Source organism: Gossypium arboreum, chromosome 4, assembly GCF_025698485.1.
Source record: "Gossypium arboreum isolate Shixiya-1 chromosome 4, ASM2569848v2, whole genome shotgun sequence".
In the NCBI taxonomy this organism is placed as follows: Eukaryota; Viridiplantae; Streptophyta; class Magnoliopsida; order Malvales; family Malvaceae; genus Gossypium; species Gossypium arboreum.
The window spans coordinates 14,587,541-14,659,629 of NC_069073.1; the positions used below are offsets into that span (position 1 = coordinate 14,587,541).

Here is a 72,089-nt window from a genome sequence, read left to right on the forward strand (position 1 = left end):
TTTGGTTTAAACAACAATGTTCAAAATCCTCCTAAATAATTAAATTAAAAATATATTTTTAAAAGTTATAATTAGTTAAAATCCAAATTTAAATTTAAATTTAAATTATCTAAACAATAAATTTAAATTAATTCAAAATCTTAAATTTCATATATTTCAATTACCAAACAAATAATTTTAAAATATATGAATTCTTAAATCATAAATTTCAAAGCTAAAAATTTAAAATCTAAATCCAAATTCCATTTCTCAAATGCTACCTAATAGTAATGTCCATGTCTGTTTAGTTTAGATAATAATTTTATATCTTGACTTAACTTACCTAACACAAATGCAATTTAAATAATAAAATATGTATTTATTAATTTAAATTTAATTATAAAAACATATAAATATTAATATAAAATATATAAAAATTTATTATTATTTTAAACAATGAAAAATAGCTTTTGAGAAAGCTGGCCAGAAAATGAACCTTATCTTATTATTATTATTTTTAATGAAATCAGGTTATGATTCCATCCTACTCATAAATAACTATAAAATCAAATATATACAAGTATACATCATTCGAGATGAAACCATGATAAAAATGCGAAATATAAATTGAAATCAAGATTTGTCATTGTTTTTTGACTCTTTAGCATAAAATTTACAAATTTATAATTTTTACTTAACATTTTAAGAGAAAATAAAATTTAATATTCGTATTTAAATTTATAAATGTATATAAGAGAAAAAAAAGTAGTGAGGGCAAGGGGCAACGACGTAGTTCCGTGTCTGCACACCATCTTAAGTTCACGAAATGCATGAAGTAGCCCAAATAATTGCACGGAATGCACTCACGTGTCATCATGCATTATAAACATTTTTCATACTTTGAAAATCAAACACCTTAAACCCGTTTTGCATGAACCACTGCATGCATTTCCATTTACAAAACCAATAATGTTTGTGTGAGACACCCACGTCGCCTGGTATCTTCATGTTGTAATGACCAAACTTAAAACCATGGAAACACATAGCCTATTTGCGTAGAAGGAAACTACATAGCACTTACGTATTCCATGTCCTAAGTAAAACACAATATTGTTTGGTAAGATTTGAATGCCATCAACACCTGACGGCTCTCCACTCAAACAAGGTGAACCAATTGCGATCTCTACGCTACTTCTTGGTATCAACATTTAGTTCGATGAGCATGAATAAACATGATTCACTCCAAGTATTCCTAGAAAAGAAGAAAAACGGGAGCAAGACCCACAAACTCGGACCAACCTCAAACGACTTAAAACCAGGCTCAAACTAGCTCAGACAACAGTATCCTCAACAACAATCACAATAAACCATCGCTATGATCCATACAACCTGTATGATCCCTATTACCCATATTATACAAGCTACATGCAATATCCCTATCTAGATATTATACTCAATACTTGAATTAGCAAACCCACCACCCCTCAAGGCAACCCCAATGCCCCCCCTAGCCTCAGGGTGAGCAAAGATCACAGGACCTGGTTCATAACAATTTATAGAGCTGTAAGAAAAGATGAGAATACTAATAGGAGTGGCAATAAGAAGTGAATCAAAGAAATAAGAATTTTAGAAGAGCTCATGGCAAACAGAAACCCTCAACAACAAAATCCTCTACTTGAGGTTCAATAAGAAGAAATTGTCCAATCTTTCCCTAATAGGCAACGCAACCTAAGGCTTCATGTGAACCCAACATTGAATCCTCCATACCAACCACAAATACAAAATCCACAACAACAAATAGAGCTTTTCGAAACCAGATATTGCAAGGCCTAAGAAAGGAAATGCTTTCACAAATTGAAGTCCGTTGAATTTGAATGAGACTACTTCAACGAGCCATTAACTTCTAAGGTAGTAGCACAATAAATGCCCATAACGTTTACCTAAGGAAATGTATAATGGTTAGGGCGACTTTAGGATCACTTGACGCACTACAATAATCGAATGGATATTCTTGGTGCTTCTAATGCACTAAAGTGTCATGCCTTCTTAATGACACTAAGAGATAGCACAAGAACTTGGTATTTGTCTTTACCAAAAGGATCCATCCACTCATTCGATAAGCTAGTGAACCTGTTTATGAGCAGGTTCCTTGCTATTAAGACATTATAGTAGAGCCCTACGTATTTTCTCTCTTTCAGATAGAAAGACAACAAACCTTTAAAAGAATGTATTCGAATGTTCAATTTTGCAACAATAAAAACCAATGGTGAGACAAATTCAAGAATTCATCGCGGACTAAGTCATGAGCATTTAAAATATGAATCGATAAATGACCCATCAAAAGGGTTATTGACTTTATATAAGACAACACATATATACTCAGAGATTAAAGAACTTTAAGGAGTTGACATTTAAATTTAATTTAATATGTCAACTAGGGAAAAGTCGCTTCATTTAATTTAATATTGATAATATTGGTGATGAAACTAAAATTTTTATAATTGCGTAATTAAAATATAAACATATTAATACTTGAGGTACCAATTATATAATTTAACTTAAAAATAGAAAATAATATTAATCCTTGAGAAACTGAAAATAGAAAGAAAGAAAAGTTACACCCACTACAACGTAGGGAAAGAAGTGAAAATTAAAATAAAATGTTATATATGTGAAGTGAATAGCTTAAAAATACAGCTATAAGCGGATATTTCTGGAAAAAGAAAGTAAATTGCTTGACCACATTAGGTAGAAGTATTGACGAGTGAGATGAAGTTGGGTTTAAATATAGTATTAATATATTTTATATTTGTTCAAGTTTTATTCGGTCTAAAATATGAATTTAAAATTTTACTCAAAATTATTTATATTTGTAAATAGTTTATCCCAACCCATTTTACTTCCCATATTATTTTTATTTTTAAAATATTTATATTATATTTAATATTTAAAAATTTTATATATTTTCATTTATTAAATTTATATAAATACAGAACTTAGCATTTTAATGTTTAATTTATAATATTATATATCACTAAAGATTTAATTTTATATGTTATAAATTACATAATGTATGAAAATAACATAATATAATACTAGAAATCTTATCACACGTATGTGTGTGGAAACTATATATTTAGACCACAAATGTTTGTTTAAAATAACATATAATAAATAACGAAGAGTAAGGTTTGAAACTACCCTTGAATAATTTAATTTAATTTAATTTAATTACGAAAGGACATTTTAGTAAGTTTTCTAATTGAGTTGATGACCAGGTTGAAAGTGACATCAACTTAATTAGGAGCTTATAAATAATAGTAAGTATAGATATACAATGGATTGAAATAATAAAGTGTGCATAATGAAATGAAATGTATAAAATTATTAAAATAAAGTTTTAACTTAGTGGTAAATTAAATGTTTTACTAATGTAATAGTTCAAGTTCAAAACCTATCATTTGCACATATTTTAAAATAAAAAGACTAAAATACTTTTATATTATTTAATTTAGTTTAATTACGAAAGAATATTTCAATAATTTTCCTAACCGAGTTGATAACCTGATTGAGGGTGTAGTCAGAATGGCTGCTGTTTGTAAATGCAAATTGGGGGTTCTACCGTTCAATTACTTAGGTGTTCCTTTAGGTGCTGATCCAAGGAAGTTATCTTCTTGGAATGGTATTGTGGCGAGAATTGAGAGGAAGTTAGCGGGTTGGAAAAGTAGGTCACTCTCTTGGGCTGGTACAGTAGTGCTTATTAATGCCATGTTATCCTCTCTACCTATTTATTTTATGTCAATTTTTCAAGCACCAATTACAGTGATAAAAAAGATTGATAAAATTAGATGAAACTTATTGTGGGGAAGTGTTGGAGGTCAGAGGAAAATGGAAAAGATAAAACGGAATCAGATTTGCTTGCCTAAGGCTAAGGGGGGTGCGGGAGTGGTGGATATAAGGGTTAAAAATAAGTCTCTATTGGCTAAGTGGTGTTGGAGGTTTGCGATGGATAGAGAAGCTTTGTGGCGAAAAATAATTGCTGCAAAGTATGGAACTTCTGCGCAACATTGGCGATTCAAATTGAACAATTCAAAAGATATGTCGGTGGTTTGGAGGGGTATTATGGAGAATGCGAAAGATACATTAGTTGCAAGATAGACGGGGATTGAGTCATTTAGATGGCTGGTGGGGAATGGTCATTCAATTTTATTCTGGGAGGATGTTTGGTGTGGTGATAGGCCTTTGAGAGTGGAATTTCCAAGGCTATTTCGTTTAGCCTTGAATAAGAATGGGCTAGTCAAAGATTTCTCGATGTCGAATGGTTTCATGGAGGTCAATTGGGCTGACTTCTTTTCTCGCCCGCTATTGGATAGGGAGATACATATGGTTTCTTGGTTAAGGGAAGCTATGAGTAGTATGTTTTTGTCCCCTGAGGTAGAGGACAAATTATTATGGATTCATGATCGTAAATGTGTGTTCTCGATGAAAAAACTTACTGAATTGTTGCTCAGTGATGGGGGGTGGATTTAAGTTTTGATTTTGATAAAATTTGGAAATTAAAAGTGCTCCTAGAGTGAGAAGTTTCATATGAATGATTTCAATTGATCGTCTTCCTACGAAAGAGTTTCTTATTAGAAGAGGTGTGAAGCTTGAACAAATGGGGGACGGGTGTCCTTGGTGCTGTAGAGAACCGGAGACTGCAGTGCATCTTTTCTTCCACTGCAATTTCATTGAAAGTTTCTGGAAAATTTTTTTGATTGGTGGGAGGTGAAATGGAGACCTTTTGAGGATTTCCCTGATTTTTTCTTGTTCTATAATAGTTTATATTTTTCAGGTGTGTTTAAAAGTTTATGGTTGATATCAATCTCAGCAGCTTGTTGGTCAGTGTGGTTAGCAAGGAATGAGCTGGTGTTCGATAGAAAGTGGCCAAAATTGTCCAACTTGGTTTTTCTTTCAAAGACTCGGGCTTTGATGTGGATTAAGTCTGTGTATGAAGAATTGAAAGTGGATGAGAGAATTTGGTGGGTTTGTCCATTTCGAAGTTGGCGTAATTTTAAAGAAGTTGGTTTGAGTGGAAAGTTTTGGTGTCCTCCGTGTTATGGTGGGGTTAAATTCAATGTTTGTGGTGTAGCATGTGAGGATGAAGTCTGGTGTGGTGGGGTGTTAAGAAGATCGGATGGGGTGGCAAGGGCCTTATTTTCTGGCCCGTTTAAAGCGAAAGACTCATTTGCCGCGAAGGTGGGGGCGATTGGCATTACCTTGGATATGTTTTTTGAGATGGGATGGAAAGGTAAATGCGCTTTATTCATCGAGGTTGGTTCAATGAAGGTGCTTAATTGGTAAGAGAATAAAGGTGTGAGACCGTGGTTGATGTTTCCTCTCTTTAAGGAAGTCAATTTAAGGTTGTCGTTAATGGGAAATGTCACCTTTTTATTAGCGGACAAGAGTGGGAATACGTTGGCTGTTGTGCTGGCGGTTGCTGGTGTGAAAAGGCAGGACATGTTTAAGGTATGGTGGTGACTTAAGGGGTTATGTGGTTGGGTGCTTGCTGTAAATTTGCAGGTCGTGTGGTGGTTTTTTGGGGCGAATTGTGTTGTTTTATTGATGCTTTGTGGTCTGTTTTACTGATAGGGTTCAGTGGGGTTTTTGTGGTTTGTTTGCTGTATTCTGTCTATGTTTGTTTATTGTTTTTTAGCTGGAACTGTTTTACTCTGGTTGTTTTGCCTTGTTTTGCTGCAATTCTTTAAATTGCTGTTCTTCGATTAAGCAAAAAAAAAAAGCCAACTTAGCTTAAGCTTAAATAATAATATAGATATTACAAATTTAAAAAATGGATCAGGTCAGATGAAACTCGAGACTAAAATGTTTGAGCTTGAACTCTGACCCATATTTTAAATGGAACTAATATTTTTGCTGAAGCTAATTTTTTAAACTTAATATTTTTTCTAAACTCTTCACAAATTTTAGCCAAGCCTTCAAATTTGGATAATAACTCAACCCATAAATAGATCAAATTAGAGAGCAAAAGAGTACTTCAAGACATAATGAGAAATTATTGGTAATCACTTTAAAATGTAAAATTATTTTTCTCCACCAAAAAATATATCTAATTTAACTACTCTAAAACTAGAAATTTTACAATCTAATTCTTTCAAAATTATGAAATTTTAAATTAATATAATTATAAAACCACATTTCACCTCTTCAAAAATTTTATTTTATTTTTGGACTTTTAGAAAAAAATTTGGACTTTTAGAAAAAAATTTAGCCTTCATGAAGTGGATAATTATTTTAATATATAATGACTTTTTTTTATAAAAAATACAAAATATCTAGGTTAAAATAGGTTTTAAGTTTTATACATTTCATACATTTATAAATTAGGTTTTTATTTTTATTTTAAGGAATTTAGTCCATCTACCTTTTTAATTTAAAAATGCAAGTTCAATTATTAATATCGTTAATTTTTTTGTTAATTTAGGTTAACATGACTATTAAGAGAATTTTTTTTACTTCAAAATGTCACATCAATAAATTTAACAAAAAATTAACAATATTAATAATTAAATTTAAAATTTAAAATTTAAAAATAAAATATATATAGACTGAATTCTAATTTTATAAAGAATATTAGGACTTATAATATATTTAAATTTTTTCTAAAGTGGTATATAAAAATATTGAATGAATATTTGTTGGCTATTTTAATATTGGTTTTAGACTTTTCCTTTAACTTGTGAAGAGTTTTACGATTGGCCGTGACATCGGAATAATTTGAGGTGGTACGTGATGGAAATTATAATCTGACCTGTAATTTTGTAGGCAAGATCGATGATGTGTGAACATCACCTCTGTTGAAACCTGGACTCACTAAAACTGATCGTCAGGCCCCTTCAAACCATACGCCTTTAATACCATTTCTTCATTAACTCACAAACACCTTCTCACTTTCCTTTTTTTTTTCAACTTATAAACTCCGAGATCTCCGTACACAAAAAGATTCCAAGGGTCTGTTCCTTTCCCCCTAACAAATTTTGGGTATCTTTTGTTTTGTTCTATAGGATGAAGGTCACTCTAGTTTCACGCAGTGGAAGAGAGTTCATCAATGGTGGCCTCGAGCTTCCTGACTCAGTATCCCTTCTTATCTTTCTTGGGTTTTATCTTATTTTATTTTATGCGTGTTTATAGTTTTCGGCCGATTGTTTGCTTGGAAAATGAAGGAAAATAAATTAATTCTATTGTGTTTTATTTTCTGTAGGCTACCGTGGCTGATCTGCAGGAGGCAATTTACAAGAGAAGTAAGTACTTTGCTTTATTAGTACTTTAAAATTAGCTTAATGACATACTCTGTTAGCCAATTAAGTAGTTCTTATCAGAACAAGGAAGAATTTATAACTCTGCTTTGGTAAAACATTTAAATTGTTGTGGGAAATTCCCTGACAATCTTCTTGTTTTGTTTAAGGTTTTCTCTTGATTCATGTGCTTTGTTTACTCTTTCCTGTTTCATGTGGGGGCTAGAGTTTCGGTTACTATTATCTTTTCATTTGCGCATTGCATTGCATGGATGTTCTAATGTAGTTAGTTGTTGAGTGAGGAAGTAACTTGAAACACCAGATAAGGCGATGTTTCATTATGGACACTTATCGTTGCGATTGAAGACCTTTTGTATTCCTAGTTGTGTATGCTTCTAGATGCCATGTACCAACACTAAATTGCTAATGCAAATTATGGTTTTCTTCTGCATATAACATTTATATATATTTATCCAGCCTATGTTTCTAATTATATGATTAAGATAACAAAAATAATTGAAGCTATGCGTCATATTCATTTGATAGATGAGCGTCATATTACTGTTTACCGAGCTTGTAATGATATCCCAGAAATTGGTTTTGATATTTCATGTAAGCATACACAAAGATGCCTACTATGTTTCATGTTTTAATAGCTATAAGCCTTTTTTTTTTCCATGTTCCGTTGGTCTAAATAATTATAGCATTATATGTTACATCTAGGGTGATTTGCTTGCATCTCACTAGTTCATGTGCAAGGTTACGGAGTCACTGAGTGTCACTAACTTTCCACTCAGTTAGGCTTTTTTATTTTTGTTCAAATCCTTGGTAGATTTTATGTTTGAATTCTTCATCCTGTTTAAGTTTCTAATGGTTTTGTAGAAGTGATATGTTTTGAGTTGCATCTGCATTGATGGGAAAGAAAAACTCACCAATAGCAGTGATCATTGCTTTTCTGCCTGGTTTTCTTGTTGCTATGAATTTGGAATTTGAGCCCTTAACCCCCAAATGTGATTCCTAGATGTGTTCCTGATCGTATGTTTGTAGGCAGCTTCATTGGTCATAAGAATCTTATTAACCCCATTTTGTATGTTAAATTACTAGCTAAAAAGTTTTATCCTTCAAGACAAAGACTAACAGTCCCAGTACCTCCGGGATCAAAGGAGAGACCTGTCGTCCTTAACTACAAGAAGAGCCTCAAAGATTACTTTGATGAAAAACAGAACAAGTTAACTGTAGTGTTCAAGGATCTGGGTCCGCAAGTATCATATAGTACACTTTTCTTCTTTGAATACTTGGGTCCTTTGATCCTCTATCCTATCTTCTACTACTTTCCAATGTACAAGTTCTTTGGTTATGGAGAGGATCGTGTCATCCACCCAGTTCAAACATATGCTGTATATTACTGGTGTTTCCACTACCTCAAACGTATTATGGAAACATTCTTTGTCCACCGCTTCAGCCATGCAACATCTCCACTCTCAAATGTCTTCCGGAATTGTGCTTATTATTGGCTCTTTGGTTCTTACATAGCTTACTACGTAAACCACCCACTTTACACACCTGTTGGTGATCTTCAAATGAAGATAGGGTTTGGATTTGGATTGGTTTGTCAACTGTCAAACTTATATTGTCATATCATACTGAAGAATCTACGAAATCCTGATGGGAGCGGAGGCTATCAAATTCCTCATGGATTTCTATTCAACATTGTGACATGTGCAAACTACACTACAGAGATTTACCAATGGCTCGGTTTCAATATTGCTACGCAGACTGTTGCAGGTTATGTATTTCTCGTAGTTGCTACTTCTATCATGACCAATTGGGCCCTCACAAAGCACCGCCGTTTGAAGAAGGTATTTCCTTAGCTTTCCAGTTGAACCACTAAACCATATAGGTTTCGTGCAGGCAATTAAGGTTTCCTTCAATATGCTTTCTGCATATAACATTCTATATGTTAGTATACATTGCATGTGAGTGCATGTGCATCTCTTATATTGAACTCGGATTTTGCCTGGAGGTTATTGTTTATATATTCATGTCTTGTTAATAGATAGAATATCAACTCTGTTAATCTCATTATCATGTCTTCGGTTTAAAGTTTCCCCTTACCTTTAACTTCTTGTTCTTCGCAGCTATTTGACGGCAATGAAGGAAGGCCCAAGTACCCGCGCAGATGGGTAATTCTTCCCCCATTCCTGTAGAATGATGGGTAAAACTTCCTACTCGTTGGACTTTTTTCAGTATTAAGTTTTCATTCCAGAAGCATGGATTCGAGTTCATGTTAGATACGAACATAAGATGACCAGGGAATTCATTTTTGTTTTCAGTTTAGATAATGTAATGCATCTGATATGCATTAGGATGATCCTTCTTTTTCTATAAATATTCAATTGATCAAGGTTGATGCCATTCAATGTGCTTGATACTATTGGCATCAAAGTTTGAGCTAACTTCAAAAACCCGTCCTCGGACTGCAACTCGCATACATGGAGTTGGATTCCCACTCCATTATTAACGCACAGAGTCCAAACCAACAAGTTTAAATTAAAATTTTAATGAAGAAATTGTGATTGTGAAACTTATTACACTCTTAACGTTCCAAGCAAGCAAACCTATACTTCCAATGTTTGCAAATGAATGCACCTATAAATCTTGACCGATACTTGTTCATAATTTATTAAAACTATTTAAGTTGGTTACTACTATGCTTTTAAGGACTTAACTCATATAATATATAAAATGGTTGGTGCAGACAACTAATTTCATTAGTGTAACAGCTATTTATTTAAAAAATATTGTGACCAAAAAATAAGTTAAAATTGTGTAGCTCATTTATTGGTTGCCATGATTTTTTTTAAAGAAAAAATAGAACCACAAAAATGTAGCATACTTCAATCAATAAATTTCTTTAAAAACAGGACCACAAAAATAGAATGCTTGAATGGATAATTTACTTAAAATTCATATTTCAATGGCTGCAATTATATTACACTATTTTATATTTTAAGAAATAAACCTTAATTTTAAATTTTGAATTATTATTAGGTTTTGAGAAATACCAAGTAAAATTTTTGTATTTTCCACTAAAAAACCAAAATAATTTTTATTACTATAATTCAAAGGGTGGGAAATGAGTGGAGAAGCGTTGAATATTGAGAGCCCAATGACGCGTTCTCATTCCTAAAAAAATCTAACGGCCCAGATTCACTCTCGTCACCTTCTTATACTCCTGTCATTGCATAGCCGTCACTTTGCCTCTTACTTTCAAAGAACCGGTTCCTCAATCTCTCTAATCCTCGCTTTCTTCCCCATCAAACACACCTTCGATTTTCCCAAGGTCGTTTCTTTTTTCCCTTTGGTTGGATCTGCCGGCCGTTTCTCGCTTTTCTTTTAACGGGTTGTTTTTTTGGTTTGTTTTAATGAATTGGGTTTTTTTTTTTTGAGCGAAATAAAGAAACACAATCCCATTTCAAGCATTGGTTTTATTTTGTTTTTGTGTTTAAGATCTAATTTGTGTTCTTGATGTAGTTTTTTTTCCCTTGGCTGATGTGTTGTGAGGGTGCTTTAGATTTCAGTTCCTTGATGGGATCTGAGGATGCTTGAATTTTGACTTTATAGACCTAAAAAGAAAGAAAATCAAGGAAGAATGGATAAATATATAATTAAATTGCAGAAAGATTGACTTTTGTTTTGATTTTATTTGATATAAATTTGAGATTCCATTGACGGAATTTATGGGAGAATCTGAGCTTTTTTTTCATTTTTTTCCTAGGTTGTATATTCATCCCTAAAGATAACGTTTTACTTTTGCTATATATATAGCAGGTTGTAGAAGATGGCAGAAGGTGAGGATATTCAGCCACTTGTTTGTGACAATGGAACTGGAATGGTTAAGGTAAAACATTTGAAAGCTCTTATCATTGTCGGAAAATTTTCTTCTTTTCTTAACACTTAGTTTTATGATTAATGTTTATGCTTTTCTATATGAGATAAGTTAAAAAAAAACAGAAGAAGATTATATGGTATAAGTAAGCTTAAAATGTTATGTTTTGGCTGGATTTGCAGTGGGGGGAATTTGTGTGTGTTTCCAGTACTTGGACGTTATATCAGTTAAGGTTGATGTTTATGCTCTTTTATATGATGTAATTTGACTGTAAAAATGTTATGTTTTAGGCTGGATTTGCTGGGGATGATGCTCCCCGAGCCGTATTCCCTAGCATCGTTGGTCGGCCACGTCACACCGGTGTGATGGTTGGCATGGGCCAGAAAGATGCATATGTTGGTGATGAAGCTCAATCAAAGAGAGGTATTTTGACTTTGAAATACCCTATTGAGCATGGTATTGTGAGCAACTGGGATGATATGGAAAAGATTTGGCATCATACCTTTTATAACGAGCTTCGTGTTGCCCCGGAAGAGCACCCAGTTCTCCTTACTGAGGCTCCACTTAACCCAAAAGCTAATCGGGAGAAAATGACCCAAATTATGTTCGAGACCTTCAATGCCCCTGCTATGTATGTAGCTATCCAGGCCGTGCTCTCACTTTATGCCAGTGGTCGTACAACCGGTAAGAATCATAAATGATCCATCCATTGAGTTTCAACTGTCTGTTTTGATTCTTGATTATCACCTGCTATTAGTGTATAAAAAAATTTCCAATTTGAATTGGCTTGGAGGGCTGGTGAACTCCTTGAAAGTTTACGGTTGGAATGGAATTAAATTTAATGCGGAACATATTTTTTTGGTATATGAGAGATAAGAGATGTAACATCATTGTGCCTGTTTTTATGTTAGGTATTGTGATGGACTCGGGTGATGGTGTCAGCCACACAGTGCCTATTTACGAGGGTTATGCCCTCCCACATGCCATTCTTCGTCTTGACTTGGCTGGTCGAGACCTCACTGATTACTTGATGAAAATTCTGACTGAGCGTGGATATTCCTTCACCACCACAGCCGAACGGGAAATTGTGAGAGATGTTAAGGAAAAGCTGTCTTACATTGCCCTTGACTATGAACAGGAGCTAGAGACCTCAAGAACAAGTTCATCAGTAGAGAAGAGCTATGAGTTACCTGATGGTCAGGTTATTACCATTGGTGCTGAACGTTTCAGATGCCCCGAAGTGCTTTTCCAACCATCCTTGATTGGTATGGAAGCTGCAGGCATCCACGAGACTACATACAATTCAATAATGAAGTGTGATGTGGATATCAGGAAGGACTTGTATGGTAACATTGTCCTTAGTGGTGGTACAACCATGTTCCCGGGTATTGCGGACAGAATGAGCAAGGAGCTTTCTGCACTCGCTCCTAGCAGCATGAAGATCAAGGTTGTCGCTCCACCTGAGCGAAAGTACAGTGTCTGGATCGGAGGCTCGATCTTGGCTTCCCTCAGCACCTTCCAACAAGTAAGTTATTGGACTTCAGATTTGCATATATGTATATATATAACTGATAATGCGGCATGCTTATTTGGTCGATATTTGGGTTTCAGATGTGGATCGCAAAAGCTGAGTATGATGAATCAGGTCCAGCGATCGTCCACAGGAAATGCTTCTAAAATGCCCATACCATGAAAGAGAGAAGTACTGTTTCATTGTTTCTTGATGTAGCTTGGAACTTTGCTTTGTTCTAATGGCTTTGTTATCCTTCTGTGTGTTTTCATGTTGGAGTGAAACAATGAACTTTGAGAAAGCCAGTGATTTGATTTTTGTTCCAATTCTTTGAATCTCAGACAACTTTTTCTGATCTTTTTACTATAATTTCCATCGCATACTGTCTCCACTATGTTACATGAATGTTAAATATGAGTATGCGGGCGTTTGAAGATGAAAGGGACTACTCAATCTTGTCCTAGTAATATTAAGCATGATATGACATGAGATGCGAACGCGGCCTTATTAGACATAAGCCCTATTTACTTCAATCTCAACGTTTCTAGCTCCAACCCCTAAGGTTCATAATTTTGCTTTCGCACTAATTGCTCTCATGATGTTCCTATAAGTGCCCGCACTTCTTCCACACACCACCATACTAATAATTAATTAATTATAAATAAATACTATAAACCTCATACCTAAACTTTAGTATGAAATTATCAATATTTATTGTACTTAATGTTTAAATAAAATTATTAGTATTTATTAAGTAATCTCTTCACATTGTTTTGTTTTGTTTTATTTAATGTTAAAGAATCATGTTATTATTTATTAATAGTGTATAAAACTCACTTGTTGATTAAAACAATCTTCACTTTTCCAATAATTCTTCCTTTTCTTAAATTCTCGTGATTGACCTAGTGATCAAGAGTTGTTCATTTATAAAACCCATTTAAGTTCAAACCTCAGAGACAACAAATAACTGTTCACAGTATATGGATATATATATCTTTTCTTAATAAATTTTTTAAACAACTAAATATATATTTCTCTCTCAAATATTGGTTGGAACCTTTAAACCTTTTAAAGTTGAATAAAAAAAATATTAATTTAAACAAATATTTTGTTTTGAGCGACAAAGTTAATGAAATGTGTATAAAATGCATGAAAATGACGTAAACAGATTGGAAGGTTTTGTTTCCATACATACAACTTATATCTGTTTTGGGTGGCTTTGGTTGTATCCTTATTTGGTTGGTTATGCGTTGAAATTAGATCCATGCACCACAATTCACAACCAATTCATATATTTATAACAAAGCTCCAATAAACTGATTATAGCTAGGCCTAGGGTTATAAGATCAGGTTGCACTTCCACCACAAACATGAGGGACAGCTACCAATGAATGTTGTGTAACGGATATGCTCCATAGATTTAACCTTGATCCTCCAAATTCCGAACATTTTACGCTACCATATATTCTTAAATTGTATTTAAAATTTTCAAATAAATAAGACATGTGGCAAAATTTTAATCTCGTTTGTGGAATAAATAATTACTCTTAATCTTATACTTTTAGCTTGGTCATTTTTAATTAGTGTTTATAATTTTTAAAATTTTAAAATTTCACTTCTAATCAAACAATAGTTATTAAATTTTACTATTTTCAAAATCTATGATTAAAATTAAATATCAATTAATTAGAAATAACAATACTAAAATTAAATATCTTTATCATCTCCTCCAATTTTTTTTAATTTTCTATTTGTCCAAATTTGAAAGACTCAATTCATATCTAAAATTCTTTCCTCTCTAAATCAATGGATAATACTAATATCGGTCACCAACCAAAATGATTTTGATCTAATTTTAGCTTGTTGGTGATCGATATTGGTATTGTCCACTAATTTATTCAGAGAAAAAAATTTTAGATATTAATGAAATGTTTCAAAACAAATAGAAAATAAAAATAATAAAAAGATGAATAATACAAAGGAAAAAATAATTGTCATTTTTAACTAACTGATATTTAAGTTTAACCATAGATTTAATTTTAATCGATGATAAAAAAAGTGTATAAAACTCTTTATTTATATATATATATATATATATATATATATATATATATATATAAAAGCACCAACTTTAAAATGGTAAATACTGACATATGTCTTTAGTAATTTTAAAATTAATCATTCAAATAGTAATTATACCTAAAATATTAAATATTTAATAAATATCCAACACTCTCTATAATTCCACCCTTATTTAATTAAATACTAAATAAATTAAAATTAAATATTAGTAATTATACCTAAAATAATAAATAAATATCTAACCCTCTTTATAACTCTACTCTTATTTAATTAAATATTTATTAAAATAATTTATTAAGGCGTAAAGTCATTGCCTTTGCATATTAAATATTCAATAAATATCCAACCCTTTCTATAATTCCACTCTTATTTAATTAAATATTAAATAAATAAAATAAAATTAAATTGATTTATTAAGGCGTAAAGTTCATGACTTTGCTATGGATAGACCTGTTCATGGGTCGGGTCACCTGGCCCGACCTGAAGGCCCGCTCGAAATATAGGAGGGTTTGGGCAAAAATATAGGCCCGAAAATGGGCTTGGACAAAAAATAAGGCCCTTTTAAAAAACGGGTAGGGGCTCAGGTAAGGCATCAGGCTCGGGCCTTGCCCAACTTCACTAAATGACAAAAAAATATATTTTTTTATTTTTTAATATTATTTTATTGTTGTTTTCTCCCTATTTTGTTACCATTTTACTATTATGTTACTACTATTTTGTTGTTTTTGTTTGGATATTGTATAAAACTTATTTTATTGTTAATTTTGTTATTATTTTAGAGGCATTTGCTTGTTAAGTTGCATTTATCTTAGTGTTATTTAAATATACATATTTTTTAAAATTTATTTTCAATTTGTTGGGAAATATTTCTTTTGATGTATTATATATATTTTAAAATTATATAAAAATAATATGGATAGGCCGGGTCGGGCCCGTGTTTTAGCATTTTTATCCGGGTCGAGTTTGGGCAAAATTTTATGCCCATTTTTCGGGCCGGGCACAGGCCTAGCAAACGGGCCTGAATTTTTATTTGAGTCCAGCCTAAACCCAGCCTGGCCCATGCACGCCTATAGTTATGGACAACCATTTGGATTAAAATTTTAAAATATTAGTATTTTATTTTAGGGATAGATATTAAAATTATATATGAACTTTAATTTAATGTACAATTCTATACATGAACTTTAATTTGGTGCAATTATACACATGAAATATAACACCCCTCGCCTGACCCGATCACCGGATTTAAGTTACGGGATGCTACAATCATTTTCAAGTAAAAATAGAAAATTAATATTTAATTTACACATAATTCATACAATCATAGTCAATTCAATTCAATAATCACCAATTACAACCTTTCTCAGGTATTATACGAGCCTATGTACACTCTTAAATCAACCCAAAATTTAACAAGGACTGATTTACAACATATTTAAAATTACAGATCAATAAATATATCATAAATAAATCCTTCAAACATTCAATCATGTTATAAACAATTAGATATCATGATATATAATTAAAATCCGAGCCTTAGTTGAGCCTACGAAAGCTCTTAAGTCAACCCGAGCTTGAATAAGGATCAATCTGTAAAATTTTCAAAATTTGAGAACAAGTATCTATACCTATATTAGGTACTGATACCATTTCAGCTTCGATATTTCAAAAATTAAAATAAAATGCTCAAGTATTGATACCTGGAACTTGGCACCAATACCTATGTTACAAAGTATCAATACTTATTTTAGTATCGATACTATTTTTAGGACCAATGTTTGAAAATTTCATAAAATTTGGTAAAGTACCTATACGTTTGCCTATGGTATTGATACATTTTACCAAAATGTGAAAAATCACACAATTTGATGGTTTTTACATGGTCAAACCAACTCAAATTCAGTGGTGCTTATAGCCACACTACAAACCTACAAATAATCGACTTAAAACATATCAAAATGCCATAATTTATCCATTCCTCAATCAACAAATCCAACATAGATCAGTTGACATTCAAAACTCATCATTTCTACTTGTACATCTCATACCAAACCAATTATACATTTCAACCTTTCATGTCATCATATTATCATGCCATCTATACTCAAGATACCATTTGGATGCCATTCAAAACATCTCAACATATTCCCCAAGAACAACTTTCACACATGTGGGTATTAACCTTACAAAATTTAAAATTTAACAAGGACTAATCTAACTATCATTTAGGTAATGACAATCACAACCTATATAAATGTCACAAAACCAAATACAATACAATTAAAGTCTACCGTATCAAAGGCTGGATAGTGTAAGCTCCGAGGTGATCCGATTGACAAGTTCTGCTAAACTGAAGATATACAAGGAAAATAGAGATAACGAGTAAGCATTTTGAATGCTTAGTAAGTCCATATAAAATTTACTTAACTTACCTTAGGCATCTTTGGCAACCTTACACTTCCATAATCATTTCAACAAATGTATCAAATGGGTTAGTTCGATTACAAGTCATGAAGTCATAATACAATTATATAAACATTTAACATTCCATCATATGACATGTACCAATCAGTTCATTTTCAAATTATAACATATGCATATAATTTCATTCATATGTGTATATATATATATATATATATATATATATTTGTTGCAACATTTTGTTTTCATATAGTACCATTTCCATTTCTATCTTTCACTCGGAGAACTGAAGTAAATTGAACTCGGATACTCGAGACTAATTTGATTACATATGCTAACATTATCGAGTTGCTAACACTAGCTTCGGATTGGGGTTGCTAACACTAGCTTCAGAGAATCCACAACATATGTTGGACCTCAAGCCATCGAATTAATCACTTATTACAACACCCGTTTTCCTTTTGAAACCCTAATGGCATGTCATTCATATTCCAATAGTTTACTAAGTTCACAAGGGCTTTAATACCATTTCCGTATCAATTCAATCTCCCTATAACATTTTATACATATCATATAATCCATATAAACATTTCCTTACCATTCTATACCTCGTATCAATTCATAGTTGTCGTATAATTTATACTTTACAATTTAGTCCTTTAGATGCCAAAATCATCGAAATTACACATGTATATATAAACTAAATAGTACAAACACACTATTCAAACATAATATAATAGAATATAATAAGTTCCAAATGAACTGACCTGGAAAAACAACAAGTAAACAAGGTGTTAAGGACTAATATGCAATTTCTCATTTTTCTGTATTATCTTCCGATTGATTCACATCCCGATGTATAATAATTTATTTCAATTTATCAATTATAAAAATATTTTAACAGCCTATTGTAAACATATATCAATTCAATTTCATTTTTTATGACCCCTAAAGTTTTACATTTTATTCAATTTAGTCTCTAAAACCAAAATAGCTATATCTTTCACATTTAAGTTTCATTTTCAATCTAATTTTAAATTCATCCTTATATAACCCTATACTATCTATAATTACATAAATTTCATATAAATTTCGAAATATTACACTTTAGTCCCTATGTTCAAAACTAACAATTTTCATTTTACAAATTAGTCCTTTTGCATATCTAAGCTTAAAATCCAACTATTTAACACTAAAACTTCAATCATTCATCAATAGCATCATTTATAAACTTTAACAATTTTAGAAATTAATGCACGAGTTAACTAAATCAAGCTCTCGAAACTTCAAAAATATAAAAATGACAAGAAACGAGCTTGGAATCCCTTACCAAATTTAGAGACGAATGCTTAAGTTTCTAAACCCTACTTTCCTTCCCCTATTCGCGAGTAAAAGATGAACATATGAAATGTTTATTTTTCTTTTAAATTTTAACTTTTATACTTAGATTAAGTTATAATTAATTATAATTGACTAACCTTAATTGAAATTAACCAATTTAGTGGACATTAGATGTCATCCACCACCGTTTGTACACTAGAAATGGTCCAATTTCTTAATTGGTCCTTAAGCCAATTAAAAATTCAAAACGATTATTTTTATAATTTAGTCCTTATACTCTAATTAACTATCTAAATAGAAAAATTAATGAACCAAACTTTAATTAAAATTTATACTAACCTTGTAAATATTAAATAATAATATTTATAGACTTGTTCATCGAAAATGGGGTTCTAAAACCACCATTTTTGGCACTATTAACTTTCAGGTTAAAACACTTATACCTTAACTAACTATTCAATTAACAAAATAGTTAGACCAAAATTCAATATAATACCAAAATTAACTCATAAATATTAATTAATAATATTTACAGACTCAATCATCGGAGAACGGGGTTTCAAAACCACCATTTCCGGTACCACTAAAAAATGGATTCTAACATGAAACTCTAATTGTGGTTCAAATGTATACATCAAACTTTAATTTTGATTTAATCATGCACATTTAAAGAAATAGATACATCAATTCATTTTTATATTGGATAAATATAATTATTCATGTATGCAAAATATAAATATAAAATGATATTATATAAATAATTGTGTTAATAATTTACAAAATTGAATGAAATTGAAATTTCATATATAAAATTTAACAAAATCGAAATTCAAGTATATATTATTATTATTCAACTTTGAACAAATCTATCATTTTGGAAAAAGATGTGGATTCCTATACTAATCTTATTTATTTGTAGTTTAAGTTTCAATTTCTTGAATCAAGATTCTATTATTATATTTATATTATCTTGTAGATATATTTATTAGAAATTTTAAGAATTTGTTGCACAATCCGCAAAATGTACAATCATATTCAAGTGCTTGAAATACCACAGATTTACGAGAAAAATCAAACTGCAGAAAATAAGATTAGATTGATTATGTGCAACTTTATCCACCAAGGTTACTATTAAAAAACACTTGAAATTTTATAACATTTTTTTTTTTACAAGAGAAATATTCTTATAATATTTTAATTAGTATCTTTTTTTCTTTTACCGGAGAAATATTACACAGGCCTTCATTATATTCTAGGCATGAGTTACACAAGGTTCTTCCTTGCATCAACTATGGTGCTAGAAGATTTCAGTATTTGTTAACACCAAAATATTAACATGGTATCATCATCATCAAGACACTTGAATATAGGAATACTTCACATTTGAATTACTTATAATTTTTATTATAATTTAAGTTCATATATTCCATACATCATAATATTAATTACTAATAAATTATTTTTAATGACTATTATAATTTAAGTTTTATATTTTTATATTAATATTAATGGATTTAATATCATTCAAACTACATATTTTTTAACTTTACAATATATTTAAAATGAATATTTTATCTTTTTAAAAATATTTTTTTGGCAACTTTTCAAAATAATCTAATGCTTATTTTGATCTCATTTGCATAATTGCATCTCATCCCTCATCAACTTTGTATTAGAACTCGAATGTATATATATATATATATATATATATATATATTATGTGTTTGTGATGTTTTAATCTTCAAAGATGAAATTATATATATTCTGTTTAGAAAAATCATTTCACCCACATAATGAGTATCTTTGTATGTCAGAATGCATCCAACAAATACTTCCTTTTTATGTTTCTCCATATAGAGTGAGGTAAAATCAGTGGCATTCTTTATGTTCTCTACCAACACGCATTCAAACATGGTGAGATAATCCTCCTCCATACTCGAATTTGAGTTTGAATGTTACATCCAACATGGGTAAATTATTAAGATTATAATTAACAGACTAGCAACCCAACTCGAACCAGTTATGGCTAAAACCAGACAGAATGTCTATCGCTTCAAGTATTATCAAACCAAATAAACTACGGCCAATCTGATCAAATCCTAAGAAAAATACTTGAAATGCAAAATTGGAATAGAAGTTAGTGCAAAAGAACACAACAGGAACATCAACTAATTACAATTTCATTTAGTTCTATAATTGTAACCAAAGCATATATGCTCTTGACTGCTGCAAAAGTTATGCACCCATATTAAGAAGGAAAATTATTAAGTATCTATAAGACCATGCCACTAGTGTAGGATAGCATTTTCAAACCAATCAAAGCTACAGCACTTCACAGAATCCAATCCTGTGACTAAATCAGTGGAACAAAAAAATCAAACACAAATGTATGCCTCTGACCAACTCGGAGATGATACCTGAACGACGTGTTATTGTCTTCACGGTCAGCTATATGAACCTGCCCTTCATTTAGAGGTCCGCCGCTTATTCACTATTGGGAAAAATAATAAAGAAAACTAACAAAAGGCCGCAATACAATTCATCTCTCACAAAAAAGGAACTTGCATCTTCAAGATCAAAACCTATACACGTTAAAGGGCTTTAAATGATTGCCTCCTCCGGTCAAGCTTCAATCTTCGGTTACAATCAACGTTTACAGGTTTCAACAATCGTTCTGCTTCTAATTCGGATTGAAGTGATGACTGCAATCTCCTTAAATGCCCATTGCACTGTTTATGGGCAGAAAGAATATTGCCACTAATATTGTGTTCATCGGGAGTGAATTTTCGCTGGTAAGGCGAGTGCCACTTTGCTTGCAAATAAGCAAGCGATCTCCATGGAGGAAATGGCATTGAGTTCTGCTTAAGAGACGACCTAGCTGCGTCGACCATAACCTGAAGTAATTGTTTCAACCTAGTCAAGGAGCCCACATAAACAACTGGAAGTGAATTCAATATTCTACCATAAGAATCAACTGCTCTAGCTATCTCAAAGTGGCTTCGGAAGTCAATATCGATAATCAAACGCTCAGAACAACCATTGTTGTAATTGACCACATCGATATACTCATGGTCACCTGCGTGTGTCGCGCATGGTTTTGTCAAATTACAATAATTTATACTTTTCAAGCAATGAAATTATCATGAATATACTTTAGAACTAGTTTAAGAGATCTCAAGGGAAGTTGATTTTCATCACGAATTGTAGAAATGAACTCTTGGATACATGTAACACAGCTCGAAAGAGGTCTCTTTTTCTACCATCTAGGCAATAGGAAACTTGAATAAAAATGATGCAGGAGCTAATAAAATCAAAGAACCTGAAGGAGATAGCAAAAATTAGAATTCAGAGACTCCTTGAATACCTCCTGGAACTTTTCCGCTACCCTGCCACCTGGACGCACAAACAGCAGCATCATAGCCGGAAAGTCTCAACAGCTTTACCAGAGAATACCTGATGCAGCTGGCGTTACATTGCCCCGACTTCACAAAGTGTAGGTCTGTCTCACTGATGGAGAATACGAGAGAATGAACCACGGATGAAAGGTCAATCTCATATTGGCCTACCGGGTGCTTATAGTACTGCAACAAGACCGACCAAAAGGAAATAAGATAGATCAACCTTAAGTAAATGCTTTCGGTAGGAAACTGATATAGTAAAAGTACAAAGAATCATCAAAATTCACAAGATTACAGTTTCGAAACCAAATAGAGTTGAGCAATTATAGAAAATGCAGACTTATTAACACATTAACAAGGCAATCTTAAGGGAAGTTCCCAATATTTTCAGATACGTGAAGCAAATCACTATGTTACTTACAGTATGAACCTATGTTAGTCGGACTTGGGTGCATGTCGGGTATGAGTATGTATCCAACATGTTAATATTCATTTTCTTCTAGGTTTTCTCATATATTTGAAGAATCATATCTCTATATCCATGTTCGGATGTATGGGGTAGTCCAAGAAAAATGAAAAATCCAGATATGAACAATGACCATATATGATATATAGGAGTTTCTAATGAATTAGAATATTCTTTAATCTCCCTAAACAGATGTAGGGGTAACAAAAATGGTGACTGTTAAACAAAAATGACCAAAGCTTATAAATTTCAAGCTAGAATATTATGGTTAGATTTCCTAAGCTATAGCAGTTTTCAACAACTATCATATAGAGATTATATTATGAAGATAAGAGTCCGCAATTCTCATCCATAACCACAAAATTCATTTCTCTCAATCTCAAATTTGCAGCACCTTGATTTTGTCCTTGGAAAAGTTAAAAACAAAATGAGGACTCTCAAATAAAATGAGCAGACTTTAGAGGTCAACCCTTATTCCTTAAATAAACTAGTTCTTTCCCAAAATAAAACCCAGAACCAACAAAAAAAAAATACAAAACCCAGAAACCCCAAAGATGAAAAAGATAAAATTTCAAAAACACCCAATTATGGACAACCAGTTAATATGAATAAAAAAGAAAAGAAAACAGAGAGAGTTAATACTAACAGATATTTTATCGGCGAGGTGGATAAGATCGGAGAATCCAGAATCGCTATCGCTACTACACCAAGAATCGGCACCGGCGCTTCCGGCGTTATTTTCCAAAAAATCGCTAACCATTAAAGCCAAATCATGTTCACTTTCATGGCTAAACCCCCACAAATTAATATTGTTATTATTACTATTATTCTGATGATCCTCGGGTGGCACCCATAGGCTGCACTCCATCGCCAAAACAAATCGCCGGCGTAGGATCAGAATTTCCCCAGTCCCTTCTACCAATTCACACCAAGCATCGCGTTCCCGTAATCTAAATGAAGGGCAGGGTGAGGGTGTGTTTTCTTGTGGGAGATGATGGAGGGACGGGGAAAGAAAGAAAGAAAGAAGATGGAAGGAAGCAATAACAAGAAATCAGGTTATTATTATTATAAACAAAGTAATATGATTGGCCAAAAGGAAACAAAAGTTGAAATTACCAAATGATATGTATCCAGCAGCCCTGCTTTTATTTTATGAGCTTTTAACAATGGAGCAGACGACCCCACACGCATGGAGAGCTATCAACCCTTCATTCTTTTTTTACTCAAATAAAAGTAATTGTGACAAGAGAGAATAACAGACATAATTAAAGATTTATTTAAGAAAATTTAATTATTGTATTACATTGTGTTCTTTTGAAGTTACATTGTGTTAAATCTTAATTCTTATAATATATATATATATATTGATCTAAAGTAATATATTGACCCAATAACGGAAACAACCATTTTTATATAAGTTAGATTTTTATCAAATGGCACTAGTTTATTAAGTCACGTGTTGTGCACGTGTATTTGTTACTGGCTGTAGATCAAAGTCTATGATAAATGCACACGGAACATCTTATGGAGGTTAACTAATTAAATGTAGCTCATTTGACCCACCTGAATTGACTCGATTTGTGGAACATATGGAGAAATCCATCTACTTAAACACTACAGTAAAACTAAAGTTATCATGGTTAATGTAAATATTAAGGGATAAGATTAGATAGAGTTTAAATCCTTTAGGACTTTCATCTTGTAGATAGACACTAATCTCAATCATTGATCTAATTCAATTAGTATCATTGGATCTGGGAGAACTCAACTATAAATAGAGGCCTTCCCCTCATTTTAATCACTCAGTTATAAACCTTCAAAATAATAGAATACTTTTGAGAGCATTTACTCAAACACTTGGTGTGCACCTATTTTTCTATTCATTCGTGGCTTCTTTTTTCTTTTTTTGAGTTTGCTTCCACTTTGCTTCGGTTCCTTAGAGAATTTTTGTGAGTTCTCTCATTTTTCGAGAGTAAGGCTGACTTAGGCGAATTTAAACCTAAGAAATCGCCTAAGGCTGCGCAGTTTGCCAGACTAAAATTCTAGTCCCACGATAGTTGGTATTAGAGCCAGTGTTCGAAGGTGTCGATTGAGATGACAAAAGGAAGAGACGAACAGAATGTCCCGATAGAGACCTGTGGAAAGACCAGGAAAAATAGCAGATCAAGGGATATGCTGTCGACTTTGGAAGGTCAGGTTACCAATCTCGAGGAATCCATAAGTGGTGTGAAGGAAACACTCGTGGTAGTTAAGGGATGCACTGATGAGTTAAACTCGATAAGAGAGAAGCTTGAGGACTATGTCATGGAGACTCTCAATTCCAATCGAGATGCAATGCGAAAGACTATAAATGTCGCCATGGATGATTACACCAAGAAGCTGACTAAGAAGAATGATGTTGTCGAAGCTATAACCGTGACTTTGAAGGAAAAAACTGAGGCCATGATGGCAAAATTTGAGGAGATCGAGGGAGAGCTTATTGTGTGCAGAGCTGCTGTAGGAAAAGGGATGTTGGCTTCAATCCCTAAGCAGCATAAAATGGATACCCCAAGCCGGAAGTGTTTAAGTGGATGAGGTCCGCAAGAGATGTGGACAATTTATTGAATAAAGTGAAATATATATGATATGTTAATAAATTGGATTGTGATAGTGAATATGATTGAGAAATGTTATATGTACAAAATTGTAAATGGAATTGAACATTGGTACCATATTAACTAGTCGGGTTGAGTCAGATATAGTTGCCATGCCATTAAATTGCTTTGTGTATGAGATTATGTATGTAACGATCCAAAATTCAGTGGTGTCGAAAATGGTGGTTTCAAAAACCCTTTCTCCAATGCTCAAGTCCTAAATGTTATTAATTAATATTTATGATTCAATTATAGTATTATATTAAATTTTGGTCTGACGAATTTGTTAATTCAATGTTTGTTAAGGTATAAGTGTTTCAACTCTAAAGTCAGTAGTGTTGGAAAGTGAAGTATCGGGACCACGTTTCCGTATTAAATATTTACAAAGTTATTATATAGGTGAATTGAATTTTGGATAGGTAATTTCGTCGAATTTGTGACTAAGTAAGGTATAAGAACTAAATCGTAAAAGTTACAAAAGTTAATCCCTATTGATTTTTATTTATTAAAAAGGTTAAATAATATTAAACCAAGGATTAAAGTGGCAATAATTCCACCTTAGAAGATAGTGGACAGTTAATGGCTTTGTACGTTAAAAAATATTAAATTATATAATATTTATAACTTAAAGTAATGAAATATATAGTCTACCATATAATTAAAAAGAAAAGAAAGCCATAACTTTCTTCCATTCATCATTCTTGGCAGAATGAAAGAGGAAGAAGAGAACTTGGAGCTTCAGCATTTTCGTCTTTCATTGATAAGGAAATTAAGATCGGTTTTTAGTAAAATTTATGATTTTGTGATCGTGATAGTTCGATTTAGTTAACTCATATATTATTTTTCAAAAATTGTTAAAGTTTCTAAAATTATCGTTTTTGAATTCTTGAAGTTTTTTGTACTGAATAGTTAGATTTTAAGCATAAATGTGACAAATAACTATTTTGTAAAGTGAAATTATCAATTTTGTAAAAAAGGACTAAAATATAAAAATTGAAAATAATGTTGTGAAATGTTGATAAAGAAAGATACCAGAGACTCCATAATGGATGTAATTGAATCAAATTGTAAATCAAAGCTCAAATTTGAAAGTCATGACTATTTCGGTTTTAGGGCCTAAATTGAATAAAATGCAAAACCTTAGGGGACGTCTAAAAAATGAAATTGAATTGATATATGTTTATAACAGGCTATTATAAGATGTTTGGATAATTTGAAATAAATTATTATAGATCGAGAATTGAATTAATCAGAGGATAATCATAAAAAAATACAAATTAGTCCTTAACACCTTGTTTGATGTTGTTTTTTTCCAGGAAAGGTCATATGAGACTTACTTTATTAATTCATGATATGTTTGTATTGTATTGTTTTACTTTTAGTTGAATTGTTATGTAAATAATGTCTTTTGGCATCAAATGGACTAAATCATAAAATCTGAATTACATGACAAATATGAATAGATACGTGATATCAAATGGATGTGACATTGTTATATGATTGGATAGTGTGTATATGATGATGTTACAAAGTTTAAATTGTAAATGGATTGCTATTTAAAATGTGAAAAGTGTGTACATAGCTACAGGGATTGTAATGAATTGTATATGGTAAAAATACCCGAGTGAACGTATTAAAGGATAGGATACGATTAACATGCCAATAGATTTATGTTCGTGTTGTATGGGATATATGTGATGGTACAAAGATATTATTGATTATACCGAAATCCAACATTTGTTACGAATTACCAAGTTATATTGGTATGGTGAAGGGATGTATTGATACTGATTATATGATGCCTATAGGCTTTGCACTTCAGTGCTTTGGTGTGTTGTAGTTTGAGCTCTTACAAGAAAATTTGGTGTGGTATAGTTACCTATGCATCCGAATATATTTATTATAGTTCATCAGACTACTGGATTAATGGAAAAGAGAAATGACAGTGAAATGATATGAGTCTCACGCTCACATGCTTATATGATGAATAAATTATATAAATGGTATTGTATTATGGAATTCATTTGTAAGGTAATTATTGAATAGTACATTACATGCGATCATAATATATTACTTTGTTATACATTAAACTTACCTTATCATTGTAAACTACTATGTCAAGCTAAATTGTATCAAATTATTGGATTGATATGTTTTCAACATGAGAAAATTTGAATAACATGATAAAAAATGGCATAAATTGTATTTGTATATGAATTGAGTATCATGGTCTTGTTGTATTAATTAATTAACCTATTGGCGACTTGTGAAATTGTATATGTATGCATAAAGAAGTCAAATGAATGTCATGTTTTGTACAATTGTGTTTCAATTACTTAAATTAGGTGAAATGTCAAGGTATGTTAAGTTATTTTCATATGGACTTACTAAGCATTCGATATGCTTATTCCATTTACCTTCCTTTTCCTTGTAGGTCACTTTGTAGAACATGTCAAGCCAAATCAACTTTTGAAGCTCACACTATCTCATACCTATTGGTAAATGCTTAAACGTTTTTTAATTTAGATTGTGGAATATATGTCTAGGATGTTTGGATGTGAATATAATGTTTATAAGTGTTTTGGTCTATGTACAAAAAGGTATAATTGCCAATGTTGAGTTTTGGTAACTTGTAATGATCTTGGTATATGATAGCTTGAATAAGGTTATGGCATGAAATTAAGTAAAAGCATGAATTGAAATGTGTGGTAAGTGGTTGAAATGGAAATGCTTTAATGACATATTTTAGGTAACTATTATGAAATGATAATAGCATGAGAGTGATTATGGCTGAGAAGTTTTGAGATTGAAACATGATGTTTATCATGTTAATTATCTTGTTGAATTTGGCATGCTTGACAAATGGTTTGGAATGTATATAGGGTTAATGTATGTACTTGCTTTGATTGGTAGTTTTTGACTTGAACCTTGGTGAATGCTTATTCTTGGTACAGTAATGGTTATATGAAATTGAGTATTTGATGGTGGTTACACATGTATCACTTGAATGGCACATTTTGGTAGTCTTTAGCATGACTATGATATTAGGGATTTGATGATATAATGGGAATGGATGAGAAGGTTACAAGTAAAGAAATTATGTGAATTGGTGTTTATATGATGTATGAATTTATTGAATGAGTTGGGAAGTTGGTGAATAGAAATATATGCATGTTTTGTATTGATTTTCGCAGGTTGGTAATGTGCTCACAAGCACAAGATAAGTTGGTGTAGAATGATATCGAATGACGAGAAATTGGATTGATTTGAATATTGTATAAAAAAGTGTGATATAATTGATATATGATATGTGATATGAATTATGTTATGTGAAATTGGATATATATAAATTGATGATGGAACTAAATGAGATTATGATATTGAATGTGAATTGATAAAATGAAATTGGATTATTGGTACCCTATTCACTGTTCGGGTAGAGTTGACCGCGACCCAGCATGCGTGCACCGGGGCTACGAATCAATACTATTATACTTGAATATCTAGCGGCTTTACTATAAGTGTGAAATGTCAGTTGTAATTTTTATAGTGTTACATGGAACACCCGAGTATTCCAAGGATCGAACCTAAGGGATTGCCAAAATTGGTAAATATGTTTATTAAGTTAATTACAAGTTAAACAATTACTAATCTAATCAAGTTGGAAATTATTAGTGCAAGTTAAAATAAAATAAGATTTGAGCTGAATCTAAATTAACAAATAAAAGTACCAAACTAACTTTCTTCCTTTTTACTAGAAACAATGCAAATGAATTAAAATGATGGTTGAATGAGTCATGGATTTCTAACTAAGCTAATAAACCTATGATGATTATATTGTTTGCTACTCTTAGCTAGAAATCTCCTCCCGATCTCATTTTAAACTAAAAGATACCATCTAAGATCTCTTCTCGGTCTCACTTAGGCATATAGATCTCCTCTCAGTCTTACTATTCAGCATAAGTGTATCAAAGTCCTACACAATAGAGTCTCCTCTCAGTCTCATCTATCTAAATATTCCACTAGAGGCTTCAATTCTAGTGTAATATGCAATTTAATACACTTGAACAAACAACCACTCAAAGCATAGATAATAGCCTAACTAAGTAACCAACTTATCAATCAACCAATAAACAATTCAACACATGATTAAACTGAAATTCCACACAAGTATTTTAACAAACACATGGAAGGCATAAAATATAAAAGATAAGGGTTGAAAAAATGTTCATTAATAGATAAAAATCTGATGAAGTGCGAGTGTCTAATACATCTCCATCCACAATCTTCCTACAAAAATGAAGACAAAAAAATACTACAAGTAAAACAAAAAGAAAAAAAAAAGAGTGAAAAACTAAGCTAAGAAATATGAAAAGTAAAGAACAAATATTCAACCAAAAAATCTATCTTCAAAAGATTATAAACTAGTATTTATAGTCTGCTAACATTTAACCTTACATTGACCATTATGCCCTAAATGAAAAAGACTTGAGCTTGTTTGGATACAAAATTACCCTTGCAATTTTTCACCCGTTGATCTGCCACAATTCATGGTGGCAAATTAGGTTCTTTTCGATACTTAATGAGCTTGTTTTCAGGATAATTTAGTGTTATTGTTTTTAGTTTTACATTTTAGTCTTTAATGTTTACTTTTGGTAAAATAAGCATTTTTACACATATTTTGGTGTTATGATGACTCATTGGGCCAATATAGTCATAGGGTAGGACTGATGAGCCAATTTAGTCTGCATGACACCAATTTCAGGCCAAGGAACATTAGGTAGACGCTAGTGTCGTGATACCAGTATGCAATGTAGCAACCCCTGTAAAGTTCAGTGTCGTAACATTGGTCTTGTGGTGTCGCGACACCACTGTGACAGAGATCAAAATATTGCTGAAGGTGTTTTCATCTACACAATGTAATTTATTCAATTTAATGGCCTGTATTTAACCTAATTAAGGCAGAATGCTAAGGGCCCTTTTTTAGAGAAGATTTTGGAGATTTAATTTTAGTTTCATGTTAGTTTCAATTTAGTTTTAGTTAGCATAATTTTTGTTCTTGTTTCAGACTTGGATTTGCCTTGGTTCCAAGCTTTTGTTTCTTTAGAAATTTATAATTTTTCTTTGGTTTTCACTTGCAATTGACGTTATCTCGATGATTGTTAAAGGGTTTTCAGCTCTAGAGTGCATCCCATATCGAAATAGATCAATTTCTCTTTTCCCTTGTCTTTAGTTTAATATTTGATTTGTATGTTTAAATTGAAGTTAGGAAAATTTGTATTTAGATCCATGAGTAGCTAAACCCGTAGGGAGATTAACTATCGGAGGTAGGATTAATTGACAGAAGAATTAGGGTTTGCCTTAGAATTAGTTAATTAGATAAGTGGTTTTTGTCTAATCAGTTAGAGGCCAAAAGGTAATAACTAGTTAATTATTAGCAGATTCATTAAAACCTAAATTCTGAAGTTAATTATGAACACTAACATGAGTCAATCTTCTGTCTGTCAATTGAGTGAATTTCGATTATTAATTTCATTTGATTTATGCTATCTTTGTTGCTTAATTTTGATTTGGTTTTTTGTGCTATAATTTTAGATCATTACTGTTTAGCTTTGTTAGTATAGAAAGTAGTTTTTGGTTTGATTTAATCTCCCTTGGGTACAATCCTCGGAATACTTCCCGAAATGTTTTATTGTAAACTTTCCTATATTATAATTTGGCTCGTACACTTGCGGACACCGCTATTTATTTTATATATTTTTATTGTAGTATTTCCAGTCCAGACATTTGCACGTCTGGTGGCTGTCACCCATTAGGCATTGGTGTGGTGACACCCAAGCTCTAGTGTCGCGACACCCAAAATAGCTGCTAACTTGTATATCTTAGAGGTCTCGGTAGGACAATCAAATATTTCAATCAAAGTCCTAGTATGAAAATCAGTTAGAATAAATAATAGATTGATCAGTTCCAAAAATTAAAATTCTTCTAGATGGTCATATAGTGGAGGCGGGTGTTCCATAAGAAACTCAAGACATAACTAATAACTAAAACTCCAGAAGAGATTAAGGTATCTGAAACTGAAGATTAAAATAGTGAAAATAAAGAAATCTTGATAAGTTATGTCAATTTGAGAAAATGTGGAATCGATAATAAAATATGTCGACAATGGTTTTGCATGCAATATTATTGTTGAAATAATGAAATAAAAGGATAATCTTGAATAAATCTATTGAAAAATATAGATATGAAATAGATTGATCAAAATAGAAAGATACAACTCAAGTACAATTAAACTCGTGAAATTTTTAGACCAATAATCCAAATACCTAAATGTATAAAGCCAGTGATGGTACAAATGAACTAGTTTTGCAAAACTGGAATAAAATATGAAGTTTTTTTTGCTAAGTTTTGGCATTGAGTATGAAAAGATATAATATTTTTTTGTGGTAGATGTAATAACCTTTAGATATATTATTAAACTGATAATTCAGAAAAGATTTAATTTGCGTCTAATGATTGTTATTATTACAACTTTTTATGAATCACTATATAGTAAATTTTATATTAAAATCTTTGACGGATTTAGAATGCTAGAAGCATATTAAAATTATCGAAAATTGTTCATTTATATGAATTGAAATAAGTTGAACATATGTGGCAAATTTGACTTAGTGAATATTAGTTGAAGGAGGATTATAAAATAATCCAAAATACCTATTTGTATTTTTATAAAAGAATCATGATTCAAGTTTGTTATGATTATTGTTGAAATCCTGAAGAGATCAAAATATATTTCTTCAAAATTTTCATCACTCATGACTTGCAAAAAAATGATAATATAAATGCTTAGCAAATACGTTCAAATGGTCACTTGAAAAGCTAGTATTTAAGATTGAATATGTAGAATATGAGATATTATGTGATGTTTTCATGAGGGGGAGTAAATACGCATTGTTTTCTTTTTTCCTTAATTGAGGTTTTGTCTCATTGGGTTTTCCTGGTAAGATTTTTAACGAGACAACATATTATGCGTATTATAGATATGTATATTCTTTTTTCCTTCACTAGGAATTTTTTCCCAAAAGTTTTTATGTTAGTAAGGTTTTAACAAGACCCATTTATCTACCAATGGACATCCAAGGGGGAGTGCTATGTCAATGTTCATCAAGATTAAGATAAGTTTTGATATACTTTAAATTCTAATAGTAATTAGAAGTAGAGTTCTATTTCATTTATATTTCTTATGTCTATAAATATAGACTTCGGAGAAGCATTGTAAATTATTCTCATTGATCAATAAAATATGCTTTCTCTATTGTTCTCCCATTTTTTTGTTCTTTACTTTTTGTCCTTTTATTTTATAGCAATTTGCGTAACTTCTATTTTTACTTAAAATTTTGAAGTTTATTAAAACTAGAAACTTTAACACATGTATTTGTGAAAATAATGTATTTAGAATATATATTTGTATTTAAATATAATACATAAAAAATGAAATATATGATTCGAAAATAAAATGTATAAAAATATCAAAATAAAATTTTAGTTGAGGAGTAAATTTAAGGTTTTACTAACTCAATTAGCATGGGTTCAAATCTCATCATATGCATATTTTTATTTTTTAAATAAAAATCTAAAATATATCAAATAATATAATTTATTTTAAATTTGAAGAGAAATTAAAATAATTTTCCTAACTGAACTAGGACACAGTTGATAAGTGATACCAATTCAATAAAAAAATTATAAATAATATATATAAAATATTCGATTATATTTATATAATGAAAGAAAATATTTGAATCCGTGAACCAAAATTCTTCTCGATTTCAACAAAAACAAAAGTTGAACATTATTTTCTTTAAATACAATTATAATTATAAATAATACATTGAAATAAATTATAATTAAAATTGTATACACTTATCCCGCATGGACAGGTGGTACCACAAAGAGCTACCTAAAAAGCATTAGTGGATGGCCCTCGACTCACATCGACCAGTGACTAGTCGCCCGAGCATCTCGCCTACTGTTAGGTCACCCATTTTTATTGAGAACACCTTTTCCATCATAAGAGGACCAATGAGGTATAGCAACCTCGTACTACCTCAGAAAGAGGAATGTCAGAGTAGTACCACACTCGACGACAACCTACATAAAATGGCCTTGCCACCTAGCAACAACATGATAATTTTTTAGCCCCTCTAATAAAATTGAAAAATTGTGTATCAAATAATAATCCTAAAAATATATAACAAGGTAATTATCTAATTATATATTTATTGTTTTTAAAATTTTTTACTATACCTAATGTCACTTATGAGTTTGTTTTAACTGCAGCTGTATAGTTTACATGAGGAAAGAGAAGAGAGGGGGGAATAATGTAAATTCAACTCAATTGAATCCAAAATTTATAATTTATTCAATTTGATAATAAGCACGATCCAATCAATAAATAAATAGTTATATATAATGTTTATAAAAAATTATAATTAAGTAGAATATGTATTACATGCATATGCGTGTGAAAACTACGTATTTAGAAATTGAAGTGTATTTAAAAATAATATACAATAAATAATAAAATGTTATAAAATAAAGAGAGATGGAGAGAATAAAGAACAAAAAAAATATGAAAGCAATAAAAATGTACTTTATTGATAAAAATGGATGATTACAATGCTTCATCAGAATCTCTATTTATAGGCATAAGAAGTATAAAAGAAGTAGAAATCTAATTCTAATAAATATTAGAATTTAAAGAATCTTAAAACTGTAACGCCTCGTTTAAATTATTTCTGTATCTGTAAATATCTGTCACAATTGTGTACCTACTTTAGTAGCTAAGTATTTTGGGGGTGTGCGAGAGGTCTTGGATTCAAGTCTCATTTTTGTGAAATTTTTTATTTTTCTAATCCTAGCCTTATCCTTGGTAGATTGGCCTTATATTTTATCTTTGGTAAACTCATATTAGAATGAGCCTGCTGGTTCGAATGGTAAGGGGTTAGTGTATTGGAGGTCCTGTGTTCGAATCCCTGTGTGAGCGAGGGTGTTAATTTTTGCTCAGTTGTCTGATAGAGTTTCTGTAGAGCTAAAATTCTGAGGTGATTGTGAGTTAGTGGGTTAGTGGGATAAAAATAAGGGATATGTTGTCATATCTAAAATTTTTATTTCTTTTCAAAATTTTAATTAATTTTTCTCTTTCCCCAAAACAATCTAACGTTAGTTTCTTTGTTCCCTGCCATTTTCCTTTTCCTCTCATTTCCTGCGATTCTATCTATTTTTATCATATCTTTATTTATCGATATTTTGCTGTTCTTCGTATTATTCTGGTAAGTGAGATTTTGGTTTCTGTAACCTTGATTTACAAAACACTGGTTAGAGCCATATCTTTTGTTTTAGTGAAGTGGTGTATAAGTTAAGGGTTTGTTTTCTGCAAATTTGTGGTGTAGGAGAAGGTTGTGAGTAGAGAAGTTTTACTCCGACAACCTAAATCACGCTAGTGGCTGTTTGTGTTGTCGGTAAGGTCTGTGCATTATTTTGGGTTATATGTCGATTCGTATATTGATTGCTAATTGGTGAATAGGATACTGTTTCTTAGGTTTCGGTAGGCTCGGGATTACTGTAGCATCTAAAATGAACTACGTGTGTACCTTAAATACTAAAAATCAATGTTTGGAGAAAGCCAAAAAAGAGCACTGTCGACGCTACACGGGCGTGTGCCTAGCCGTGTGGTTGGCCATGTGCAAGACACAGCCTTGTGTTTGACGAAGGCATGACCGTGCGCTAGACACGGCCGTGTAATGGTGTGGGTGTGGCCGTGGAGGACTACACAAGCATGCCATATGAGCGTGTGGGTTTTGGGCCAGGCCATGTGGGCCACACGAGCAGGTGGGCCCATAATTTTAAAATTTTTCCTAAAGTTGAAAAGGTCGTTCTGATCGACTGTGAGCCTACCGTAGGGTCGGTAAGGGCTAACCAAACCCTAAATTATGTAAACTGATATTTTGATAGTTTGCTCTGAGTAAGACACCGTTATGTATGTCTTACTATTCTGTTATATATATGATATTTGTACGCAAGCATATTAAGCATGATATTTCTGTATCTGTATTCTGCAATTACAATTGGGATGAGAATCATATATGAGGAAGAAGTGATTTGTACGGCAACTTTTTGTCTATATTCTGACAGCTTGACTACATACTATCTGTTATGTGTCGTATTGACACTATATGGTGTGTAGGGATGGTGGGTGTTTTTAACCTTGGGATGGTCGGAGTTGGTATGTAGAGTATAGGGGTAGGATTTTGTATACTTGTTCTGCATATTTGATTCTGTTATCTGTATCTGTAAAAGACTTAAGTTCGAATATGAATCTGATTGTATATGTGATTTTTGTATGTATAACAAGGCTATTTCTGTTGGGTTACACACTGAGGTTATGAAAACTCACATCTGTTTGTCTGTTCTGTTTAGATAATTTACAGACTTAGGCAAATCGGTGCAGCGGAGTCTCATAGTGACCACTAGACTATGAACTGACTTTAAATAAAGGTTTTGTTTAATTAAAGATTGTTTCTGGAAGTTTTGTAATTAATGGACTCTCTGGACTGTTTGGTTTTGTTTTGGATTTGGGTTTTCGGTTTAACACATTATCTGAGACGGTTAGCTAAAAACATTAGTTTTTACTAAAACAAAGGTTTTTGAAAATACGAACAAGATTTTCAAATATAACGACTTCTATGATTTTCGCAGTAAATTATATTTTGGTAAATGAATTATCTAAATAACGTTTTTGGTAATAGTCATAAATGAATATGGGTTATAAAACTTGAATGATTTATTCGAAACGAATCTATTTTCAAAACACTTCTTTGTGACATCTCCGGATTCGACCATAATGGCTAGGCCGAATTTGGGGTGTTACATTTGGTGGTATTAGAGTCAGGTATAAAACTCAGGATATGAATTTTTGGGTTCGAAAATTGTATTATAAAAAGAATTGGTTTTCAAATAATTTAGATCATTCTAAGTAAGTATGTGGTACACTGAGTCTCCGGCGCTGATCCTGTAAGTATTTCTAAACTTAGATAGAATATTCTGAAAACACTGTAGTTAGCACTTTTTGAAACTATACTGAGCTAGTTAGAGACTAAAACCTCTAGAATACTTCTGAACTTTTGATAATTAGCGTATAAAATATTTGCTAATAAATATTGGAACTGATACATAAAATTTTATAATGTAGACAAATTTGAATATACAATGAGCACTTGTGGAACTCGCGGTCGTGATATCCGTGGACGTGGTAGGGGCCGTAGGGGGCTCGAGTTGAGTCTTTCTCTCTGAGCAGTATGCCAAACTTAGACACGAGTGAGACATTAGTTTTACCTGCTACTAAGATTAGGTCTCAAAACCGCTCAGCTGGGGATGATGCACTATCCCAAGCCATGTTGAGGATGTTGGAGAGGGTCGTTGGACCCCATTCTAAATCTGAGGGCCATGGGTTGGTAACTGAACGGCTCTAATCCAATAGAGCTGAGTTGTTCAAGGGTGTCACTAGAGTCGCCCCTACTATGGTCGAGTATTGGTTGGGGGCCATCGAGAGGATCATGAGTGACATCGACTGTACTCCAAAGGAGAAATTAAATGGTGTAGTCTCTCTGCTTCGCTACGAAGCATATCAGTGGTGGTTGTCGGTTGATGAGGGTAATCAACAGGATCGTTTGAACTGGGATTATTTTAAGACTGCTTTCTAGAGGAAGTATGTGGGGGCGAGCTATGTTGATGCTCGTAGGCTTGAGTTCATAAATCTTACGTAATGTGATAAATTTTTGGCTGAGTATAAGGTCGAGTTTTTAAGGTTGAGCCATTACGCTCGTGGCATGGTAGCATCCAAGTATGAGAAATGCGTTCGCTTTAAGGATGATTTGAGGGATAGTTTGAGGGTTCTGATTGCTCCGCAGTGGGAGAGTGAGTTGCAGTTCTGGTAGATAAAGCGAAGATCGTCAAAGAGGTTGAGCGTGTGGAGCGCTAAAATAGGGATCATAAGAGAGGCAAAAATAAGAGGGATTCGAAGCCTTCTAGTTTTGTTTAGAGGCTTAAGAAATGAGCCAGACCTGATGGGCCTGTTAGAGTGAGGGTTCCTGTTGCTCCTACTGGGATTCAGACATATGGTGGTTGTGGTAGACGCCACCCGGGTGAGTGTTGGAGGAGGTTAATGACTTGTCTGAGGTGTGGGTCTTTAGAGCATTAGATTAGGGATATCCACAGCGTGCTGATCAAATGCAAGCTTTAGGACCGAGTTTTGTACAGCCTTAAAAGGTTGTTCAGCAGCCACCTAGGGACCGTGGATTGGCTAAGGGTGGTAATGGTATGGGCTGAGGACAGAGAGTACCGGACAGAAGTGCTACTCAGACTAAGACGGGACAGTCTGCACTGTTTTATGCTACTTAATATCGAGATGATAGAGATACTCCTGATGTGATCACTAGTACGTTCTTGGTTTTTTATGTTCCTTATACTACTCTGATAGACATAGGTTCTAAACATTCCTATGTAGCTAGTACTGTTTCTGAAAAATTGGGGATTTCTATGGAGTGACTAGTGAGATTACCGTACTAAGTCCATTGGGGCAATCTGTTCGAGTAAGTAGGCTTTATAGGAATATACCGTTAGAAGTGCAAGGGGTTGTATTTCTAGAAAGTCTGATGGAATTACTGTTTGGGGAGTTAAACTTGATTCTGGGTATGGACTGGTTAATTGAGCACCGAGTTAGCTTTGATTGCGCGACTAAGAAGGTCGTTCTGAGGATTGATAATGATAAAGAGGTGGTTGTGATCGGAGAGCATCGAGATTATCTGTCCAATATGATCTTTACTCCTGTGGCTGAGAAATTAGTTCGAAAAGAGTGTCAGGCGTATATGGCATTCATTAGTATTTCAGTTTCAGTTTCTAGGGACTCTTTTATTGGAGATATCAAAATAGTGAGAGAATTTTCGGATGTCTTTCCTGAAGAGTTACTGGGTTTACCTCCGAATTGAGAAGCTGAGTTTGACATTGAGCATCTATCGGGTATAGCTCCGGTGTCCATCGCTCCATACCATATGACACCGAAGGAGCTGACAGAGCGTAAGGCTCAACTTCAATAGCTTCTGGATCCTGGTTTCATTCGTCCTAGTGTGTCTCTATGTGGGGCACTAGTTTTGTTTTTAAAGAAAAAGGATGGTATCATGAGAATGTGCATTGACTACTGATAGTTGAATAAACTGACTATAAATAATAAGTATCCACTTCTAAGTATTGACGACCTGTTTGATCAGTTCCGAGGGGCTTCAGTGTTTTTAAAATATCTCTGATCTAGGTATCATCAGCTAAGAGTTAAGGAAATAGATATTTATAAGACAACATTTAGAACTCGTTATAGGCACTACGAGTTCCTAGTTATGCCTTTTAGTTTGATGAATGCTCCGACTGCATTCATGGATCTGATGAACTGACTTTTTCAACCATATCTAGATCAGTTCGTCGTGGTTTTTATCGACGATATTCTAGTTTACTCTAAAACTGAGGATGAGCATGATGAGCATCTTAGAGTAGTGCTTCAGATACTTTGAGAGAAACAACTCTATGCTAAGTTGAGCAAGTGGGAGTTCTGGTTGCGAGAGGTAACTTTTCTGAGGCACGTGGTTTTTGATGAGAGGATCTGAGTTAATCCTAGAAAGATTAAGGCTATACTTGATTGGAAACAGCTTAAGAATGTATTTGAGATCCGAACTTTTCTGGGTCTTACGGGATATTATCGGCGGTTTGTCGAGGGGTTTGCTCTGATTGCAGCTCCTTTGACTAAGTTTCTGCGCAAGGGTGTTCCTTTTGTCTGGGCTGATGCGCAACAATCGAGCTTTGAGAAGCTTAAGTCTATTTTGACTTAGGTTCCTATTCTGATGCAACCTGAATCTGGTAAGGAGTTAGTATTGTATAGTGATATGTCCACGTTGGTTTGGGATGTGTACTGATGCGGGATGGTAAAGTTGTGGCTTATGCATCCTGTCAGCTTAAGTCATATGAAGGGAATTATTCGATACATGATCTCGAGTTAGCTACTATAGTTTTTGCGTTAAAGATCTGAAGGCACTATCTGTATAGTGAGAGGTATATCATCTACACTAATCATAAGAGCCTCAAGTACCTCCTTACTCAGAAGGAGTTGAATCTTAGACAACGTCGGTGGATTGAGCTGCTCAAAGATTATGATTGCACAATAGAGTATCATCATGGTAAGGCCAATGTGGTGGCCGATGCTTTCAGTCGAAGAGTGATGACTGATTTGAGAGCGATGTTCGCTCGTCTTAGTCTATTCAATGATGGAGGTTTGTTAGTCAAGTTGCAAGTTAAGGTAACTTTGATTAATCAGATTCGGGATAAGCAGTTGAGGGATTAGTCTTTGGTTCTGCGGTTCTGTCAAGTTGAAAGTGGCAGTACATCTGATTTTGGGTTGAATAAGGATGGAGTTCTGTGTTTTCGAGGTAGGGTTTGTGTAACGAATAATTCGGATCTAAAACAGTCGATTCTGATAGATGCACATGGTAACCCCTATGCTATACATCTCGATGGTAATAAAATGTATCGCGATCTTTATGAGTTGTACTGGCAGCAGAATTTGAAACGTGAGGTTACAAATTTTGTTGCTTGTTGTCTGACGTGCCAGCAGGTTAAGGCTGAGGACCAGTTGCTTTTGGGTTTGCTCCAACCTGTTAAGATTCTTTTATGGAAATGGGAACGAGTGACGATGGACTTTGTTAGTGAGTTACCTTAAACACCCACTAAGAAGGATTCTGTTTGGGTCATCGTGGATCGATTGACCAAGTCTGTTCATTTTATTCCAGTTCGGACGGACTACTCTTTACAGAAGTTAGCGAAGCTCTATATCTCTAAGATTGTAAGACTGTATGGGGTTCCTACCTCGATAAATTTTTATAGAGATCCTCGTTTATTTTCTTGGTTCTAGAAGACATTGCATGAGGCTCTGGGTTCAAGATTGGACTTTAGTATTGCGTTCTATCCTTAAATTGATGGTCAATCTAAGAGGGTGATTCAAATACTGGAGGATATGCTTCGGAGTTGTGTGATTGATTTCTTAGATAGTTGGGAGGATTTTCTATGTTAGATGAGTTCGCCTAAAATAATAGTTTCCAGTCTAGCATCTAGATGGCACTTTACGAGGCTTTGTATAGTCGTAAGTGTTGTACTTCCCTATGTTGGACTGAGTTGGGTGAGTGTCGGGTTTTGGGTCCTAAGTTGGTTTCTGAAACTGAAGATAAGGTTAGACTGATTTGGAATCGTCTAAAGGCGGCTTCAAATAGATAGAAGTTCTATGCGGATCTGAAAAGAAGAGATATCGAGTACTCTGTGCGTGACTTTGTATTTCTTAAGGTTTCTCCGTGGAAGAAAGTTTTGAGATTCTGTCGTAAAGGCAAGTTGAGCCCTAGGTTCATTGGGTCGTATCGAATTCTGAAACGTGTGGGATCAGTTGCATATCAATTGGAGCTACCTCTAAAGTTGGACCTTATCCATGATGTGTTTCACGTCTCGGTGTTAAGGTGGTGTCGGTTTGACCCATCTCACGTTGTCTCTATTGAGGAGATTGAGATTAGACCGGATTTGACTTTTGAGAAGGAGCCGATTCATATTTTGGATGTGATATTAAGGTTATGAGGAGGAATTCTATCCCGTTGGTTAAAGTTTTGTGGCAGAATTATGGCACTAAAGAAGCCACGTGGGAACTTGATGACTTGATACATCAGCAGTACCCTCATCTGTTCGGATCAGGTAAATTTCAAGGTTGAAATTTCTTTTAAGGGGGTAGAGTTGTAATGCCTCACTTAAATTATTTTTGTATCTGTAAATACCTGTCACAACTGTATATTTACTTTAGTGGCTAAGTGTTTTAGGTGTGTGTGTGAGGTCTTGGGTTCAAGTCCCATATTTGAGAATTTTATTATTATTCTAATCCTAGCTTTATCCTTGGTAGATTGAGTTATATTTTATCTTTCGTAAACTCATATCAAAATGAGGCTGTTGGTTCGAGTGGTAATGGGTTAATGTGTTGGAGGTCCTGTGTTCGAATTCCTACGCGAATGAGGGTGTTAATTTTTTGTTCGGTTGTCTGATAGAGTTTCGGTAGAACTAAAATTCTGAGGTGGTTGTGAGTTAGTGGGTTAGTGGGAGAAAAGTAAGGGATATGTTGTCATATCTAGGATTTTTATTTCTTTTTCAAACTTTTAATTAATTTTTCTCTTTCCTAAACAAAATCTGACGTAAGTTTCTTTGTTCCTTGCCATTTTCTTTTTCCTCTCTTTTCCTGTGATTCTGTCTCTTTTTATCATATCTTTATTTCTCAATATTTCGGTGTTCTTCGTATTATTCTGGTAAGTGAGATTTTGGTTTCTGTAACCTTGATTTACAAAACGCTAGTTAGAGCCATATCTTTTGTTTTGGTGAAGTGATATGTAAGCTAAGGGTTTGTTTTCTGCAAATTTGTGGTGTAGGAGAAGGTTGTGAGCAGAGAAGTTTTACTCCGACAACCTAAATCGCGCTAGTGGCCGTTCGTGTTGTCGGTAAGTTCTGCGCGTTATTTCGAGTTATGTGTAAATTCATTAATTGATTGCTAATTGGTGAATATAATATTGTTTCTTAGGTTTCGGTGGGCTCAGGATTGCTGTAGCATCTAAAAGTACTTTAAATATGAAAAATCGACGTTTGGCGAAAGCTCAAAAAGGGTACTGTTGACGCCACATGGGCATGTGCCTGGCTGTATGGTTAGCCATGTGCGAGACACGGTTGTGTGTTTAACGAAAGCATGACCTTGCGCTAGACACGCCCATGTGGTGGTGTGGGTATGGCCGTGTGGGCCACACGGGCTAGGCCAAGCAGCGCGTGTGGGCCCACACGAGCAGATGGACCCATAATTCTAAAATTTTCCCTAGGGTCACAAAGGTCGTTCTGATCGACTGTGGGCCTACCGTAGGGTCGATAAAGGCTAACTAAACTCTAAATTATGTATTTGATATTCTAAGAATTTGCTCTGAGTAGGACACCATTATGCATGTCTAATTATTTTGTTATATGTATGATATCTGTATGTGAGCATGTTAAGCATGATATTTTTGTATCTGTATTATGTATTTACGATTGGGGTGGGAATCGTATATGGGGAGGAAGTGATTTGTATGGCGACCTTTCGCCTATATTCTGCCAGCTTGGCTGCATATTATCTGTTATGCATCGTATCAACACTATATGGTGTGTAACGATGGGTGGGTGTTTTTAACCCCACATAATGTGATAGGATGGTCGGAGTTGGTGTGTAGAGGATGGGGGTAAGATTCTATATATCTATTTTGCATATCTAATTCTGTTATCTGTATCTGTAAAAGACTTAAGTCCGAATCTGAATCTGACTGTATATGTGATTTCTGTATGTATAGCAAGTCTATTTCTGTTGGGTTACACACTGAGGTTACGAAAACTCACATCTATTTGTCTGTTCTGTTCAGGTAATCCACATACTTAGGCGAATCGGTGCAGCGAAGTCTCGTAGTGACCACTAAACTATGAACTGTCTTCAAATAAAGGTTTTGTTTAATTAAGGATTGTTTCTGGGAGTTTTGTAATTAATGGACTCTCTAGATTATTTGGTTTTGTTTTGGATTTGGGTTTTCAATTTAACACTTTATTTGAGACGGTTAGCTAAAAACATGGATTTTTATTAAAACAAAGGTTTTCTGAAAATACAAACGGGATTTTCAAATGTAATGACTTTTTTGATTTTTGCTGTAAATTATGTTTTGGTAAATGAATTATCTAAATAACGCTTTCGGTAATAGTCATAAACGAATATGGGTTATAAAACTTGAATGATTTACTTGAAACGACTCTGTTTTCAAAACCCTTCTTTGTGACATATCTGGATTCGGCCATAACGTCTAGGTCGGATTTGGGGTATTACAAAAACTTTATCTTGATCATGATAGACATCACATCCACTTAATAAGATATTCATAACACTCTTCTTTGAATGTCCATTGGCAAAAAATGTGCCTTGTTAAAACCTTATTAGGAAAAAACCTGTGGAATAAAAACCTAATGAAGGAAAAAGAGTATACAATCTATAATACACATAATATGCTACCTCATTAAAAACTTTACCAAGAAAACCCAATGAGACAACCTCGGTTAAGGGAAAAAGAGTACAACGCTTAATTACTCCCCCTTATGAAAACGTCATATATTTTCTCATAATCTACGTATTCAATCTTGAATACTAGTTTTTCAAATGACTATTTGGATGTATTACTAAGCATTTATATCATCATTCTTTTGAAAATCATGAGTGAGGGAAAATTTTGGGGAAAAATATTTTGATCTCTTTAGGGGCTTTAACAATAATCATAGCAAACTTTAATCATAACCCTTCTATATAAATGCAAATATGTATTTTGGATCATTTTATAATCTTCTTTCAACTACTATTGACTAAGTCAAATTTATCATATATGTTCAACTATTTCAATTCATATAAATAAATAATTTCCTCGAGAATTTCAATATGCTTTTAGCATTCTAAATCATTCAAGGATTTTAATATAAACTTTACTATATAGTGATTTATAAAGGCTGTAACAACAACCATTAGACACAAGTTAACTCTTTTATGAATTGTCAAAATAATATGTCTAAAGGTTATTGCATCCACAACAAAAGAATATTATATCTTTTCATAATCAATGTCAGTACTTAGTGAAAAACTTCATATTGTTATTCCATTTTTGCAAAACTATTTCATTTGCACCATCACTGGCTTTATACCTTTAGATATTTGGACTACTTGTCCAAAAATTCCACGAATTTAATTGTACTTGAGTTGCGTCTTTATATTTTGATCAATTTATTCCATATATATATATATATATATATATTTCTCAATAGATTTATTCAATATCTTCCTTTTATTTCATTATTTCAATAATAATATTGCATGCAAAATCATTGTTGACCACTTTTATTATTCAGTTCCACATTTTCTCGAATTGACATAACTTATCGAGATATCTTATTTTCATTTTTTTAAAATTCAGTTTCAAGTACCTGAATCTCTTCTATAGTTTTACTTATTAGTTATGTACCGGGTCTTTTCTAAAGCACCCGCCTCCACTATATGACCATCTAGAAGAATTTTCATCTTTGGAACCGGTCGATCTATTATTTATTCTAACTGATTGTCCTCCTGGACTTTGATTCAAATTAAAATATTAGATGGTATATGACACTTGGTTATTCTTATTAAGTTTGTAAATATATATAACAGTTAACTTGTAATGAGTTATCCTTATTGAACTTCTGGTTCAAATTATGCTCCCCTTAACTCATTACAAGTTATTATTTCTCTCCCCCTAATTTCGGGAAAACTATCGAATCAAAATTGTAATCACAAATCATGTTATAATTGAATCTCGAATACATTCAAAACATCTAATAATATAAATAAACTTGTAATTAATACATATTCTTAACTTTCTTTGAGGATTCACTCATTTTTGTGCGTTGTGGTGGAGCAATTGGAACATATACGCACATACAAAAATTCAAAGATGAGAAATATTTAGCTCTTGATTAAAAACCAATTGTAATGGGGAGTATTTATAACTTATTGGCTTGATGCGTACAACACATAAATCAACATAATCTCATGTCGAAATAGGAAGTTTAGTTCTCATAAGTAATGGTCTAGATATTAATTAGAGGTGTTTAATCAATAATTTTTCTAAACCATTATGTGCAAACTTTTACAAAAAAATTTCAAACTCAATCAATAAACTCATCAGTATTAGCAAGATGAATTGGCTTAATTGCATGATCTAAAATTAATTATTTAAACAAGTAATCTTGCAAACGATAGGTTGCAAATTGATAACATATATGTGATTATATTGTAGATGCATCTACCAAAATCATATAATATTAAAATCATCCACATGGTGGATGAATGAGCCCATATTCATTTCAGAAATGCAAGACATTAATCTCAACTTTAGTTGGTGAGTTTCTAATAATCAATTTTCATTGAGAACACACAAATGAATAAGAAATTTTTTTTTAAATTAAAAAATCTTCTGGTCCTTTAATGAATTTCCATATAAATTTTCAATTAATTTTTGCATCATATATGATCTAAGATGATCTAACTGGTCACACCAAATAGTAAATGTATTTGTATTAGTAAACTTTTGGTTTACTTCAACATGTTTTTCAATTGTACTAATAATGTAAATATAAATTTTGACAATTGATAATTTTATTGTCATTCTTTTTTTATTTTGTATCAACATATAAATACTATTGTAACATTTACTACTAGAAATGTCTAAATCAATGTGAAGCCTATAATGCCACTAAGTCAATAAGTAAATATCGAAATCTTCAAATATCTAAAAAAAAATTTGCAACTTCAGGTGCATCCAACCATAGCGAGTTTTAGATAAAATTATTATATTTTATTACTTATAAATAGATCTGTCACAGTCAAATATTTTGCTTCCAACCCTTTAATGGGGATGATGACAAAAGAAGATCACAAAGGTTATAAAATAAATATAAATTAATAATACAATCCTCTTTTTCTTCCTTTCAAAATAGATATTTATAGCAATAACGATTCATATTAAATATAATATTTTCTTCATTCACAATCTCAATATATGATCCATTATAAATATCTTTTAAAACCAACAGATTAACCATCCCAAGATATTAATATATTAGCTCTTCTAGAGCTTTCGTCTAATTTTGTACTATCAACTATTGGAATAATATTTGTTTGTTTAGTACCAAATAAGATGAATACTTTCTATCTATAATGATAGAACTTATTAATTTTCATATATTTTCTCAAAGAATATTAATAGAAATAAAATATTTGTGCATTTATCACATATGTGGCCAATAATATTTCATATCACATCGATAATATAAGTTATCTTGAGAACTCTCATTTTTCTCTTATTTATTACTATGTTCCCACTTTTAGTGGTCCATGATTATATCTTTTATTTTCTTTATGTTTGCATTCACTTCAGGGAATGCAATAAATCTAATAAGATAGACTTCTAAATGCCTCCATTGATTATTTATTTCATAATCACCATCGCAAAACATGTACGTGGATTTCAAATTAAAATCTATCTATTCATGTTGTCATGATTAGTCTCTGATCACATCTTCAATTACAACAACAATTATGATCTCTATATTTTCATTTTTCATAACTGTTATGAACTGCTACATTCACTTTAGGGAATGAAGCAAAACTAGTGGAAAAAATTTCATAGTTTTTCATTAGTAACTTATTATTTTGCTTAGCCACTAGAATGTATGAGATCGTTCAAAAATACTGTTGAAGTCATTTTCACAATATTGCTACTATAGGAGCACATTAGATATTTCAATCATATAGTGTAATGTATTCCTTGGGGAATATATATAATACAAATACATGAGTATCTCATGTTATTTATATAATGGTTTTAATGTAAAACACATGAAAGTTTTATTCAACATATACCTTCTTAATCTGAAAAATAATATTATATTTTACAAAATTTTGCGTCACAAGGAGCTTTTTACAGTTTGATGCAATATTAGCTCTTCAGAGCATATAATCATTTTATTGTATAACCTTAATGAATGCTTAATTTATTTTAAATAAAATTTTATTTATTCATATAAAATAAAATGAATAGGTATAAACAAAACATATATTAAATGTAACAAATAATAAATTCATGTCACTAATAAATCATTGTGGTTAGATAATATATATTTAATATATCATACTACAACAAAATACAAAAAATTATTATGTCAAATTAAAATAACTTTAAACATATAAATAAAACAAAATTTAAACATATAAATACATTAGATTATTAATACTAAATGGTAATAGAGATAATACATACAATTGATGTGCAAATTAAAATAAAAACATACGAGAATAAACAAAATGAAACTTTGGTCGGGTGGTAATTTAAGGTTTTACTGATCAAATTAGCTTGAGTTTAAATTTCCCATACATATATTTTTATTGGTTTTTGTTGTTAATAAAAAAACTAAAGTACTCTCAAATAATATAACTAATTATTTTAATTATGAAAAGATATTTCTGGAATTTTCCTAATTCAGTTTATGTCCGGTTGACTTGTAATACCAACTTAGTTAGGGACTTAAATGATAGCAAATATAGATATACAACTGATAAATGTAATAAATTGTGCATATTAAAATAAAAATCTATATAAAATATTAAGATGAAGTTTTGATTGAATGATAATTTTAAGGCTGTATTAATTCCACTGGTGCGAGTTCAAATTCCACAATTATTGGTTTTTGTTAAAATAAAAAGACTAAAATACCTTAAAATAATATAACTTGTTTTAATTATGGAAGAACATTTCTGTAATTTGTATAACCAAGTTGAACCCCGGTTGACTCATGACACTAACTCAGTCAAATACTTAAATAATAGTATAGATGAGATTTAAGAACTCGATTTAGTGGTTTGAGATGTTCACTCGTTAAAATTTACCTAAATTCGAATATTTAAGAAAGCAATTGAAAGATCTCGTGTGTGGACAATGTATGAGTTGTAACCTTCTATAATATCAAGAAGAATTAATGAGATTTAAATATTTATTTTTAAGAATTTTTCTTAATTTTATATATTGCTCCTGAGTAGAAAATTCAACCAAAAATTAAACTTGCTCCCTTAATTTGTAATACATAAAAACCGGATAGATGAAATAAACAATTTATAAATATATTTGATTGATCCTATTGCCTATAAGATGCCGGCGGCTTCTTTCAATGTCAACAAAGGTTTGAACCTCCTTTCAAAATGTGGATCTGACCAGGGTAGAGAGACAGCTTCTTACTAAAACTATATAAGGTCGATATCCTTTATTAAATCGGTTGTGTTGGTTGTAAAATATGTAGATACCAAACCACAATCATCTTATGAAAATGATTGAATAATTAATTTTTTTTTATTTCAGACGAGAATGTATAAAGTGAAATAATTATCGATGAATTAAAATCGAAAATGTAAACAGATTTAATTTTAAAATTTTAAGGAAATAAAAAGAAAAGACTAAATCTCAAACCATGGTAAAGTACAAAGATGGGACATAATTTATATCAATTTCCTAATTTGGTACTAATAATTTTTTCTTTTAAATTGGTATCCAAATTTGTTTTTATAGTGCTCCTAAATATGAATATGTGGTACTCTACTATTGTAACACATGGCGATAATTACACCATCATTTTTATAATTATAGTAGTGAAGAAAGAGAACAGAGATGATAGAATCTAAACCCGAATTGCTCCAAACAAGTCTTGAAAACAATGATATCATAATTTAAAATTTAAAAGAGAATGTATTTTTTAAATAAATATATATAATATGAAAAACTTTAAAATTATTTTAAAAGTTCATAAAATTCAAATTTTATAAAAAAATAAGAAAATATAATAAAAATTTAAAAATTCTCAAAACTAAAAAGTATATAAAATTAAATGGTAAACTACACCAATAGTCCCCTAACTTTGTTTAAATTTTCATTTTTTCACTAACATTTTAAAACTTAAATGTCACTAATGTTTTTGGGTTGTTACAAAAACGTCACTCCACCATTTTCTACCGTTTTTGAGGTAATGAGCATTTGAGGTGGCACATTAAATATACCATGTATTAAAAAATTTATTTTCTTTTTTTATTATATATTTCTTTTTTTTTCTTTCTTCGCCATCATCAACAATTTCACCATCTCACTACTGCCAACACTCACCACCACCAACAATCTCACCTTCTCACCTTTGCTGAACTCGAACTAGCAACCATGCTCATCAAGCTTCCACCACCACTAACGCCTCAACCCATAGTACCACTACTCCCAATCCATACTCTCATTGAGTTTATCGTAATAATACTCATAAATTTTGGTCTTTGTTTCACCCACCGATTCAACACTCATTGTGATTTGAGTTTACTTAGAAGTAAAGAAATCTGGGTGAGTTCTTTTTCCTTTTTTTTTTTCCTTTTTGGAGTTTATCTGAGCTACCTTTTTAAAATATGACAATTTAAAATTTATACGAACTAAAGAGAAAATAAACCAAAGAGAATACAAAGTAAAATCTCTCTATGTATACGTATACATAGATCCAATAGCAAAATTGGGGGGATTTTCAAATAAAAAGAAGAAGAAAAAGAAGAAGAAGAAATCTTTGGAAAATCTTTAAAAAAAGAAGAAGAAAAAGAAAAGATTAAGAAAAAAGGAGTTAACTTTTAGCACCCAATATTCAAAAACTAAGCACTTAGATTACTATCAAAGGGTATTTGATGCCTCAAAGGTTTCACATCAATGATCCTAATGGTGAGGACGTTTGTCTAATCATGAGGAAGCTACGGTTGAAGTGGTGCGAATATTGGATGACGAAACCAACATATTAAGGTGGATCACTTTCGAGCTTGGGTTTTAGATTTAGTGGCCTTTGTGGAAGTTTATTAGAGATTTGATTAGAGAGGTTGAATGAAGGAAAGGAGAAGGTAATGGAATCAACGATGACTAGTGTAACACCCTATACTCAACCCGATCATTGGGTTTGAGCTACAAGATGCCCCATTGATTGCTGGAGCAACTACGATCAAATACAATTCATTTTAACGGTTACGACATATTATTAAGTTCAAAACATGATTACAACATGTTATATGAACATGTTTTAGTCTTGTATGAGCTTACGAAAGCTCTCAAAATTACTCGAGGTCGAATAAGGACCAAATTGTAAAATTTTCAAACTATCGGTTGACATCACAACTTCAAGGGTTGCAGGTCACGACGTAACTTACTGACTTCCCCTGGTCGCGACGTTAAAAGTCTGACGTCGCAACGTGACACCTTATTTTCAAAATGTTCAATTGGTACCAATTCATATCACTTAATCAAACATATATCTCAATCCAACCATTTCATCAGTTATAACAATTCTCATATGCTTAATTTTGATTATTAACACCATATATACATATATGTTAGACAATCCATCACTTCAAATCCAAAACATATAACCATTCCCATTATTTCAACCATTTAACTATTTCAACCTACTTATATCATGTTTATATATGTATATTAAATAAATTGTAACTTGACTCAAATAACATTGCCAAATCAAAATTCATAATGACCATTTGAATACAAAATTGACTTTAAATCCTAGGTACATGCCATATATCAAAATGAAAAAGGGACTATACAAACTTTGCTGAGTTGAGAGCTACAAATTGGATGTTGAATCAATCCTCAAAGCTTTAAGATTCCCTAAAACTTGCACGCACGGAATAAACAAAACTGTACGCTGGGCAATAATGCTCAGTGGTACTTTCATGATTCAAGTCATATAATTAACATGGTAACAAGATACATATATGTCATTGCAAGATCACATTCCAACTATATCATATGAAGTGTTTCAAATTCATACAATGCCATCAATTGCAATTTAATTTATACATATCATGTTATCAATCTATTACCAATCATGCATATATTTTCATCTCAATTGTCACCAATTAATTATATCAAACCTTGCTCTCTATTAGCATTAATACATTCAATTTCATTTCAATTCAAGCTATTTAAAGTATGATTATCCCGTTTCCATATCAAATCTATTGATTTGCTATATTTTCATATCGATCCTCTAGGCTCGTATAATCAGCTTGTATGGTTTTTCACATGCTATCGATAATCACATATCACATACATGCTTCTGTAATATCATTCTATATTATCAGATCATTGTAGACATCATTTAACCAATATACATTTCATATTCTGATTTCAAATTCAATTTAACGCTTTGCCCAAGGCAATCTTAGCAAAAACAAACTCAGACACGCATGGGAACTACGCCACACCAGGACACCAAAGTACAAAGCCCATACGCATCAAATGTATATACTTATTCAAATACATCCCTCCACCACACTAAGGTCTCCGAAAAGATAGTGAATACTTGATGATCCACAACAAATGTTGGATCCTAAAATAAAATATCATAATCTCCATACCATCAACTATCCCGTACACATCCGCACATATAACCCTATTGGTATGTCAAATGTATCCTAGCATTTTACTAAGTTCGCATGGGCATAAATCATCCATATATCATAGTCTCATTTCATTTTATCATCAATTCATATTCATATCATATAGCATAATTCATATCACATATCATATATTAATAATATCACACTCTTTTATACTATATTTAGTTCAGGTCCAAATTCCGATATTCAATATTATCAATACAAATCAATTCATATAACTTACTAACATCAAATTCATATCATCATCAATTCATAATATAAGACATTTATAAATTTATAACTTACTTATTTCTATTTTATTCAATTCAACCAGATCAATTTAAAAATATCAATTTAGTTAATTTAAAGGGTTATAACAAATTTAGCCCTTGAACTATAGCTAAAATATCAATTTGATACTTTTAATTTTTCATAATAATTTCAAAAATCTTTAAAATAAATAATTTTAAAAACATATATATTAATTTTTTAAAAAATACAAGCAATCAATCAAGCATATTTATAACGAGTTAAACAAGATTAACATTGAAATCTTTAGAAAATGAAGAATAATGTTCATAGAAAATATATAAAGTTCTTCTAAAAAAACATCTTTAATAGCTACTTGCCCTTTTATTTTTACATGAATTTCATCATCAATTGTTCCAAATTAGTAATATTTTTGTAGTTAAGCATCTTTAAAATTAGTTAATATATTGGTTGGATCAATTAAAGATTTATTATTAATTCTAAGAAAAATATTTTATTTAATATTCTATTTGTATAAAAATTTGAAGGAAATAAAAGAAAATATATTCATTACTGTTCTAATAAAGGCAACTTAAAATGAATTAAAGATGACATGTAACAGCAAGAGTTTTCGAGCTTTATTTATTTTACCTTTTTTTTTAAATATGATATGGCTACTTGCTGCAACTAATCCTGACAACCTCCATCCCATTTCATAAGTAAAACAGATTATTGGAGGAAGGCCAAATATCTTTTCCCAGAAATATTCGTCCATAGCTAGGCTAGAATTGATCAAGAATATTATAGCTCTTGGAAATACCGTAGTCACTGTACTAAGAATCTGAAGCTTTGTTTCCAACGCTTCTGAAGTAAAGCACCATGCAAGATACTTCAGCACCGTGGTTAACATCCTAGGAATTATCTCCCCCAAAGAGCTGTATTCTCCCACCATCCAAATAATCATTGCACGAACTGAAGGCATCTTGATCGAATCCAAACTACGGACTAACCGAATTATAACCTTTAAATAAAAAATAAGATGTTGGTTATCAGCCAATTAATATGAAAACACTGCAGGAATGCAAATCATTTAAAGATTCTGCCAAATAGACAGAGAGGTATGCAAAAAACGCATAGCTAAAGCTGAAATGAAATAAGCAACAGAGAGATACCTTCTCATGAATTGGTGGGTCTTGCTTTATGATTGATTTTATAGAGATAATTGCCTGAACCAAAACATCTGCTTCTTGATATCTACACCCTAACTCTTTAGTCAAGAACTCTGCAAAATTTGGTATCACTTCAGAAAACAATGGATTCTCTGAATGTTACCAGACAACAAGAAGTAGGAAAAGAGGAATAAGCCCTGTCTAGTCAGAGTTAACAGCCCATCTACACATATATGTGCCATTTTTGGAAGTTGTCGCGCGCATATACCAATTGCAGCAACAGTAGCAGCAGCAAATCGCCTGTCTTGATCTCTAATATAATCCTAACAACATACTATAATATAAGCATCAATTCATGCGATCAAGGATCAGCATACTTGTAAAACAATTCAATTTCAACTGGTCAGCTGACTTCAATTATTTCTTTTGTGCCAAAGACTAGGAAATAACTTAGTGTAAGACGCTCAAAAGTGGCAAAGAAAGGATTATTATTATTATTTTGAAGTCCATTCTGTCCATATCACTTCTTTCTTCCTAACATAACACAAGGACTGAGAATTACTCTTTTTTCCAGATCTCCAAGGTTGGCTTGGCAGTGCAAGGATTGAGACCTTGAAGAGCCAAGCACCAAAAGTGCAGTTGAAACGGTCACGTTAAACACCTTTGGTAACTCACATGAGCTCAAATAGAACCACACCCCCTTTCAAGAGATTCTGAACAGTCCAAAAAGAAATAACTCTATTTTCCATTGACCAAAAAATGGTTCAATGGCATTCAGTTTCAGCTATTTTGGTCAGGCTTTTGCCAGAAGAAACGTAATTTAAATGATATAGCATCACATCAGATCCAGTAATCAGAAGAAAATTCCCTAAACAAAATGATTTGCATAGGATGAAAATGGCCCAAAAATACCACCCTCTCCAATACTGGTGACTGCAATAATACCTTTTTTCTTAGAACATATGGATGCAAAGGAAATTCATTATGATATACCATACAGAAGTTTCAATGTGACTTCTATTTCTACTATCTTGCATTTCTACATATTGCAAATATCAACAATGATAAGGAATTCCTTATGAAGACAGCAGGTACCTGCCACTCTTTGAAAATAGAAGAAATGGACGAGGCTGTCGCAATGGATGAAAGTATCTCAAGCTTCAAGGCTTTGACTTGATATGAATCAGAAGAATAAATGAAGAAGTCCTTATGGTATGGAGCAAAGAGAGATGGCATTAATTGCTTTAGCAAATACTTGAATGTTGCAAAGGATCTACTCATTCAAATCAACATAACCATTCTTACCATCTCCAGCAATCAACTTGAAACATAAACTAGGCAGATGACCCAAATCTAAGATTGGTTTTGCCAAATGAAATGACATAACTGTATGAATTCCAGAACAATGCAAAATCTTAAATGCTGTTAAAATAGAAAACCACGCAATGAACTATTGCATTTACATAAACATTCATGGATACATAGATGTACACCCATGTTACATAGTTTGTATGCACAAGTGAAAAAAATCAATAAATATAGTGGGATTTAAACATATATCAATTGCATTAATAAAACTTTTATTTTATTATTTTATTTGTTTTTATACATTTTATTTTTATTATGCACACTTTATTACCTTCATTAGTTGTATATATTAATAATGTATTTGATCAAGTTTGTGTCACAAATTAACTCAACATCGAGTTAAGATTGATGATAACACCATAATAAAAACTTTATAAATATATTGTACTTTAATATATTTTAATAAAAACTTTTTTTTCAATATATTTAAATACAAAAAGACGAAATTGTCCATATCTCTCAAAACGATTTGACATTAAAAGTTCATTTACCCAAAAACTTAACCATAAACAAATATGAGAACTTAACCCCACTTTTCCAACTCCCTTTTCTTTAATTCAAACATATTTTTTCCCGTATCAATAATTTTTCACTTCAACGAATGAAAAATTGGATAAAACTTGTATATGGTATACACATATTACGCACGGTGAAACTTAAATTCAAAACTTTATTGACAAAAAAATAATAATTCATTTTGTTAATATATAAATGGTTTGATTTAGTACTAGATATGGGTGTGTTACCAATATATTTAAAATATTTTCATGTATACAAATATAATCTATATAAATATATTTATATACAAATATAAATTTTAAATTAATTAAAATTAAAATAATTGATAAATAAAAATTTGTATTAAATGATACAATTGATATACATTAATATATGTCGATATTAATCAAATTATGAAGTACACGTGAATTATTAAATGAAGTATCACATTAATATCATTAAGATTTTAACAATTCAATAAAATTTTCAATAAAAAAATTAACTAAAATTTTTAAACTAAAGACTAAAAAAATTAAAAGATAAATTTTTCATTTTTATTTAAAATAGCAAAAAAAATTAATACAATTATAATTCTAACCTTCTTAAAAACATAAATACGCGACCTATAAGTCATGGGTTCTAAAAGAACAAGATGATAATAAAATCCTATTGATCTAATTTTGGTATGGATCAATATTAATTATAGGTCAGAATAGATATGGTATGTATTTTATTTAAAAATAAAAATTTAGATTTATTTTAACTTAATTTATAATATCTTCTATCAAAATAAAATACGTTTATTAAATTAAATTTAGATTACATTTTATCTTATTTACTAAAAAATGAGTAAATTAATTCATATACATTAGATAAAAGAGTAAATAACTTATTTATTAAAATTTGATATTTGTATGTCAATAGGATGTACATTTGACATGTCATGTGAAATTATCTTATTATTTTATCAACTAAGTCATTTTTAACAATAAAAATTTAATAGAACATTGATTTATTTTTTAATAGGGATAATTGAACTAATTTTTTTATTTATTTTTAGTATAAAGTAGAAATGCAATCCGAACGTGGATACCTTTACCCTAAATCCAGTGATACCAAACTAGGTACTTTGATTTTGAGCTAGAGTCCCGTCCTTGCATGGCTGTCTTTTCACGTGTATGAAAACCCAACCAAAAAAGGACAAAAAAAAGGGGCAAGTAGTTCATAATCAAATTGATGACAGGCCCCCACAAAAGCCATGAAAGTTTTAAATTATTACAGCAAATATCTTTTAATCACCCCACTTGCAGACAAATTCAAGTAGGAAACTTTAGCTTAAAAGCAAAGTCAACCTTTTTACTTTTGTCTTTCCGAACCTTTCATAAAAAGAGGACAAAATTTTGCCAACCTTCCTCAATCTTTGTTTTCTCCTTCATTTTTTAATCACCAGTCAAAGTTTTCAATACAATTGTTATAATCTCGTGGGTGACAGCTGAGACTTTGGACTGTGGACAGAAAAGTTCTCCTTTTTCACACTTGAATGCTTTGTTTTTCTTTGGTTTTTCTCGACCCTTCTTTATATCAGATTGTTCTCTTTTTGGTTCTTGTAGTTGAAACAGGTGACAACAAAGAAGACCCAGAGTTTTATTTTGGATGGGGTCTTGTTTTAGTGCTAGAATCAAAGCTGAGAGCCCTCTTCACAACGGTATGCTTGGAAATTTGACAACTTTTCATCGACTATGATGGGTTTTCTTCGAAGTGTTCGTATTTTGTGATGTTTGTTAGGTGTTTGATGTTATGTTTGCAGGGGCTAATTCAAGATATGGGAGCAAAAATGGTGAAGAAATGGGTGGTTCAAGCAGCAGGATTTCTTCAATGTCAATGCCTAGAACCGAGGGGGAGATTTTGCAGTCTTCAAATTTGAAGAGTTTCAACTTCAGTGAACTTAGAACAGCCACCAGAAATTTCCGACCGGACAGTGTTTTGGGTGAAGGTGGTTTTGGTTGTGTTTTTAAAGGCTGGATTGATGAGAATTCACTTACAGCAGCCAAACCTGGTACTGGCTTGGTTATTGCTGTCAAAAGGCTTAACCAGGAGGGTTTTCAGGGTCACCAAGAATGGTTGGTAAGTTTCATTTCTTCCCTAATTCCCCACCCTTGAGCTCATCAGGTTTCTCAAAATCCTTGCTTTGCTCTTAGATCATTGCTTTCACCTTATATGTATACACATAAATACATACACACATATATATTTGTATTATGTATGTTTTCTTGGTTGAGTAAGGTACAATTCAGCTTGGTTAATATCATGTGCATTGACATTTGAAACATAAAAAATATGTTTTTTAAAGGGTCGGTTGTAGTTATTTTAGCCAGCTACCTAGAGCCTTCATTACCATCTCCTGTCACTTGCTCTTCAAGTTCTACTCCGGTCATCCTCTCGATGACTCCCAAACGCATCTCGATTTATTAGTTTGCAATGTTTGGTAATTTAATGATGCAAGTGGATTGCAGGCTGAAATCAACTACCTGGGGCAACTGCATCATCCTAATCTCGTGAAATTGATCGGTTACTGCTTAGAGGATGATCATCGACTTCTGGTTTACGAATTCATGCCAAAGGGCAGCTTAGAGAATCATCTTTTTAGAAGTGAGTTATTCATCTTTACATCTTCCCTTTATCGAGTCAATTCAGTTCCTTACATTTCAGGGGAACAGTCTTAATCCAACATTTCCATTATAATGAAACAGGAAATTCTTATTTTCAACCACTTTCCTGGAACCTCCGGATGAAGGTTGCTCTTGGTGCTGCTAAGGGCCTAGCGTTTCTACATTCCAATGAGGCCAAAGTCATATACAGAGACTTCAAAACTTCGAATATCTTGCTTGATTCGGTATGCAAAAATATTTAATTATTGAAATTTTCATTGACTCTGTACATCAAGACTTCAAAACTTAGAATATCTTGCTTGATTTGGTCTGCAAACATGCTTAAGTATCGAAGTTTTCATCACTCTATATCGAGCACTTTAAATATCTTGTTTAATCCGGTATGCTAATATGCTTAATTATTGAAGTTTTCAAGACTATATCGAGACTTTAGAACTTTGAATGTCTTTCTTGATTCGCATGCAAACATGTGTAAATATTGAAAATTTTCGTGGCTCGTACTTCAGATTTATGCAGCTCACTAACATCTTTGTTCCAATGTAAAAAATGGCAGAATTATAATGCCAAACTGTCTGACTTTGGACTGGCTAAAGATGGACCAACTGGTGATAAGAGTCATGTTTCGACAAGAGTCATGGGTACTTACGGTTATGCAGCTCCCGAGTATATGGCCACAGGTAGCTTTTGAACTCCCACCTTCACTTTCATATATATGTGCGACATATATTCGGATATTTGAGACACTCATTCTCGAGTAAGAGTAACATAGACTGCAACTTCACTAATCTTCCTCCCAATGAAGTGTCTGTGCCTCAGTTGAATAACTTTATATCTTATACTATTCTTACAAGTGCAACCTTTGCTACGCAGACTTTTTTCCCTAAGTGTTTATGTCTGCCATGTATTCTGGTGTAAGAGACACTACTCTCGAGTTAAGAGTAACATAGAATGAGACTTCCCTAATCATATTTTGGTTTCATTCTTCCTTATGAAGGTCATTTGACAGCCAGAAGTGATGTATATAGTTTCGGAGTTGTTCTTCTTGAAATGTTGACCGGCAAGCGAGCAATGGATAAGAACAGACCTTCAAGAGAGCAAAGTTTAGTTGATTGGGCCAAGCCTTACCTTACCAGCAAACGCAAGATTTTACACGTTATGGATTCTCGTATCGAAAGCCAATACACACTCAATGCAGCATTGAAAGCCGCTTATCTTGCGCTGCAATGCCTTTCTATAGAACCGAAGCTTAGGCCTAATATGAATGCCGTAGTGAAAGCACTTGAGCAACTGCAAGACTCCGGCGGTGATCACAAAGGGGCCCCTCGAAATTCATCTGTTCTTAATTCTCATCAGCATTCAAGGAATGCTCGCAAACATCAAACGAAAAATGCAAATGATCTTGGCAACGGAAATACTATCTCATATCCTCGACCGGCTGCTTCTCCATTGAGTACATAAAGTAAAAAAATACCCGATGCATGCTTTTTATTGTTGCAGTCAATACTTGGATGGACTTGGTATCTTGAACTGAAGTATATGTGTTCAAATGTCTGCCATTTGTACAGTTGTTGAATTCAATAATATCTGAGTTGTGCATTTTGAATCGTCTCAAGGCCTTTATACAAAGCTAATAAAGGCTTCACTTTCCTCTTGTTGAAGTGAATGTGAATGCAGCAGTAAATAGTGGGGTTTTTCATATATTTGGAGGATTTATTTCATACAAAATTTCGGTGTATATTTTCTAATAAAAATAAAGAATCCAACTAAATATTTTATATTGTTTACAAATAATCTTATAGTGATTATCACAACTTGTTGAAGTTATTTGTTGATAAATAACTATTTTATTATTGACTGAATCATAAGATATGATGACTTTAGTTAAACAATTTTACTTTTCTCTCTTATAATATATAGTTAAAATATTACGATTTTTCTTACTGTACGCTAAGTGAGTAATCCAAAAGACAAACTCAATTTTTTTTTAAATATTTCACTAATAAATTTAACCAGAAAAAATAACTGAAGTTAACAATTTAACTTAATTTTTAAAATTAAAAATAAAAATTAAATTTCTAAAATAAAAGTAAAACAACTTAATTTCAAATATAATTAAAGTACATAAATTTAAAACATATTTTAACATATATATATTCAATATTTCTTATTTATTCAAGAAACAATCAATCATTCAACATCAAACTAGGAGCTTTAACAACCATTCTTAATAAATTTGACAGAGAAAAAAAAAACCGACCAGATTCTTATTGGACTGCCCAAGCGGTTTGGTTTGTTTGAGTAAATATTTAATAATTATTGAAATCTAGGTCATAGTATTGTTTTTGGGCTTTTATAACCCACAACTGTTTTGTTCAATCAAAATCATTGCAGGTCAACGACAACTCATCTTCTCTTGCAACATCCTACTTTTGTTTGACTTTTTTTTTTTTTCAAGTCTCAAGGAGGATCAAATCCAGATGGTAACACTAAGGCCAGCAGGGTAACTGATCACTGCTTCTTTTTCTTTCTTTCATGTAGGCTTTGCAAGTTTGATTATAATTTTCAATCTCGTTACATGATGTTTATTATTATTATTATTATTATTATTATTATTATTTGCAGCTTATCAATGAATTTTGAGTGCTCACGAATCATATCAACTTATTGTTAGTACAAATCTCCGGTGAGAAAAATTTTGAACACATGAACGGAACTTGAACAGAAAAAGAAGAAACAGGATAAGGTTCCAAGGCGTGTATCACGCCACTATATTTAAGGTTATATTCGCCCCCATCTATCTTCGATGTGCAAATGAGTTCCAAGCAAATTAACCTCGAGGATACAATGAAGCCAATGACTATTTGCGTTTTGCACTAAGGAGAATAGTCCACTACGCACTGAGTAATGTATAACAAGAAACTCAATTTTTACAAAGAATTTTTGCAGTAATACTTTATAGAATAATCTAATAATATTAGAAAATGAAGGAATGCAAGAAAGAATATTAGAATTTGTTAGTGTGATTTCCAAATGAAATCTCATTCCTAATTATAGGAATTTTCATGTCTCTTCATAGAGACATCTTTCAATAGTGTCTTTTGAATAATAATGTCTTTAAAATAAACACATAATTATTCATTTAATATTTTAACTATTCAAATAATATTAATTAAATAGTTATAATTCTTTTCAAAAAATCAAATAATATAACTTTTGATTAATTACATCCATTCATTTATAGTTATTGGAACACTATAAATATTTGAAAATGTTCCAACAATCTCCCCATTTTCAAAATATTTTAGATTTTGATATTCTTGAAAATTAGTTTGCATAAATGAAGGTATCTTACGATTGAACCTTCACTTGGTGAAAACATGTTAAAGTTAATCGAAATTGCATGGTAGACTAAGCTTTGAACCAACTATTCCATTTGATTAACCGAACACATCTCATACAATGATTTCAACATCGGTCAATGTATAATATCTAGGGACATTATTATGGCCATGTGTCTGTGTCCTCTTTTCATTTTGGCCATGTGTTGCACGCCCGTGTTATTTTGGCAGTTTCACCCACGGCCATGTCACATGGCCGTGGCTACTTATCACATCCCGTGTTGGGGAATAAATTTTTGCCCTGTTTTCACACGGCCGTATCGCACGGCAGTGTTGTATCCCGTGGTATGTGCACGGTCTACGGCACGCCCGTGTGCCTGGCCGTGTAGTTCTAAAAAGCCTGTGCTCAATGATTTGGTTATTATGTTAGATTTTAAAAATTATAATTTAAAGAAAGTAATATTGTTAGTGCTCGGATTGTCTCCCGAAAAGCGCTTATTTATAGTCTAAGTTCGACTTACCTCTCTATTGAATGGTCATGGTGGTTCGAGGAGTTTATACTCCTCATTCCTACTGTGAATCTCATCAAAATAAGGTTTTAGGCGGGTATTGTTTACCTTAAAAGTGCTAAACTTGCAATGACTTACCTCGACTGTATCGAATGGGAAAATGCTAAGTACCGTAAGAAGGATTTCTTCATTCGGTTTGGCAGTGACAATGTGAGGATCTGCGGCATCTAATAAAAATTTATCTCCAACCTTAAGTTAATTTGGAAAGGTATTGAGCTTGTTCTAGCGTAGTTTTGGTTTATCGTGTGTCATTGGTTTATGTATACGCCATTCATCTAGCTCCTCGATTTGTAGCATTCGTTTTTCATGAATAGGTCCTCTACTATTGCTTGAAAATGGCTCATGTACTTCCTTCAAACTCATTTTCTACAAAGTAGGTTGCACTATATTGTCAGTTTTAGTAGAATGGTTTAGACAATCACCTTCAATTTTCGATGTGTTGCCGGAATTGCGAGCTCGAAGGGTGATTGTTTCGTCTTCCACACGAAGTGTGAGCTCACTTGTGCCAACATCAATAATCATTCTAGCAATTGCTAAAAAAGGCCTTCTAAAATCAGAGTGTTGCTATCCTCCTCTATGTCTAGAACAACGAAGTCAACGGGAAATATAAATTTATCGATTTTAACTAGCACATCTTCAATAATACCCATAGGAAATCTTATAGTTTTATCTACTAATTGAATGCTCATCCTAGTCTGTTTGGGTTTCCCAAGACCTAGTTGTTTAAACATTTTGTAAGGCATGACGTTAATACTAGCCCCTAAATCAGCTAATGCATTATTAACATCTAAACTACCAATTAAGCAAGGAATTGTAAAACTCCCTGGATCTTTCAATTTGTTGGGTAGTTTATTCTATAGAATAGTTGAGCAAACTGCGTTTAGCTTCACATGCGAAGCCTGGTCCAACTTCCACTTATTTGCTAAAAGCTCCTTTAAAAATTTCATTGCGTTTGGCATCTGCGATAGAGCTTCAATAAACGGTAAGTTAATATGTAATTTTTTTAAGAGTTTAAGGAATTTACCAAATTGTTCGTCTGAGCGGTCTTTCCTTGTCGTATTGGGGTATGGCACACGAGGTTTACATTCTGTGCTTACCGGCTTTGGGTCATTTTGGCCGACCTCATTCTTATCTTTGCTTACCACCGTTTCTGGCCTTGGCTTTGCAACTAACCCTTCCTCATCTTGAATGGCAATTGCATTGAGTTGCTCCCTTGGGTTAGATTCAATGTTGCTTGGTAGGCTACCTTGTGGTCGTTCAGAAATCAACTTGGCGAGCTGTCCAATCTAAGTTTCAAGCCCCTGGATTGATGCTTGTTGATTTTTGAGTGCTGTCTCAGTATTCTAAAAATGAGTTTCTAACACAGAAATGAATTTGGTTAGCATCTTCTCAAGGTTCGGCTTCTTTTCTTGCTGGTAAGGTGGTTGTTGAAAACCCAGAGGATGTTGTAGCCTTTGATTTTCTTGACTGCCCCATGAGAAATTGGGATGGTTCCTCCAACCTGCATTATAAGTGTTACTATATGGGTTATTTTAGGATTTAAAATTATTGTTACCCATATATTGGACTTTTTATTCCTCCTTGATGCTAGGGTTGAAGGTTTGATATTCTATGTATGCTCCTCCTCCATTCGAATCGCACCTCATCACTGGATGTACCTGAGTAGAACCACACAAACCGTCAATCTTTTTATTTAAGGGTTCTACTTGGTTAGATAGCATAGTAACCGCGTCGAGATTGAAAACATCGGCTGCTTTCATCGGCTTTATTCACATAACTTGCCACTGATAGTTATTTAATGACATCTCCTTAATAAATTCGTAAGCCACCTCAGGTGTCTTATTATTGATAGTTCCTCCAGCGGCTGCATTAATCATCTGTCAAGTCAAGGATTCAGGCTATTATGGAACGTTTGAACCTGTAGCCAAAGCGATAACCCATGGTGAGGGCACCTTCTCAAAAGGTCCTTGTATCTCTCCCATGCATCGTAGAGTGTTTCTAAAGTTATCTGCACAAGAGAAGAGATATCATTATGTAATTTGGCTGTTTTAGCCGGTGGAAAATATTTTAATAAAATTTTTTTGGTCATTTGTTCCCAAGTAGTGATTGACCCTCGTGGTAATGAGGTCAACCATTGTTTTGCCTTATTCCTTAACGAAAAGGGAAACAACCGAAGGTGAATGGCCTCATTAGAAATGCCATTAATTTTAAAGGTATCGCAAAATTCTAGGAAATTTGCCAAGTGAGCATTGGGATCCTCGTCCTACAAACCATCAAACTGAACAAACTGTTGTATCATTTGAATTGTGTTAGGTTTCAATTCAAAATTATTTGCAACAATAGCATGTCTAACTATACTTGACTCAATTCCTGTTAAATTAGGTTTAGCATAATCATACATAATGCGCGGAGCAGGATTTTGATTAACAGCAATTACAAGAGGTAGCGAATTTTCTTGGTTTTCAACTATCTCATCGGTTCTGGTTTGAATATTGTCCTTTTGCTCGTTCTCTGTGTATCTTAAGCTTCACCTTATTTCTCTTTGGTTCCTGCGAACTGTGCAATCGATCTCACTGTCAAAAAGTAATGGTCTTAACGGGTTTCTTCTAGTCATAAACTATAAAAACCTGTCAGAAAAAGGGAAAAAGAAGAATTAGTAATAAAAAATTAGAATAAAATTTAAATTACAGTAAAAATAAATGGCTAAAGTAATAAAAATTGAGTGTTCCTAATATCTTAGTTCCCTGACAATGGCGCCAAAAACTTGATGCGTGATATTCGTGACAGGTTTTAAATATTTATAATGAATTGTTCTTGAAACTAACTATTATCACGATGAAGGCAAATGTACCTATTAAATAGTAGTATAGCTTTAGCAAGACCGGATTATCGAATCCAAAAGAACTAAAAGTACTAGTATTAACTTTCTTTTTATTATTTAGCCTAAAAAATAAAAAGGGTTTTGTTTATCTAACTAAGAAATCACAGAAAATAAAATTGGGGAATTACTTTCGGGAAAACGATTGAATTAAGACAATACCTAAGGAAAAATCCACCTAGACTTCACTTGTTATTTGACTCTGCATCGTACGATTTATTCATTTGATTTGATTCGTAGAAATCTCTAAGTTATATTATTATCCCTCTCGAGACTAACAACGTCTAACCCTAGGTTGAATAATTGAAATCTCTTTCTAATTAACTCTCTAGGGTCGCATTAACTCGATCTATGGATCCTCTTATTAGGTTTCACCCTAATCTGGAAAAATCTTGTCACCCTATCTCTAGGCGCGCAATCAACTCCACTTAATTATGACAAATGTACTCTTAGACAGGGTCTATTCCTCCTTTGAATACGAGCTTAACTTGAATCAATATCCTGGAATATCTAGACAAGAATTAAGAACACATAATTAAGAACAAGCCAAATATTTATCATACAATTCAGATAATAATAACAAGATCTGTCTTAGGTTTCATTCCCCTTAGGTATTTAGGGGTTTTAGTTCATAACTAAAAAGGTAAACATCTCAGAAGAATAATGAATACAAAACATAAAGAAAAACCCAAAACTCCTGAAGGGAAATTGAGGGGAGATCTTCAGTCTTGATGATGAATCCGGCTTCTGAGATGGATCAATCGGCTTTCCTTGAGTAGTTCCCTGCTTTTATCCCTGTGTGTCCTTTTCATCCTCCTCTAGGGTGCATTTATAGGCTTTAGAATGCCTAAGAACCCTCAAAATTGGCCTTTTCTGAATTGGACTAAACTTGGGCTCGGCAGGGACATGCCCGTGGGCCATTACTTTAGGCCGTGGTCAAGCCTGTTATATAGGCACGGGCGTGTGGTCCACCGGTGTGAGTTGTGCTTCGAGTCTGCCAAATTGACATGGCCGTGTGAGGAAGTCTAGGCCGTGTTGATTTCGTGCGTTGGCCCATTTTATCCGTTTTTTGCCCGTTTCTCATTCCTTTCACTCTCCTATGCTCACCTAAGTATAAAATATGAAATTAAGGCATTAGGAGCATCGAATTCACCAATTTTAAGGAAAAATCATCCATAAAATATGCTAAGCATGGGATAGAAATATGTATAAATTATAGTTTATCAATTGGCTTAGGCCATAAAGGTACATCATAAAGCAAATTTCTTAACCATTCTTCTTCTTTAGATGCAGCGACTAATGCAATAAATTCTGCTGCCATGGTGGAATCTGTAATACATGTTTGTTTCTTAGAACTCCTCCACCAAGAATGAAGATCCATCCACTTGTAGATACATGATATTCCAAACTCGTAATCCAACTAGCATCCGAATACCCTTTTAAAATAGGAGGATATCGATTATAAAACAATCCATATTTAATAGTTCTTTAAGTACCTAAGTACTTTATTCAAAGCTTGCCAATGCAAACTACTTGGATTACTTGTGTACCTACTCAATTTCCCAACAGCATATGCAATATCTGGTCTTTTACAAGTCATTATGTACATAAGACAACCAATTAGACTTGCATATTTCAATTAATCAATTTTCCTATCAGCCTTAGATACTAATTTTATTTGAGGATCCATGGGTGTAGATTGAAAAGATCAAACTTTTTAAGCACATTTTCAATGTAATGTGATTTCGATAAAGCTATAGTGCTTTCATCTCGGGTTATTTTAATCCCAAGAATAACATCTGCTACACCCATATCCTTCATAGCAAAGTGGTTTGATAAGAATTTCTTTGTGTTTTCTATTTGTTCCAAATCCATGCAAAAAATGAGCATGTCATCTACATATAAGCAAATTATGACACCTTTTCCATTTTCAAATTTACTATATATGCACTTATCGAATTCATTTTTTTATAGCCATTAAATAAAACAACCTTGTCAAACTTTTGGTGCCATAGTTTTGGTGCTTGTTTAAGTCCATATAAAGATTTAACAAGCTTACATGCCTTATGCTCTTGTCCTGGAACAACAAATCCTTCTGGTTGTTCCATGTACACTTCCTCTTCCAATTCACCATTTAAAAATGCAGTTTTAATATCCATTTGGTAAACAAACAAATTATATATAGAGGTAAGTGATATTAAGAGTCTAATTGTAGCAATTCTTGCTACTGGAGCACAGGTATCAAAGTAATCAATACATTGTTTTTGTGTAAAACCTTTGGCTACCAACCTTGCTTCAATACATTGTTTTTGTGTAAAACCTTTGGCTACCAACCTTGCTTTAAATTTATTGATGGTTCCATTGACCTTTATTTTCTTTTTGAAGATCCATTTACAACCTATGGGTTTGGAACCCGGAGGAAGATCAACTAAGATCCAAATTTTATTTCCTATTATTGAATCCATCTCATCATTTACTGTTTCTTTCCAAAAAGTAGAGTCTTGAGATTTCATTGCCTCTTCAATTGTAATAGGATCAGATTTTGTATTATAACAATAAGTTATCTTATTGCATATACTTTTACCTTTTCCTTCTACAAGAAACATAATGAAATTTGGTCCAAAATCTTTGACATTCTTAATCCTCTTGCTTCTTCTTAATTCTTGACAAGATTTATCATTATTATCAATTTGTTCCAATGGAATCTTATTCTCATTTGAAGAATGAATCAATTGTTGTGGCTATAATTGTCTTGAAATAAAATTAAATCTATTTTCATTAAAAGTAGCATCTTTTTGATTCAATAACAGTATTAATTGAAATTGAATCATTTGGTTTAATTACCATAAACTTATATGCATTACTATTATGTGCATATCTTATAAATATGCATTCAATTCCTCTTTCACCTAACTTTTTATATTTAGGTGTTGGAACTTTGAAAATAGCTTTACAACCCCAAACCTTTAAATAATTAAAGTTTGGTTTCCTTTTCTTCCATTGTTCATAGGCGGTTATTTTAGTTTCTTTATTAGGAACTCTATTCAATATATGACAAGCTGTTAGAATAGCTTCTCCCTAAAAACCTTGTCCAAGACCTGAATATGATAACATTGAATTTGTAACACCCATAACCCCTATCCGTCGTCGAATTAGGGTTAAAGGCATTGCCGGACAAATCTAAACATCTTGCATTCATTTCTAAATCACCATAGCATTATCGTCACACATTATTACCAAGTCTCTTACACAGGTCTACGAGACCTTAAACATGCTTTAGAAAGGGGTCGGGACTAAACCAAACACATAAAATTGTTTATTAGAAACTTAACAAAATTTTCAAAATTATACAGGTCACACGCCAGTGTGAGCAGGCTATGTGCCTCACACAGCTTTAGACACGCACGTGTGTCTAAACTATGGTAAAATAGGGCATACATACTGATTTAACCATACGGCCACAAAACACGCCCGTGTGCCTTGGCCGTTGTCGAAACTAACTTGGGTCACACGGCCGACCACACGCCTGTGTGTCCAGGCCGTGCTCGAGACTGACTTGAGTAACTAAATCACAATAGACACATGGTCGCGACACACGTTCATGTGATCAACCGTATAGGGTGAAATTAGGCTTGGTTTAAGCCACATTTCCCACCTATCTCCATCACACCAAAACCACAACATTTTTGTATCATTTATAGACAACAAAATCAACCATTTCATACATATTGCATAACATCCGAATACCATCCAATTCACTACTCAATTTTACAACTTAAATATACCAAAATCATTAGAACTCACATAAGTTTCAAAAGTATAATCTCATTATCTTATCACCTATTTCATACCAAAAATCTTACCAATTCAACATCCCATACTTAAATCATCACATGAACATTATAAACATCACATTTCTTACTTATCAAACATACCAATTAGGCCAACTTAGGAGGCCATACCTACCAATATTTACAAGCCAAGTCTCATGACTAATCACAACACAAACATACCAAAATGACAATAGCCTATACATGCCATATACCATATATACAACTCTCAAAATGGTACCAAAATAGATGCCTGATAGTGTGATTGATGTCGCTGACAATCCCCAAATCCGAGCTAGCTTTATAACACTGTAAAATAAAGAACATTTCACATATTAAGCTTTAAAGCTTAGTAATTTCGTACCATAAATAATCAACGGTTTATAATATACGAAACATCAACTAATAAACACTTAATAATTCACAATTCATCCATCAATCTATTCTATCTCATTTAATACATTTATACAAATTCATCAAGCTTCATACACATAGTATCATCTATCACATAGGTATCAAAATACCTGAACTTTCCCGTATTTATTCATTTCAACCTTAACTCTCGTTCAAATACATTAATTCATTCGGAAGTCTTTCCATGCTTTAAGAATTCGCACACTTAGTGCACCAGTGATTTGCCGAAGCCGTAACAATCTCACACACTTAGTGCCATTTTAATAAATTGAAGCTATCTCGGTATCACACTTAGTGCCTCATGTAGCATAAGCTATTCCAACTCGCACACTTTAGTGCCACTTGTAGCCGAAGCTATTTTAAACTGCACATTTAGTGTGGAACTTAATCGATTATCATCATACTCAAATCGTAATCAAATATCTATACAATTTATGCATTATCAAAGCATTAATACATAACTATAACATCATTTATCACGTACGAACTTACCTCGTACCCGGGATTGACAATTCAGATCGTTTACTCGATAATATTCAATTTTCCTCGATCTAAATCTGAATTCCTCTTTTCTTGATCTATATGTATTCAAAATTAACCTTTTTAATCACAAACACATTCAATTCAATCCATATATACATATTTAGGGTATTTTACAAATTAGCCCTCACATTTTCACATTTTAACACTTTAGTCCCTAATTCATAAAATCAAAAATTACTCAAAATTTCCTTATACAATTGCCTAGTCGAATTTTACCCTAGTTCATATAAGCCCACATATTTCATTTATTTCACATTTTAGTCTCTCAATTTCTCATTTCATCATTTAACATCACAAAACTCATGATTCATCAATGCCATCTTTCAAAATTATCAACCAATTCAAGAATTAGGGCATGGGTTAGCTAAATTAAGTGCAACGAGCTCAAAAACATAAAAATCATTAAAAACCGAATCAAAATGGACTTACAATTTGATCCTACAATGGCCGGATGTTTTCAAGCTCTCCCAAACCCTATTTTCTCTTTTTCAATCGGTTGAATGAAGAAGATGACACCAAATTAACTTTTTGTTTTATTAATTAACTTTTATTTTACAAATTACCTTAATAACCTTAAGTTAAAACATTAAAAAATCACATAATATAAGCCCACAATTGTCCAATAGCATTAATAATGGTCCATTTACCTTTTAAGGATTTAATAAGACATAACAAATAGGCACACTTAACAAATAGAAGGCCACTTTTACTTTTTACGCGATTAGGTCCTTTTTGCAAATTAAGCACACATTCGATTAAATTTTCATACGAAACTTTCGCACATGCTGAACCATATACTGTAAACACAGAAAATAATATTTAAATATTTTTCTGACTCAGATTTGTGGTCCCCGACTAGGGTCTAAACCGGGCTGTTATAGAATTTACCATTTCAGTCAAGACTCTATTTTTCCTTTCAGCTACACCATTTTGTTGTGGTGTGTAAGGGGCCGAAACTTGATGGAAAATTTCAGTGGATTCAAAATAACTTGGATTATAATATTCTCCACCTCTATCCAATCTTAAGCACTTGATAAATGATTCACACTGAAGTTCAACTTCATATTTATAAACTTTAAATTTATCAAGCGCTTCATCTTTTAAATGCAATAAATATACATAACAATATCTAGAACAATCATCAACAAAAGTAACAAAATATTTCTTTCCACCTAATGTAAGAGTATTATGCATGTCACATAAATCACTATGTATCAAATCAAACAATTTTGTTTTCCTTTTAACCTTAGGGAAAGGGTTTCTTGTAATTTTAGTCAACATACATGTATAGCATTTTTTAATATTATTATTAAAAACAAGAATTAAATCTAACTTATACATGTCATTCAATTTTCTATGATTCAAATGACCTAATCTATAATGCCATAAACAAAAAGATTCAACTATATAAGCAGAAATAGTATTTTTATTCTTATTAATAATATTGAGTTTGAACATACTCTCATACATATACCCTTTTCCTACAAAAATTCCTCCCTTAGACAAAATAAACTTATCTGCCTCAAAAACAAGTTTGAAACCAAACTTATTTAACGGAATTCCAGACACTAAATTCTTCTCAACTTCTGGTACCTAATATACATCATTTAAGGTTAAAACTTTTCAAGAAGTGAATTGTAGTTCAACAAACCCTTTGCCTTTGATTACTGCGGTGGAAGAATTTCCTATGTACAAAACATTTTCATTTTCACATTGTGCGAACTTTGTGAACATGCTTTATCTTTGCACACATGTTTGGTTGCTCCGGCATCAATCCATCATGTATTATCATCTTGTGCCATATTAATTTTAGATATCATTGCAATAAAATTTTCATTATTATCAGCCTTAGAAGATGATTTCTTCTTTAAAAATCGACATTTATTCTTGAAATGTCCCGGCTTACTACAATGATAGCACGAGCCCTTTTGTTTCTTTTTGAACTTTGGTGCTCTATCAGTCTGTTTGAAATTTCTCTTGAATGGTTTAGTACTCTGTACTTCCTCCGTAACATGCACTTTGGCATTTTCAGAATTTAGGTTCTAATCTTGCTTTCAATATTCTTCTTCAATAATGATTTGCCAAAGCCTCAAGAGATATTTCCTCTTTCTTATGTTTTAAACTTCTTTAAAGTATTTCTAAGATGGAGGAAGTTTGTCTATTATGAAGGACACAACAATCATTTCATCCATTTTCATATTATATTACTTGAATTGATTCAGCATCTTTTCAATATCATAGAATTGTTCCATAATAGAACGACCATCAAGCATTTGATAATTATTGAAATGACTGACATGAAATTTCTTACTTGTAACATCTTCATTCATGTATCTTATCTCCAATTTGTCCCATAATTATTTAGCGGTGACCTCGTTTTGGTAGGTGTCAAACAAACCATCAAATAAACCATTCAATATGTGGTCCATGCACATGTAATCAGCATTGTCCCATTTTTTTCTTTCTCGAGTTGCAACAACAAATTCATTATCATTCTCTTCAGGTCTTGGAGTATCCAAAAATATAAGCAATCTTCAAAGTTGATAATAAGAAGTGCATCTTTTTCTGCCATCGTAGAAAATTGTCACCATCAAACCTATCAAGTTTGACAAAGTTGGAAGCCAACTCCTTTAGTATTCCACTTCCATGTGTTATGATAGTCATCATGAGATATAACCTTAAAATTGTTAGTAAAAATCTCCAGTAAGGAAAATCTCGAACACACGAACGGAACTCAAACAGAAAAAGAAGAAACAGGAAAAGGCTCCAAGGCGTGTATCAAGCCACTATCTTAAGGTTATATTTGCCTCCACCTATCTTCGATGTGCAAATGAGTTCCAAGCAAATTAACCTTGAGGATACAATGAAGCCAATGACTATTTTCGTTTTGCATTAACGAGAATAGTCCACTACAGACTGAGCAATATATAACAAGAAACTCAATTTCTACAAAGGATTTTTTCAGTAATACTTTATAGAATAATCTAATAATATTAGAAAATGAATAGTATAATTTGTTGGTGTGATTTCCAAATGAAATTTCATTCCTATTTATAGGAATTTTCATGTTTCTTCATAGAGACATCTCTCAATAGATGTCTTTCTGAATAATAATGTCTTTAAAATAAACACATAATTATTCATTTAATATTATAACTATTCAAATAATATTATTTAAATAGTTATAATTCTTTTCAAAAATCAAATAATATAACTTTTGATTAATTACACCTATTCATTTATAGTTATTGGAACACTATAAATATTTGAAAATGTTCCAACACTTATTAATAGCAAAATACGATAAGCTGGTTGACACTAAAGCAACTCAGCTGGATGAG

General features: G+C 32.3%; 4 protein-coding genes and 1 non-coding gene across 7 annotated transcripts; 4 read left to right on the forward strand and 1 right to left on the reverse strand.

Moving 5' to 3' along the window:
* The first annotated feature begins 6,682 nt into the window (after positions 1-6,682).
* LOC108458231 (very-long-chain enoyl-CoA reductase-like) lies at positions 6,683-9,736 on the forward strand. 2 transcript variants are annotated; one of them, XM_053027025.1, is made up of 5 exons: positions 6,695-6,761; positions 7,041-7,110; positions 7,238-7,277; positions 8,376-9,130; positions 9,410-9,736. In XM_053027025.1, the coding sequence occupies exons 2-5, from the start codon at positions 7,042-7,044 to the stop codon at positions 9,476-9,478; spliced, it is 933 nt and encodes a 310-aa protein (XP_052882985.1). In that variant the 5' UTR covers positions 6,695-6,761; position 7,041; the 3' UTR covers positions 9,479-9,736. The 2 variants fall into 2 exon arrangements, with proteins under 2 accessions (XP_017613033.1, XP_052882985.1); XM_017757544.2 differs by having other exon boundaries at positions 6,683-7,110.
* A 690-nt stretch (positions 9,737-10,426) lies between these two features.
* Positions 10,427-12,996, forward strand: LOC108460353 (actin-58-like). Its single transcript, XM_017759813.2, has 5 exons — positions 10,427-10,614; positions 11,103-11,172; positions 11,451-11,844; positions 12,072-12,685; positions 12,772-12,996. The coding sequence occupies exons 2-5, from the start codon at positions 11,113-11,115 to the stop codon at positions 12,835-12,837; spliced, it is 1,134 nt and encodes a 377-aa protein (XP_017615302.1). The 5' UTR covers positions 10,427-10,614; positions 11,103-11,112; the 3' UTR covers positions 12,838-12,996.
* A 7,678-nt stretch (positions 12,997-20,674) lies between these two features.
* LOC108458274 (uncharacterized) lies at positions 20,675-23,637 on the reverse strand. The gene is made up of 3 exons (XM_017757608.2): positions 23,025-23,637; positions 21,879-22,095; positions 20,675-21,590 (listed from the first exon to the last, which is right to left on the reverse strand). Exons 1-3 carry the CDS (start codon positions 23,244-23,246, stop codon positions 21,106-21,108), a joined length of 924 nt encoding a protein of 307 aa, XP_017613097.1. The 5' UTR covers positions 23,247-23,637; the 3' UTR covers positions 20,675-21,105.
* A 32,152-nt stretch (positions 23,638-55,789) lies between these two features.
* Positions 55,790-58,967, forward strand: LOC108457725 (probable serine/threonine-protein kinase PBL9). Of its 2 annotated transcripts, XM_017756814.2 has the most exons (7): positions 55,790-56,026; positions 56,118-56,212; positions 56,315-56,631; positions 57,021-57,156; positions 57,258-57,400; positions 57,730-57,853; positions 58,171-58,967. In XM_017756814.2, exons 2-7 carry the CDS (start codon positions 56,161-56,163, stop codon positions 58,632-58,634), a joined length of 1,236 nt encoding a protein of 411 aa, XP_017612303.1. In that variant the 5' UTR covers positions 55,790-56,026; positions 56,118-56,160; the 3' UTR covers positions 58,635-58,967. The 2 variants fall into 2 exon arrangements, with proteins under 2 accessions (XP_017612303.1, XP_017612302.1); XM_017756813.2 differs by having other exon boundaries at positions 55,792-56,212.
* A 4,050-nt stretch (positions 58,968-63,017) lies between these two features.
* LOC128292359 (small nucleolar RNA R71) lies at positions 63,018-63,123 on the forward strand. The gene has a single exon (XR_008282343.1). It is a non-coding gene; the product is annotated as a small nucleolar RNA R71 (small nucleolar RNA).
* The last annotated feature ends 8,966 nt before the right edge of the window (positions 63,124-72,089 follow it).

Bases quoted from the DNA above. Each gene is read 5' to 3' on its own strand.
- LOC108458231 (XM_017757544.2), top strand. From the start codon at position 7,042: ATGAAGGTCACTCTAGTTTCACGCAGTGGAAGAGAGTTCATCAATGGT. The intron at 7,111-7,237 runs GTATCCCTTCTT...TATTTTCTGTAG, and splicing joins GCCTCGAGCTTCCTGACTCA to GCTACCGTGGCTGATCTGCA. The intron at 7,278-8,375 runs GTAAGTACTTTG...TTAAATTACTAG, and splicing joins GGAGGCAATTTACAAGAGAA to CTAAAAAGTTTTATCCTTCA.
- LOC108458274 (XM_017757608.2), bottom strand. From the start codon at position 23,246: ATGGAGTGCAGCCTATGGGTGCCACCCGAGGATCATCAGAATAATAGT. The intron at 22,096-23,024 runs GTTAGTATTAAC...GTCTTGTTGCAG, and splicing joins ACCTCGCCGATAAAATATCT to TACTATAAGCACCCGGTAGG. The intron at 21,591-21,878 runs GTATTCAAGGAG...CGACACACGCAG, and splicing joins TAGCGGAAAAGTTCCAGGAG to GTGACCATGAGTATATCGAT.
- LOC108457725 (XM_017756814.2), top strand. From the start codon at position 56,161: ATGGGGTCTTGTTTTAGTGCTAGAATCAAAGCTGAGAGCCCTCTTCAC. The intron at 56,632-57,020 runs GTAAGTTTCATT...AGTGGATTGCAG, and splicing joins AGGGTCACCAAGAATGGTTG to GCTGAAATCAACTACCTGGG. The intron at 57,157-57,257 runs GTGAGTTATTCA...ATAATGAAACAG, and splicing joins AGAGAATCATCTTTTTAGAA to GAAATTCTTATTTTCAACCA.
- LOC108460353 (XM_017759813.2), top strand. From the start codon at position 11,113: ATGGCAGAAGGTGAGGATATTCAGCCACTTGTTTGTGACAATGGAACT. The intron at 11,845-12,071 runs GTAAGAATCATA...TTTTTATGTTAG, and splicing joins TGCCAGTGGTCGTACAACCG to GTATTGTGATGGACTCGGGT. The intron at 12,686-12,771 runs GTAAGTTATTGG...TTTGGGTTTCAG, and splicing joins CCCTCAGCACCTTCCAACAA to ATGTGGATCGCAAAAGCTGA.